The following is a 71911-nucleotide window of genomic DNA, read 5'->3' on the forward strand; positions in this document are numbered from 1 at the left end:
TGTAGGTTAGCCCCCTAGCCGACTGAACTTGTGCCATAGTGGCTGGCAGTAGCGCTGTGTCTTTAACCCCTGCCACCAGGGAGGGCCAAATAAATAAATCTTAAAATAAATAACCTACTCAAAATTGTGTGACTACACGATGTTTTAAAGATAGTAACTTTTCTTCTATCCTGGAGACAACCTATATTCTAAGTAAATATTTTCAGCAATAAGCAATTCTTATATTTTCTTGTATTTATTTGTATTTCACAATTATTCACATTTCATATATTCAAATTTCAAGTATTAAAATACTTCTTTAGTGATAAAACTAAAAGAAAATATGTACCAAGCTTCTTTAGCATCAATGACATCATGCTTAATTTTGATCACTGTGGTTTCAATCTTCAGGGTGCTCATGAGTATCTATAAAAATGCTATAATATGTGAAAGAGAATGTCTTTAATTATTCTTACCTGAAGGAACAAAGAATGAATCCCCAGTTGTTATCACATAAGGTGTTTCATGTAAGGTACATAAAAGGTTACCAAACTTAACATAAAAAACCTGTAAATTTAAAAACCAATTTCATTTCAAGTTGAACCACAACAAAGAATTAAGGAAATAAGGGCCCTAGTAACCCTCCCCCGTACACACACACACACACACACACCCCTCACCCCACCCCCGCCCCGCCGCTGCCATCACACACAGCCTCCAGCCAAGATGCCCAGACACTAATCTTCAGAATTTACTGTTAGGTAGTAAAAGGGGCCTTAGAAAGATAACCTTGAGTTATCTAGTTGGGTCTAATCTAGTTGTATAAGCCCTTAAAAATAGAAATAAAAATTTCTCCTGCTGGAAGCCTTGGAGAGATGAAACAGAGAAGTGAGAGAAATGAAACATGAGATACACTGTTGTTAGCACTGAAGAGGGTCAGGAACCAAGGAATACAGACTATTTCCAGATCTTGAGAATAACATACTGATTAATAGCCAGTGAAGAAACGAGAACCTCAGCCATTTAAATTCATGGAACTGATCTTTGCTAACCACAGAACTTGAAAACAGATTCAACCTATGAACCTCCAGAGAAGAATACAGATCTGCCGATATCTTGGTTCGAAATAGTGAAGTCCACCAGACTTTTATAACTGACCTAACTATGATAATAGTGGGTGTTCTTTCAAGTCACAAAATTTGTGGTCATTTTTTAGACTGGCAATAGGAAACTATACAGGGAAAAAAGTCTTTTTTTTTCATTATTATTTATTGGCTTATGAAAACTCAGAATCACTGTAAAGAATGTCTCTTTACTATATGGACCTTCCTCAACTTACAATGTCCGAATAAACCCATTGTAAAGTGATAATATCACAAACTGAAAATGCTGGCTGGGAGCATTGCTGCTGCTGCTGCTGCCACCCAGTTTTTACTGAATACATATTGCTTTTATACTATAGTAAAGCTGAAAAATTATAGTATAGATGGGCACCATTTATATTAGAAAAAATGGCTAGGTTTTTATGGACCTCTCTTTAATGATTCCAAGTTTAGGACACCAGACTACCCAATTTGACTAATGAGTCAAAGAAAGAACAAAAAGACAAAAAACGGGGCCTCCCCAGTGGCACCGCCGGTTAAGTGCAGTGCTGTAAAGCTGTCCGCAGCCTCTGCAGCGCTGGTTCGATTCCTGGCTGGCCAGGGAGATACCCACATGACACGGCAGACCTCTCCTGTCGCCCGCTCCTCCCTTCAGCAGTGTCTTTGGTCCATCTGCCTGTTCTGCTCCCCACTCTTTCTCTGGTGAATCCTCTTACCCTCCTGTGCCTCTGGCCTGTATCCTAGTCCTTGTATAAATAAAAAAATAAATCTTAAAAAAAAAAGACAAGGGCCTCCCCTGGTGGCACAGGCGGTTGAGTGCCATGCTGTGAAGCTGTCCACAGCCTGCAGTGCTGATTCGATCCCGACCAGCTTGGGAGGGTCCCACACGGCACGGCAGACCTCTCCTGTCTCACCCGATGCTCCCCTCAGCAGTGTGTTTCGTCAGTCTGCCTGTTCTGTTCCCTGCTCTGTCTCTAGTGAATCCTCTCACCCTCCCATGCATCTGGTCTGTACCCCAGTTCTTTTTTTTTTTTAAAGATTTATTTATTTATTTGTTTGTTTATTTGTTTATTTATTTATTCAAGCACTGGGTACAGTCAGAAGCACGGGAGGGTGAGAGAATTCACCAGAGCCAGACAGACAGACTGATGAAATACACTGCTGAGGGGAGGAGCAGACGTGGCAGGAGAGGTCTGCACGTCATGTGGGAACCTTGCTGGTGGCTGGGGATCGAATAGGTGCTGTAAAGGCTACGGGCAGCTTCACAGCCCAGCGCTCAACCGCTGTGCCATTGGGGAGGCCCTGTACCCTGGTTCTTGTATAAAATATAAAAATAAATCTTAAAAAAAGACAAAAAAGTCATGCATTTACACAAGTACCAAGAGTAATAAAATAAGAGAAGATAAATCTCTTCAGTCATACAGACTTCCATAATCAAACATGGCAAATTTTACGTTTTATACATAGATAGCAGAATCCTGCAAATAATCTGGTTTTGGGAAGGCAACTAAATAAAAACTGCAAGGCTTTTAAACTTCAAAATTCAAATTTTGAGATTCAGCCATTGGGTTTTTTTTTTTTCTTTGCTTCAGAGAATTCGCCTTCCTCCTACTTCCCTTTTTTTTAAACCACTTTGTGAAACGAGCCTAAACTACCACAATGCAGCTAGCATTTATAATAGCACTTGCTCTAGGCCAGCCAATGTTCTGAGCACTTTATTTTTATTCATTCGATGTATATATATACCAGTGAGATGGGTACTAAGTAATTATAGATATTAGTTTTTCAGAGATGAAGAAGACAAGGCAGGGCACTAAGGGTGTGACTTTCTAAGGTCATGATAGAAATGGAAAAGTTGGATTTGAACTAATTTGATTCCGGAATTCATGTTCTTAACCACTATGACATACCGATTTCCTAAATGGGAAAGAAGTGTTTGAAAAAAAAGCTCTAAAAGAACTCTTATAATTTATATATTTTTTGTGTAGAAGAACTGGGGTGAAGGCCAGAAGTGCTGGGACTGAGAGGGTACACAAGAGACAGAGTGGATTTACTGTAATAAACTTCTAAGTGGAGCAGCAAGTGAGACAGGAGAGGTATAAGTGGGTTAGTTCCCTGGCCGGGGATGGAAGTCAGGCTGTAGTGGTGATAGTGCTGAGACTTAACACCTAGGCCATGAGGGAGACCAAGAACCCTTATAATTTAATAAAACAACAACAACAAAAAAATTTTTTAAAGATTTATTTTTTATAAGAACCAGGGTACAGGTCAGATGCGTGGGAGGGAGAAAGGATTCACCAGAGACAGAGCGGGGAACAGAACAGGCAGACTGACGAAATTCACTACTGAGGGGAGCAGCGGGAAGACAGGAGAGGTTTGCCGCGCCATGTGGGACCCTCGCCGGCTGGCTGGGATGGAATCGGTGCTGCAGAGGCTGCCGACAGCCTCACAGCGCATCGCTCAACCGCCTGAGCCACCAGGGGAGGCCCAACAACAACAAAATTTATATCAACTTTAGAGAAAAGATACTGTAGCATGTATTTCTATGTTTTTTCCTTATTTATTCAGTTTGGCTCTCTAAACACAAGCCTCCCCACTTTGCACACATTTTACTAACAAGGTTTTTGAAATATACAATAATGAACTAGCATGAATATCTAATATATACATACATACACATGTCACATAAAAGTTGCAAGGGGGTGAATCTCTAAAGAGAGAAACACAGGGCCTTCCTGGTGGTGCAAGGGGTTAGGACGCAACCTATGAAGCTATCTGCAGCCACCACAGCACAAGTTCGATCCCCTGCCAGGGAACTACCCACAGGCGCAGCGAACTTCTCTTAACCCACCTGCTGCTCCCTCAGCAGTGTATTTCAGTCAATCTGCCTGAAATACACTGTTCTGCTCCCCACTCCGTCTCTGGTGAATCCTCTCACCCCCCACACCTCTAGCCTGAACTCTAGTTCTTGTATACATAAATAAATAAATCTAAAAAAAAAAGAGAGAGAGAGAAAGAGAGAAACACAGAGATAACTTAGGCCAGCAATTTTGCTATATACGATAATATACTGTTGAGTACTTTTTCAAGCAACTAGCTTCCAGTGCCCAGTCTGCTGCTAATTACAAGATTGTGAATTCTTTTCACCTCATTATTGCTAAACTGCATGATGGAGAACGAGATTTAGATTTAATCACTATAAATCCCCTCAAGCTTTAAAATTTTAACGATTGTTTACAAACCTATACACTAAGATTTTTGTTCTAAAGACATCTGAATCAAAGTTCTGAATCTCAAGGATACACTGCTATGCACAGAACAACTTTTAAGTAAGCACAGATTGATTAACTCTCAATAGATTAACAAATTAAAAAAAAATTCTGAGCACTGTAGTAATATTTTTTGGGAAACAGCACTTTATGCTTCATCAAGTTCAATAAATCAGACTTGCACCAATATCAAAAAGATAAATATATGGAGAAATACACTTACCAATATATCTGAGCGAACATGCTGCTTTCCCTTTTCTTCATGTGGTCCTAATGTCAATTTTCCAGTAGAAAAAAAGGGTGTATCCAGTGTTTTATATACTTTCAGTTCACCACGCGCAACAAAAAATTGGTAAGTATCTCATGGCCTTACAAGATCTAAGGGAAAAAATAAATATAAAGTAAAAATAAATACAAAAAATAGTGATGCAACAATACACACACACATATAATAGTTACGACTAGATGTAAACCTGTCTTAGACAGAAGTGATTAAGTTAATTGACTCTGGAGACAGAATGCCAGAGGACAAATCCTCCCTCTGCCTTACAAGCTCTATGAATTTAGGTAAGTTATCAATGTCTGTCTGTCTCTCTCCATTTTCTTTGCTATACAATGAGATTAAAAAAAGAAAGTTCATATTTCATATGAGTTACAGGTGTGAGATATTTAAGACACTGGCACAAAGTAAACATTAGGTAGGTCTTAGCTATTAATATTAATGGCAGTAATTATTATTTCTATTATAGGAAGGTTGGAAAATAAAATAAAGAGATAAGAATTCCATATCTTTAAAAAGTTTATCATAACTCTTAATCATTATGCCACTATTCTTTTGTAATTGATTGACAGATTATTAAATAACAAGGTATTTACTTATCAGGTAAAGGTACTCAGTAAACAGAATTCTGTTACTCACAAATTACTATCTTACTTTTGAATTTCCCTTTTACTTACAAACCTTTCCAAATCTGTAACTAATATTCTTATCTATCAGTAGCTTCTGACACTGTTTCCTTGGCTACTCAGGAATGTTAGTAATCCTACACATTATAGAATATAGAGAATAGAGGCTCAAAAACAGACAAAAAGTAATGAACGCCTAACAACACAATTTTTCAAACCTGGTGCAGTATGGTGATGCTATTAATATTACACTAAATAAAATTCTCTGTACTTCTACCTCTATTGCCAAATAATTGAATAAAGAAGTAAGTTGTTGAAGCATTTATGTATTTCAAATATATAAATATTGCCTAGTGGAATGTCACTTATCCCCACCACACATTAGTCAAACCCTTGGGAACTCCCACAGTCTCCAGACACTGAATGTTTAAAACCTACTAAATATAACGGGCACCTTCCAGAACCCTCTGTAGGCCTTAGGTTTAAGCCTGTTATTTGTTTGACTGATTGTTGTGTTAGTCATGCTCCCCAAAGGTTTCACCTACCAGGTATCATTACTGGCATTCCAAGACCTGGAAGGCTGTCTTAATACTATCTACAATCCCTGCCTAGGATCAAAATAAGAGTATATCCTGAGTCTGTTTGCTACAATTCCCCATAAATGGCTTGTCTCAATGTGACCTCCTGAACACCACTGTAGGAGTTAACAGTCTTGACAATGGTACTTGTAGTTCAAAGGACAAATTCATGGTGTTCTGTGTCCCTGGAGATTACTTGCCATCAGTGCTCCACCAGAACAGCCCTCACACAGGCTGCTTATTAGCATTAGACATTCTACTGGATTTTTGCTCTGAAATAAATGGAGCAAGAGATGGAAAGTAGATAAAAGTCAGTCAACAAATCAAGTTTTTGTCCTTTGTTTTTTAAACTAAACATTTTCAATACCATCCTTTATCTTACCCATAAGAATAATCTCTCTTGTTTCTGGGTCCTTTACCCTCGTTGGTTGCAAAGGATCTCCCAGAGGTATATTCAGATTTATCGCTAATTTATTATCTGCAAAAGAAGTATCATTGAAATACAAACTACTTAAAATTCTTTTCCACTGAAGAAAAACTAGTATGATATACAATAATGGACAAGTCGTAGCAGAAAATAAGCAGAGGTATAGTCCTATTTAAAAATGACCACTTTGATAAAAGTTCAAAAACCACAATGATTTACTATAGAAGCATACATCCTAAACACATTTTCTATAAGCCTATTAAAACATAACAACTCTTGTTTTTTTTTTTTTTTTTTTTTGTGTGTGTGTGTGTGTGTGTGTGTGACCCTCGCCGGTGGCCAGGGATCGAACTGGCACTGCAGAGGCTGCAGGCAGCCTCGCAACCCAGCGCTCAACGGCTGTGCCACCAGGGGAGGCCCAAAACATAACAACTCTTGAACTCCTGCATCATCAAGAAGTTAAATGACTGTTCTGCATATTCTCTGATAGCATGTACTACACTTTAGAAAAATTCATTAAAATGTCAATTTTAACCACAGCTTGGGGACAGAAAAGGAGTTTTGTTTGTGTGGTTTGCTTATGAAGAAATTATTTATACTATGTCATTAATGATTTTTTTAAAAGAATTTCAAATTTTATTTCAAAATTTGTGGGGGAAAGGTGGTCATTTTTACCCTATAGTACCACATCTGAGTTTTTAGAGATAAATTTCAAAATTTTCAAAGTGCTACTTTTCAAAGTACTGTCACTTAAAAGAAAATCTAAAAGTTACTTTCAGGAATAAGTTCATACTTCTTTTATCATTATCAAGACAGATCCTTTTTCTATTAACAATTTTGTTGACTTTTTCCATGTTTCCTTTTGCCTTCCTTTTAGATGATACTGCGTCTGGGGATAGTATTCCACCAATCACAAAGCCCCCTGAAATTAACAAAAATGGCAAAATTTCATATCTGAGAAAATGAAAAGTGAGAAACAAAACTCTAAATATAACACATTTCCTTTCAAAGTACCAAAGAAAACATTACTATTACTATATTCTATAGTTAACAATTCAAATAACACATACTACCAACCTATTTCATGTAAATGTCTTTTATTCTAAATCTAGAAGCACTGATGAAACATGACTGAATGTCTTCAGTTGTGTAAAATCAATAGTCACACCTGGCAATTTAAAAAAAAAAAAAACACACAAGGCCAGCAATGAATTATTTATAGTAGTCCACATGTGAGTTTAGTTCTTTGACTTAGCTATATTCTTTAAGAAAGGAAACAACTTTAAGGTAACACTCACAATACTTTTGTGCCCAACCTTTACCATTTATGTAGAAAAAGATGAAATAAGAATAAAAAGGGAATACTTAACCTTTACCATTTATAATTTTCTTATGTTCTGATCTAATATTTCATTTTGTTCAATTAGAAACCTGGTGGCTAGTAAGGAAATAGTTCATAAAGTTCTATAAAGTCACGCACTCACCTCAAATTGCTACTAAGAGATATCTCTAACTTTGTCTCTAGAGTACAGTACTCAAACAAAATCGTTTATTCCTGTCACATTTGGGGGGAATGATTAAATAACAAAATGTATGTAGATATGTAGGCTTAGCTGGCATATAACATACATAAGTAAACTGCAATTATTATTTTTTACTGTCAGACATTAAAGCATAAATTGAATTTTACCTGACGGCCTTCCTTGATAATCTATGCGTTCCCCTCGCCAGTATTCCAAAGGCTTCATTCGTATTCTCTTGGTCCTGCAAACATTTGGTGTGTTGGATGGCAATACTGTAAAAATATAAGAGACAAAAATGTATATATATAAATGTTTAGTTGGATGATGCTTTGCATTGAAAAGATTATATTACCTCCTAAATGCTAATACTTCTAGACAAAACACTAAAACCATTTTAAAACATTTATGCTAATATGTAAGGAAATGTCAACAACAAAATAGGCTGCTAGTTTGGAAAAGACTTGAAAACTCAATGATACCCAGGATTAATGATGTTAAAGGCACACAGGTACTGTCATATACCATAGGTAGAAATTGAAACTAATTGCAGACAATTTGATAATACCTGTTAAACTCTTTGACTCAGAAATTTCATTTTGAGAAAATGAATTTGCAAAAATGTACACAAAAAATGGGCAAAGCCATAGATAGGTACAATAACACATTCTCAGTAGTAGTGCTTCGAATAGAAACAGAAAACAAAAATCAAACTGAAAACCATCTAGGTACTCACAAGAGTTTATTTGTAATTTAAAAGGTTATGTATACATGTGTCCATGTGTATACATACACATAACCCACTCACTGTATCACAATAACACAAAGTTCTACATACCAGTTGAGTCTGTTGGCTATCTAATTAAATTCTTATGTTCTTATCTATTTTTTTTTATTTGCAAGAGATGTCTAATTCTGAAAATGTGTTTTTAAAACATTCCAGTCTATGGATCAAGAAGATGTGGTATATATACACAATGGAATATTATTCAGCAACCAAAAAAAAGATAAACTCATGCCATTTGCAGTAACATGGATGGAGCTAGAAGTAATTATGGTCAGTGAAATAAGCCAGAAGGAAAAAGAAAAATATCGGATGGTTTCACTTATAGCAGGAATATAAGGGAACCAAATAAGACATCGGTGTAAAAAAAATAATAACAGCACAAAACACAACAAAGCAAAAACAGACAATTATAAATCAGAGACATACTGTAGGGGAGGAGGAGGGAGAGGGATCAGAAGGAGGGAGGGAGGAGAACAGGGGACTGAGGTGATGGTGCAGGGGTACATTGGGGAAGGAAATTCCATAGGGACTGCACCTGAGGGGGTGGGTGGAAGCAAATATTGTTTGAAAATGAACAACAAAGAGTCTTGAGACCTCATCAACATGGTGGCGAGGAAACGCTGCCAGTAAGACCTCCCATAAAAAAAAGTTAATAGGGAGGAAAAACAGCAGGTCCCTGAGAGAACTGGGACACGGAAGATAAACGGGCGACTCTGGCAAACTGCCCAAAGAAGAAAGTTGCCATAAAAGAGGTCTAGAAGGGAGGAAAGCTCAGAACCCTGCTACCCACCCACACCCACAAAGTCGGCACTCTCCAACCAACAGAAAGGAGGAAAAAAAAAAGATATAAAAAAAATTTTTAAAGTGACACAACACACACACACATAAAATAAAACCTCCCAGTCTAACTGTATTATCTAAATAAAAAAAAAAACTCCTCACTTTCTCTTATTTAGCTGCTAGGTTGGTTTGCACATTTTTTACATCTTCTTCATAAATTGTTCACTTTACCATTACATGTCCTTTCTTTATCCTACATTTTCATTTTATTTTATTATTTTTTTTAAAGATTTATTTATTTATTTATACGCACACTGGGTACAGTCAGAAGCTCAGGAGGGTGAGAGAATTCACCAGAGCCAGAGCGGGGAGCAGAACAGGCAGATTGACGAAGTATGCTGCCGAAGGGAGCAGCGGGCACGGCAGGAGAGGTCTGTTGCACTATGTGGGACCCTCTCCAGTGGCAAGGGATGGAACAGGTGCTGCAGAGGCTGCAGGCAGCTTCGCAGCCCAGTGCTCAACCGCTGCACCACCGGGGAGGCCCTACACTTTTATTTTAATCTTAAATTCTACTTTGCTTGGGGGCGGGTTGGGGAAAAATTTCTACCTTGTTTAATACTTAAATTACACTACTATTTTCTTCTGGTATACCTACTTAATTCTTTGATGATCTTTCATTTAAAAACTTGTTTTAAGAGCATAGTATAAATATGTAGTTTGATTTGTATTATTTAACCAAATCTGATAGTTTCTATCATATTAAAGGAACTTAATACACATAGTGTAACAATATGCTTCCTTTTAGTTCTTCCATTTTACTTTATATTTCTTAATTATCTTATATTAATGATTTTTCTTTCTCCTAACTTTTATTGGTTTGATCAATGATTATTCCTTTTCTTCCCTTAATCACATGAAGAGGATCTGGAGCCTCAAATGCCATCACAGTCCTAGCTGACACTTTTGATTGCAGCTTTTGATATCCCTAGAACACAGGACCCAGCTAACTTTTGTCTGAGTTCCTGACCAATGAAAACCATGGGATAATAAATGTTTGTTGTTCAAATCCATAAATTAGTAGTAACTCGGTACAAAGCAACAGAAAACAAATACACATCATTTAACTTTAGTCATATATAATGTAATAATCATTCCTCACCGCTGTTTCCTCTTTGTTTCCAGTTATGATTTACACAGTACTTGTTTAGAATATCTTACAAGCGTATTTACATCGAGGATACTAAATTCATTCTTGCATTATCTGCAAAATAAGTTAACTTATCAGTAAGAAAAATATATTTACCAGATAAAAGATTATTGGATTGTAATGCTTTTCTGAAAGCAGGCTGTAGTTATTTTCTAGAGTTACACAGATGAAAAGTGCTACTCATTTCTTCTCCTTCATAATTTTTTGTTTTGATGTAGAAGCTTCCCTGTATTTTTAAAATACAAGGATTTTAATCACTTATATCTGTAATTCTGACTGGTAGTTGGCAATTCATTCAAACTGCAGATTCAAGTCATCTTTAATCCAGAGAAGCTTAAACTATTTCTTTAACTGTTCTCTCTCCTCCATCTGTTTCTTTTTTTTCCTAGAAATCCTACATGCTTTGTCTGCTGTCTCTACATTATTTCGACTGCGTATCTTTTATCTTCATGGTTTCCAATTTTTGTATTTTATGTTCTGAGGAATTTCTTACATGTAAACACCAGTTACTAATTCAGTTCTCAACAGTATTAGCTTTACTTATTGTTCATTTACTGGCCTCTTTAACTGAAAAATTATGATTTTTTAGAATCAAAAAGTCTTCTATGCTGTAACCAAATCTCTGAATGTGGTCATATTTTTGTTATTATTAAAATTGTTGTCTATGACAGAAGTTCTTGCTCACCAGTAGATACCTACAGTTATTGGAAATAATGCTTGATTCTCCTCTCTTCTTTTTTGGTCCATTTGCTTGTAGGATTGTTTTCCATCCTTTTACTTTCAGTCTACTTTTTTTTTAAGATTTATTTATTTATTTATACAAGCTCTGGGTACAGTCAGAAGTGTGGGAGGGTGAGAGAATTCACCAGAGCCAGAGCAGGGAACAGAACAGGCAGACCAAAGAAGTACACTGCTGAGGAGAGCAGCAGGTGGCAGGAGAGGTCTGCGCGCAATGTGGGACCCTTGCCCAGAGGCCGAGGATAGAACTGGTGCTGCAGAGGCTGTGGGCAGCTTTGCAACCCAGAGCTCAACCGCTGTGCCTCCGGGGAGGCCCTACTTTCAGTCTACTTTTAACTTTTGTAGTCAAATGTGTTTCCTGGAGACAGCAAAAGTTGGGTTTTGTTTCTTAATCCACACTGCAACTCTGTGTCTTTTTATTGAAGAGTTTTGTCCATTTACATTTAGAGTTAATATTGGTATATTAGTGTCTGTATTTGCCATTTGTTTGTCTTTTCTCTGGTTTTATTTATTTATTTTAAAATTAATTATATTTTGGAGGGGTCTAGTTTTGTTCTTTTTCATCCCTCTTTTGGTTCTGGCTTTAGGACTCCTTGCAGTATTTTTTGGAATGGAATTTAGTTGGAATGAAATTCTGAAGTTTCTGTTTGTCTGAGAAGGTCCTTATTCTTTCTTCATAGAGAAAGGAAAGCTTTGTGGCATAGAGTATTCTTGGTTGGCATTTGTTGTCTTAGAGTTTGTGGACTATGTCCCTCCACTCTCTCCTTGCCTGTAGTGTTTCTTTGGAAAAGTCTGATGTCAGCCTGATTGGTTTTCCTTTGTATGCTATCTGTTTCTTCCCTCTTGTCAGCTTCATTATTTTTTCCTCGTCTTGGATTCCTGGGAACTTTACTATTATGTGTCTTGCTGTATTTTTCCTTTCCTCATGGAAGTTTGGTGTTCTTTTTTTTGTTTTTTGAATGTCTATTTTCAGCTTATTCTTCATATTTGGAAGTTCTCTTCAATTATTTCCTTGAATATTTACTCTGTTCCTATGTCTCTCTCCTCTCCTTCTGGGATTCCTATAACTCTTATATTGGACCTATATTGTATTTCCTATGGAGTCATATAGTTCCCAAAGTCTTTCTTCATTCTTTTTCCTTTATACTTCTCTTTTCTGTTTTGGTTCCTTTTATTTATGTCTTCGAGAGTACTTATTCTTTCTTCCATTTCATCTATTCTGCTTTCACTGCTTTTCCCAGAGTTTTTGCGCTCCTCCATTAATCTTTTGATCGCCTGCATTCTGCATTTCTTTCATTTCCCTTTTTAGGGACTCAATTTCATTCTTCTGGTCGTTGATTACTTTCTTTTAAAGATTTATTTATTTATTTATATAAGAAATGGGATACAGGCCAGATTCACGGGAGGGTGAGAGGATTCACCAGAGACAGAGTGGGGAACAGAACAGGCAAACTGACAAAATACACTGCTGAGGGGAGCAGCGGGCATGACAGGAGAGGTCTGCCACAACATGTGGGACCCTCGCTGCCTGGCCAGGATTGAATACGTGCTGCAGAGGCTGTGGACAGCTTCACAGAGCTGCACTCAACTGCCTGCACCACCAGGGGAGGCCCTGGTCATTGATTATTTTTCCCATACTGTTGATTATTTTTCCCATATCCTTTTCAATTTCTTTCAGTTTTTTAATCATGACAACTTTAAATTCTCTATAGGGAAGACTCATAAGTTCCTCTTAGTCACTGTTGTTGCCTTTTGGTGTTTGGTTGTCTTTTTGTGGTGTGTCTTTTCCCTGGGGACGTGCTTGCTTACTTGCAATTTTTCTTCTCCCTGCTGCTTGTTTTCTAATTTGTCCTATGCATTGGGACACTGTGTTGCTGTTACTGGTCAGCATCTCTTTGGCGTGATTCTCCCGGAGGCCCTGGTATATCCGGTGCTAAAACATCTTCACGAAGGATCCCACTATGGGAGAGATGCCTTATTAGAAACTGTGCGCCCATATTTGAAGGGACCATATTTGCATAGAATAGCACAACGGATCACCCGAGGTTGTCAACTATGTGCCAGGAATAACCCCAAGACTGACTCCCACCCTAAAGCCATTGGGGTTCAATATCGAGGCAAGTGCCCTTTTGAGGACTGGCAGGTGGACTTTACACAAATGCCTAGAACAACAGGCAATTTCAAATACCTGTTGGTTTTTTGTGGATACGTTCTCGGGATGGGTGGAAGCATTTCCCACAAAGACGGAAAAAGCTTCCGAGGTTGCAAAACAGCTGCTGAAGGAGATAATTCCTCGCTTTGGGTTGCCGGATTCTATCCAGAGTGATAATGGGCCGGCATTTGTCTCTGATGTTACTCATGCAGTAAGCAGTGTGTTACAGATCAACTGGAAATTGCATGCTGCATGGAGACCGCAGTCTTCTGGACAAACGGAGAAAATGAACCACACCTTAAAGAAAACCTTGGCAAAACTGTGCCAAGAAACACAGCTTCGTTGGAACCAGGTACTATCCCTTGCCCTCCTCCGCATAAGAGTGGCACCTGGAAGTGGGCTACAATTAAGCCCCTTTGAAATTGTGTTCGGAAGACCCTTCCAGGCCTCAGTTCTGAAAGCCAGTCCGGAAATAGCTCAAGATTGCCGGATCACACAATATGTGAAACACATCCAGGAGGTTCTGGCAGTAATTCATAACTTTGCAACCTCGAGAATCTCTATGCCTCCTGATCAACCATTGCAACCCTTCAAACCTGGAGATCAGGTCTTACTGAAGACCTGGCAGAGTGGGGATGCCCAAAACCAGCTGTCAGAAAAATGGACTGGTCCATATGACGTTTTGCTAAGCACACATACTTCTCTGAAACTTGCAGGTATAAAACCCTGGGTACATCATTCCAGAGTTAAGAAAGTGCCAGAAGGAACTGACCCAGAGACAAAGTCCCATTGGTTTTGTGAACCCATTGAAGACTTGAGATATTTATTTAAGAACAGAAGAAACTTGAATGTTACTGACTTCTTTTCCAGTTATTGTTGCAGGATACCCAAGAACTCGTTTTTTTTTTTTTTTTTCCTGAAGAAACCCTGAGAAAAAAAACTAACATGCTCTAACCAATCTCTTCCTTTCAAAGTTTAGGAGATGTGAAATAACATCTAGGATCATGTATATGCTGACAGTATTTTTTTTTACATAGAAAGGTTTTTAATCTTGATTTTGTTATTTCCTATCAACTTTTTTTTTTTTTTACTTTGAAGTTTTTTTTCTGCTTGTTGTTTTTTTTTTATTGTTACTTTGGCCTATCAGACAAACTGCAGTTGTATGGGATATCCCACGCGTGATGAATGGTAACTAAAGAGCTCTTTGTGTTTATATGTTGTCTGTCTGTATGTCCTTGTGTCTAACCGTCTTGACCTCCAGTGATCGACAAATTGGTATACATGATGCACATAGATGTTGGGGAAAAAAAAAAAAGAGTCTCCAGTTATGAGAAAAACAAAAAGTTATGGTTTGATTGTCAACATTGTGCTACTGAACTAAGCCGGTGCCTTCATAGAGATTTAATATTGTTGTTTCTGTTAATTTTCTGATATTTATGGCAAAGCTTCCCAGAAATCTAAATTCAAGTACAAATTTGGTAGCCTGTCATTTGACTGATGCAAGGAAATTTTGTGGAACCTCAGTAGAGCTCCTGAGACACTCCACGAAGTTTCTCCTTTTCCTCCTGGGAAGGCATTACATGAATTTGTTCTATTTGGCTTTTACCTAATGAAGTAAAACTGAAAGGGAAGCATTGTCACTTGGGAAAATGGTAAAACTTTGGTATGTACAAAATGTTAACAGTAGTTTTCTAAAATGTGTATAAAAAAAACCTCTCAGTATCTGGTATGTATGTAAATTGTCAATGGTGATTGTCACCTTGTAATATTGTATAATTCAATTGTTTCACATCTACAGAAATTGTTTCTGGAAATATAGGGAGAAAAGGTCTCAACAGATTCCTATTGATGGAACTGTTGAGAGTAAAAAACTTTCCTACAAAGGACTGAATAGACCTGGAAATACACCTGACATTTACTAAGGTTTCTTTGACATAATACTGGAAATTTTTTATGCATTCTGTCCTGAATCCACGAAGTTTTTGTTTTGTTTTGTTTTGTTTTGAGTAACCAGGATCTGCAGAAAGGTTGCAATTTTTTTCCAGCAAAGCTAACTTGTAACATTTTCTCTCCCCTTGATACCAACACGACATACAAATAGTGGTAGTAATTTTGCTACTTATCTTAGAGTCTGTTTTTGCATAACATACATAGGGATTTTGCCTGTTTTAACAAAAAATTGGACATGAGTTTGATTGTGTGGCTTTGTGTGGAGTTCTTCCAAAAAGTTGAAAAAGAGCTGAACCAAGAAGAGGAGAACCTGTTTGCCTTGTTTGTAGGGTTCCAGAGACCTCCAAAGAAGTTGAGGAAGATTGCCTCCATTGGCAGGACTGGATAACCTGGCCAACGAAAATGCCCTGGTACCCTCGAGAGGAGGAAAGCCCAGGTGGAGTCTGATGAGACCAACTTTATACCTGAAGCATACATTGACTGGATGCCACTGGTTCGCTCTGATCCTGTATGGAATATTTCAACAAAGCCAGCTAAAAAATTGCTGTTAGGTATTTCTGCCCTGTGATTTTATGCAAAAATAAGGAAAAATGGTTTAAAAGTAGATTTAGTTTGCAAACTTTTGCTATGCTGTTAAAAGTTTGGGATCAAGGTTGAGAAAATTTGTGTTTTTACATCAGTTGAACCATTTTAAGATTTTTTTCCTGTGATTTTTACATATCTGCTGTCTTGTTTTGGCTAATGCCTCCAGATTTTTTTTTTTTTTGGCTTAAACTGATGAACTATTTTTCCTAGAGTGGAGGACTTTTGCTTTCCACAATGGACAAATACCTGGAGAGACTGGTTTTCTTTCACACTGGAACCTGACAAAATGTTCATCTGAGACTGCATCCCAACCTCCATATATTCGATCTTCATCACCATGGAAATGGTGGCAAAAAGTGAAAGGGGGGAATTATTAGGGGGAAAAGGATGTCCCAAAGCTAATTCCATATAGGCTTTGTGGACTCCACCCCCACCCTAGGTCAAAGTCAAAGACACTGGGAACTCCAAATCCCATCACCACCAAAGGGAAGGTGGCTGGGATCTGAGGGTGGGGTTAAGCAGCCAGGTGGATATAAAATGCGGACACGTGGGCTTTGGAGGATCCCCCATTTTTGGTTCTCCGCCAGCTCGCAGCATCCGGCCAGCTCTGAGAGTGACTTTGAGTTTCCAGGTCGTCGGATCGGGTAGGACACATTAAAAACTTTATTTCCCTATTTTCTCCCTGAGTTGTACATTTTCCTTATTTCCTTTTCTCTTGTAAATAAACCTTTTATTAACCTTTTGTGTGTGCCTGTAGTAGAGTATTCATAAGTCCCTTTAAAGCGCGCGGGTGAGGACCCACAGCCAGGAACCCGTTTAATATCGGAGTATAGAAGCTGGAGACTCCCAAGAGGTCATCTGGTCATCTGGGGCACACAAGTCAGATGCCTGGCCAGAGAAAGTCCATCAGTCATTTCCTGAAACTTTTAGTCCACTCTGAGGCCTTGTCCCAACATAACTTCAGCTAATTAACAGGCAAGCCTCACATTGTTCACTTTAAGACATTGTTAGAGCTGTTATTCCTTTGTAGTGGATAACTCATACATAAACACATGTTTTATTTTTTCCTAGATGATAACAATAAAGTTTTATTTTCCTACTATAAGAAGCAAAAATACACCAAAAGCTCATCAAGCAGTCAACAAACTTTCGTTATTAAACTTGGTAAATCCTTAGTTTTATAGGAAAAATATACCACCATTTAAATAATGATAAGAAGAACAGAGGTACCAACTGTAGCTCTAGTTTTTCTTAGAATAGGAAGTTCAAATTGCAGAGTTATAAATGAAACAATTTTATATGCCAGAGGTTTTTCTTTTTTTTCCTTGGCTAGGACAAGGGAAGGAAAAATCAATTAAGTTGCTTACCTGGGGAACAAAGGTACTTCTTTCAAGGTAAAAAAATAGTGGGTCAGTCTTTTTAGAAGAGAATTTTATCAAAAAGAAGTCCAGGTATAAACAAAACCACACTTATCTCTGTTAACATAGACCAGGTCAATATTTTTTTTTTCTTTTGACCACTCCAAACTTTTTCAAACACATTTAACATACAATAAAACTTTTAACTCCCAACATTGTAAATCTAAGACATATGTGCTTTAATTAAAACATTACATTTTGAACTAGTTTTTGTTTACCAAAAATTTTAGATCGCGATCTCAAAATTTGGGTTCTTTTCTATTAGAATTTATATAGGTGCCATTTATAATGATTTCTAACACAGCAACCCTCCAGAAACAAACAACAACAAAAAACCACAAAGGCAAAGACATAGACACAGAGATCTCTTTCATTTAGAATTTTGGCCATTTGCACTAATTTTTAGAGATAGTTATTTTACCAATATTTCTGACAACACTGACAATTAATTAATTTACTTTTTAATATCCTTTCTAACTAACTCCTTCAGATAAGAAAACATTTCTCAAGTTATATTTGTAAGAATGCCCCTTAGGTTCTAAAGAAAGTGGGGCATAAAATTCCCTATCAGTTTTCTAAGGCCACATATTCCTTTAAATTCCTAGAAGAGATATTGGATGGGTAGACAGTTTCACCAAAACTATATCCCTTTTCAACACAAAAAGGGACTAATTCCTAAAACAACTTAAGTTTTCAAGTTAAGTTGATATAGCCATCTAAGTTCTGTTGTTTCTTTTTTTTTTAATCAAGGAGGTTTCCAATAAGAGATGGAAGTTAAAGTCCTTACATGTGCTAATAAGCATCCCATTTTAATCATTTTAAAACCTCTAGAACCCAATATTGGAACCATTTTTAAAGACAAGCATAGAAAACTCAAATTACTTTACAGAGTCCAAGTTTCTGTTTGACCTCATGGATGAGGCCTGGTCCTAAGAAAGATAGAACATGGGCCATGAGATATATATGGGCCATGAGAAGGACAGGAGAAGAGGCAGATTAAGATCTTACTTGGCAGCTTATTTGTTCTTAGATTCTTACTAGAAATTTGATAAGGAATATTATTTACAGAAACCCACTATGTAGTTTGCATAGTAAATTGATTGTTTTAAGAGACTTAGATTTTCAAGGAAACCTGAAATTTCACGGTCAATAAGAAGTTCAGAAATTTTCCAACCAACTGGCAAGCTTCCTTTATAGCTAACTAGAAAGTCCAAAGTAATCTTGACAAAACCAACTGAGCCTGATCCCAGAAGTCTCAGCACGTGATCAGAAAAAGCCTGTGAATTTAGGGGAAGAAAACACCTCCTTAAAGTGGAGAACACTCTCTTCAGCTTACTTTACATCCAATTTTTACAGTGACTGGTAAATAGTGAGTTAGGTGTCTGACTAAAGGATAAAAAGCAGAAAAATACCAAATTTTTAAATTATCCAAGACCTGATTCTGTTAGGGGGAAAAGGATGTCCTAAAACTAATTCCATACAGGCTTTGTGAACGCCACCCCCACCCCAGGCCAAAGCCAAAGACACTGGGAACTCCAAATCCCATCACCACCAAAGGGAAGGTGGCTGGGACCTGAGGGTGGGGTTAAGCAGCCAGGTGGATATAAAAGGCAGACACGTGGGCTTTGGGGATCCCCCATTTTTGGCTCTGGTTTGGATGAGATGCAGCAGTTTGCCTGCGTGATGTGTTCTAGAGGACAGTGAATGAACTGGAATGCAAACTGAGGCACGAAGAGTTTGAATGGATGGAAAGAGGAAAGAGGGTATCACCGTGGCCCTTAAGACAATTCTTATGATGGCCTGGGGGTGGAAAGAACCTTGTTTAATTTTTCTTTGACAGGCATCCTGCAGGCCAAACACAGCCCATCACCTGTTTTCATGAGGCCTATCAAGTAATAAGAATGTGTGTATTTAATATTAAGTGGTTGAATAAGAATGACATTTAATCACACAAGCGCAGCCTCTGGAGCGTCAGTTCGATCGCCATCTGCAAGAGTGCCGCAAAAAAAAAAAAAAAAAAAAAAAAATTAGGGCCGTCTCCCGTGGCTCAGCGGTTGAGCGCTGGGTTGCGAGGCTGCCCGCAGCCTCTGTAACAAGGGTTCGATCCCCATCCACCGGCGAGGGTCCCACATGGCGCGCAGACCTCTCCTGCCGCCCGCTGCTCCCCTCAGCAGTGTACTTCAGTCCTTCTGCCTGCTCTGCTCCCCGCTCTGGCTCTGGTGAATTCTCTCACCCTCCCACGCTTCTGACTGTACCCAGTGCAGGTATAAACAAAACAAACAAACAAACAAACAAATAAAGAAAGAAAGAAAGAAAAAGAAAAAAGAAAAATTATCCAGGCGGGCCTCCCCGGTGGCGCAGCAGTTGAGCGCTGGGTTGCGAAGCTGCCCGCAGCCTCTGCAGCACCAGTTCGATCCCCGGCTGCTCCCCGGCCACCGGAGGAGGGTCCCGCATGGCGCGCAGACCTCTCCTGCCGACCGCTGCTCCCCTCAGCAGTGTCCTTTGGTCCTTCTGTCTGCTCTGCTCCCCGCTCTGGCTCTGGTGGATTCTCTCACCCTCCCGTGCTTCTGACTGTACCCAGTGCTTGTGTAAATAAATAAATAAATCTTAAAAAAAAAAAAAAAAGAAAAATTATCCAGGAGTTGAGACGCAACCTATGAAGCTGGCCAGGGAGCACAACACATGGCACAGCGGACCTCTCCTGAGTCACCTGCTGCACCCCTCAGCAGTGTGTTTCAGTCAGTCTGCCTGTTCTGTTCCCCACCCTGTCTCTGGTGAATCCTCTCACCCCCTACACCTCTGGCCTGTACCCCAGTTCTTATATGCATAAATAAATCTTAAAAAAAAATTATCCGGGGCCTCCCTGGTGGCACAAGGGGCCAAGTCATAGCACAATGAAGCTGTCCACAGCCACTGCAGCATGAGTTCGATCCCTGGCCAGAGAGGTGACCCACATGGTGCAGCAGACCTCTCCTGCCTCACTCGCTGCTCCCCTCAGCAGTGTATATCAGTCAATTCGCCTGTTCTATTTCCTACCATCTCTGGTGAATCCTCTCACCCACCACACCTCTCGCCTGTGCCCCAGTTCTTGTATGCATAAAGATTTATATGCATATAAATGGGGTACAGGTCAGAGATGTGGGGAGTGAGAGGATTCACCAGAGATGGAGTGGGGAACAGAACAGGTGAATTGACTGAAATACACTGCTGAGGGGAGCAGCAGGTGAGGCAGGAGGTCTGCTGCACCATGTGGGTTTCTCTCTGGCCGGCCAGGGATCAAACTCGTGCTGCAGAGGCTGCGGATTGCTTCATAGTGCAGCGCTTAACCCTTTGTGCCACCAGGGAGGCCTATACATAAATAAATCTTAAAAAAAAGAAAAATTATCCAAAATTCAGAAGTAAGACCAAGAGTATAGCATGTCATCCAGGCAGTTCAGAAGCCCATCCAGGGATTATCTGACTATTTAATTACCCACAGGAATAGACAGTTGGACTTTACTATGTACTACTAAGGGTTCAGACTATGAAATTACAAGCAGTTGTTGTCCAAGAGAGATGTAAAACATTTATATTGCATGAAAAAAAATCTCAAAAATTATTTTTATTGCCATGGAGGACATCAACCAGTTTCACTTCTAAGCTCATAATCACACATTCCTTCTTAAATGCCTGTAAATATACAGTTCCTCAAGATGTACCTCCATCTTCCTTATTCCTGAGGGGGAATTAATCATGTAACTCACATCGTAGTTACAAGTTCTCTATTTAGATGTCATGTTTTAACTTTTTTAAAATTAAACTGACAATATTAACATCTAGTGTGCGCTGTTAATTTAGCTCTTGAACCACCACAGGTTCTTGTCCCACAAAGCCATAAAAATGAATTCATAGACTTTTTAGATAAGTAAGCAGAGATAAGCAAATTTTATTCAAGAAAGAAAGTTTATTTAGAGGAAAAAGAACAAAAGCAGACTTCAAGGCAGCATTGCCAAGGTGGGGCAAATATATATATATATATATATATATATATATATATATATATATATATATATATATATATATAAATATAAATATATTTTTTGATATTTTCTCCGTACTTTTCATCAATCCTACTTGAGATATTATCAAGTGATGACTGTGATGGAAGACAAGAATAGAAAGACTGGAGATGAGGTGCCCAAGACCAGAACCTGGGGTCGCAGGGAATAAAAGGACCATTAACCCAGCTGTAGAGGTCGTGATCCTCAGGCGCCAGTGCCTTGTCACAAGGCATAAGGCCCAAGCAGGATCAGATGGTCTAGGGAGTGGAGCACAGGCCTGAGGGTGAAGATATGGAGATTGGGTCCATCCTGGAACCCGTGACCCCTTTCTCAGTTTGCCAAGTTACCCAACATCAGCAACAAACAGTGCCACTCCCAAAAAGAAAAGGATTGTACCTGTTAAGTCTCTAGAGAAGTCCTGGCCTTGTGGAGAGCGGCCCTTGAGGAGAGTGGCCTCCGCTGAGGGAGGTCAGTGAAGGTAGGTCCTGGCAGATACAGGTCACGGCAGGCAGGAGGCTGCTGCCCCGCAGAGGAGAGAGTTGGTGAACAGAGGCACCTGCATAGTCACAGGTGGGCAGACGGATGGCTGCCCCGGGCCAGTGCAGAAACCACACTCATGTAGTCTTCTGTTTGCACCATATGGGTTGCTCCCTGGTCGGCCAGGGATCTAACTCATGCTGCAGAGGCTGTGCTTAACCCCTTGTGCCACCAGGGAGGCCCCAGGGCATAGAATTCTGTAGGTGCACATTAGCTAAGTAATGAATCTCTATGTTCACCACCAACTGTGGGGTCCAGGAATCAGAAGAACAAGAACGCTTCTTAAATGCCTGCATCTTGATTTTGACCAAAGAGCATACAGTGGTATCTGAATATTGAGACAATATGTGAACTTTTGTTTTTTAAAGAGGCATGTATTTTTATTTATTTATTTGTTTTATTTGTTTGTTTATACATGCACTGGGTACAGTCAGAAGCGTGGGAGGGTGAGAGAATTCACCAGAGCCAGAGTGGGGAGCAGAGAAGGCAGAAGGATCGAAGTACACTGCTGAGGGGAGCAGCGGGCGGCAGGAGAGGTCTGCGCACCATGTGGGACCCTCCTCTGGTGGCCGGGGAGCAGCAGGGATCGAACCGTTGCCACAGAGGCCGCAGGGTGTTTTGCAACCCAGCACTCAACCGCTGTGCCACTGGGGAGGCCCACAATATGTGAACTTTTAATATATGTTTAATAGAGATGACTTTTTTAAAGATTTATTTATGCATACAGAGCTGGGGTACAGGCCAGAAATGTCGGGGGTGAGAGGATTCATCAGAGACAGTGGGGAACAGAACAGGCAGATGGACCAAAGTACACTGTTAAGGGGAGCAGTGGGCAAGTCAGAAGAGGTCTGCTGCACCATGTGGGTTGCTCTCTGGCCGATCGGGGATAGAACTCATCTTGCAGAGGCTGCGGATTGCTTCATAGTGTGGTGCTTAACCCCTTGTGCCACCAGGGAGGCCCTAAAGCTGAATTTAAAAAAAAATCATTTAATTATTCATACAAGAACTGATGGAGGACAGGAATAGAAAAAAAATGAACAGGAGGATCCACAAGACCAGAAACCTGGCTCACTCGAGGAGGGGGAGGTAGAAGGGATTAGCACAGCCACTGACCAGCTATAGGAACCAAGATCCTCAGGCACAACAGCTAGATTACAAAGCACAAGACCCATGCTGGTATCAGGCTGTAGGGAGAGTCTAAAGCACAGACCTAAAGGTAAAGATACAGAGATTGAGCCCACTGTGGAATCTCCGTCCCTTTCAGATTCTGCAGATTTGTCCAAAATCAGCTACTAACCAATGCTCACAAGGGGTGCCCCTCCCAAACAGAAGACTACATCAGTGCAGTCTCTGCACTGGCTCAGGGCTGCACTCCGTCTGCCCACCTGAGACTATGCAGGTGCCTCTTTTCACCAACTCTCTCCTCTGCAGGGCAGCAGCCTCCTGCCTACCGGTGCCCTGTACCTGCTGGGCTTGTCTTCACTGACCCCCTCTGCAGAGGCTGCTCCCTCAGGGACCCTGCCTGGGGGCATGCAGGCCTCTCAGCAAACCTGCCCTCTCTCGGGCAGCTCTTCCTGCCCGCTGGTGTCTATGCAAGTGTCCTTTATTCTTCTGTCCCTTTCACTAATAAACCTGCCATTTAAATATAACCAATGTCTCTGTCTTGTGGAGAAACGTGCCTGGGAAACTCGCTACTGTTGTGTCCAAGGTTAGCAGACTCGGCGAGCATAGCCTCCAAGAACCCAAAGACAACTGATGCAAACACAAAAGGGAGTTTATTTCAGACTCGAGTCCGGGTTCACGGCACCTACCAACGCAGTGGCAGATCCCGAGAACCCCGAACAAAGGAAGCAGGGGTATTTTAATAAGGTTAAATTATGCTGGCATTTACTCATTGGCTACAAGGATGCGTTCTCCAACTTTGCCCGGCTATCATTCTAAGCTGACTGGCCAGGCCAAGATGCAGCTCCAACCTGCAGCTCCAATTACAGCAAGTTCGCCCTCATTGGTGACCAGAGAGTAAGGGTGGAGTGAGGGTCCAAACTATCTCTGGAATGCAGTCTTTTCCTGGGACAGCAAGACCTGCAAGACCTGAAATTCTACAATGGCAGTTACACACAAAATGACAAAGCAATGGCTAAGAATACTTATGCTTGGTTCCACAGCTACATGTCACTGAAACGGGAGCTCTGGGGACACCTTTCCCAGGGTGACCCCAAGGAACCCGCACCCCAAACTGACTGACTCCAACAACAACAACAACAACAAGAACAGAATGGCGGTATAGGTCCAAAGTTGGGCAGGGGATTGAGAGGATTCTCAGGAGACAGGGTGGGGAGCAGATGTAATGGCATCCAGTGCTGAGGGGGGCAGTGGGGGAGACGGGGCAGATCAGCTCTGACCTCTGGGTCAGCTACCCGGCCAGGATGGAACTCAGGCCGCAGAGGTTGGCAAGAAGGTGCTAGCACAGACTCTTCAACCAGTTCACCCGCGGTGTGTCCTTGTTCAGCTCCTTTTCAACTCAGCCCTGAACCAGTTCTCCACCAGCCATTTTCAGGGGCCCCGCCCACCGTCCATTCTCCCTGACCCTCTGCTCATCCTGTCAGGGGGAAAGGCTGTCCTGAGCTAATCCCATACAGGCTTGGTGGACTCCACCCCACTCCAGACAGAAGCCATCAAGACACAGGAAAGACAAATCCCATTACCACCAACGGGAGGGTGGCTGGGACCTGAGGGCGTAGCTAAGCAGCCGGGTTTGGTATAAAGCCAGACGCTGGGTCTCTCCCGGCCTCACTGCTCTTGGGCCTCTGCCAGCTCTCCGTGCCCCTGGGACTCCAGCTCCGCAGGCCGGGTAGGACGCATTTAAGACCTTATCTCCCTCTTTGCTCCCTGACTGTCCATTTCCTCATTTCCCCTTCCCTGTGGATAGCCTTTTGTCAATAGCTTATGCATGTCTCAGTCAGCATTACTACGTCCCTGTTAAGCGCCGTGCGAGGACCCACAGTCAAGCAGCCCGCTCACAGCGGCTGCTGCCACATAACACTCCCACCTCCCGGCTGCGAACCGTCGCTCCTCAGACGCCCCGGAAGCGGCGCATAGGATTGTGGGAAATGCAGTCTCCTGAGCCTGCGCGTTTCCCGCCAAGGGCTCTGGGCGGGGCTTCTGGGTTCTGCGCAGGCGCGACCCCGTCCTTCGCCCCGTCAGGGCGTCCAGATCCTCCACGCGCTGCGGCGTCACGGTCGTGCGCGGCCGTTGTCTCGAGGCCGGCTGGCGCGGAGCTGAGGCGGCACGCGGGGTGGGGAGACGGGGGGAGGGTTTGGGGGGCGCCCTACGTTCGGGGTGGGAGCGTCGAGTGAGTCCTGAGGGCGGGCGCGGGGGAGACCTCCTGGACGCGGGGCGCCCCGCCGGGCTCTGAGGGTGACGCCGGGCGGGGAGTGTGTGGTGGGGTTTTAGATGCCTCGCCCCGTGGATCGTTAGGAACGCGGGGTGCGGGCCACAGCGTCGCTGAGTTCTTGCTTGTGACGACCCCCCAGATTTGCGGCCCCTCAGCTGTTGGACGTGGGTGTTCTGCTTTTGGGGCCTTTCCTGTCGCCGACGCGGTGTGCCTGGGCACGGAGGCTGAGGGGAGCCGCGGCCTGGCTGAGGCTGGTTGGGGAGAACGTCGCGGCCTTTCTGGGGGCTTCCCGGCGCGGCGCAGGGCCGTGTCCCCGGACGGACGCTGCCCCAGGGTCTTCCCTGGGGGGGCGGGGACGAGGTCCTGCAAGGCTGGAGCCTGGGGAAGCGCGTTTCCACCTGTGCGCAGGGGCAACACCCCAGGACAGATCTACTCGCTGTGTGTGTGGGAGGGGGGGAGTCGGGGTTCCACAGAAAAGATGGCGGGGAGGCGGGCTCTCCCGCCCACCTCTGGGAGTCTCCTAGCAAAATAGTTCATTAGGTACATTTTTTTTTTAGATTTATTTATTTAGTATACAAGAGCTGTGGTACAGGCCAAAGGGGTGTGTGTGCGGGGCGTGGGGGCTGGTGAGAGGATTCACCAGAGACAGAGTGGGGAGCAGAACAGGTTGACGAAATACACTGCTGAGGGGAGCAGCTGGGAGACAGGAGAGGTCTGCTGCGCCATGTGGGTAGCTCCTGGCCGGGGTCGAACTGGTGCTGCAGAGGCTGGGGACTGCTCCGTAGTGTGGTGCTTAACTCCTTGCGCCACCAGGGAGGCCCAGCTTTGAAACTTTTGTTCTTTGTGTGAACAATGAATCAGTAGAAAGTATTGGTTTTCATTGTTCACAGCCTCTGCAGTGCGGGGTTGGATTCCCGATCTGCCAGGGAGAAACCCACATGGAGCAGCAGAACTCTCCTGTCTCACCCGCTGCTCCCCTCAGCAATGTCTTAGGTCTGTCTGTCTGTCTGTTCTGTTCCCCGCTCTGACTCTGGTGAATTCTCTCACTCTCCTGCGCCTCTAACTGTACCCCAGTGCTTATATGCATAAACAAATTAAAAAAAAGGTACAGTAAATTGTAAACCCATTCTACCAGTTATGGACTTGTGGGTCCTTTCGTGCCCCTTCTAAAAGTGTGAACACTGCTGTCACACGCAGTGACTCTCTGGTCTCTCCCATGCAGTGTGGGGCGCTCTGGACAGGAGACTCCAGGAGCAGCAGCCTTAGTCCTCTCCTGTGGGACTCCATCCCCTCTCCAGCTCCAGCCCCACAGCCCTCAGGCATCTGTGAGAGCAGCAGACAATGAAGAAATCTCTGGTGAGTGATGTGTTTGCTTTAGCTTGTGGTACATTGACTTTACACACTTTTTGAGAGTTCATCAACTGAAATGTAAAAGTAGAAACATGTAAAGTTTTCTCCAAGGACCCCTGCATCAACAAGACAGGTGTCATGTAGATCCTGGCAAATCACATGTCCAACATTTGTGGAGATTGGGCTCTGCCCTGAGGCCATGTCAGATAGTGAGACACTTGTCCCCTGATGAGAAGGGACCCCTGGGGGGCACTGTGCTGGGTGTCCTGGGGCCTGAGCTCTTGTAGAGCAGAGTCTGAACCTGGGTCTCCTTTGACGTAGCTGATGGTGTGGACTGTGGCTCTTCACCCCGCTGGACAGAAACACTTCCCAGCTCTGCGCTGCTCAGGTGCGGGGTGAGGGAGGAGGAGGAGGATGGGCCTGAGGACCCGAGTGCAGGTGGGGGTGAAGGAGCCACATGTCATTTGAAAAGGACAACTGAATTTTTAAGGCTTCTGTGCAGTTGCTGAAATCCTATCCTGTGTCCCAGGCCACTCTCGGAGACTTTCATGCAGGCGTCAGTCTTGGCACGTGTGACCTTGAGTCCAATGGGGCGTCCTTACATCCCTGTCCCTGCTCTTCTCTCAGGGGGTCTGCAAACCCCAGGTGCCCAGCAGGCTGTTCTTTGCATTTTACCTTGGTGTAGTCTGAATACATTTCTAGTGAAGATCACCTGTACCCTAAGATGTTCTCAAGTGCAGTTACACTTCTCTAGCCTTGGCCTTATCCAATTTTCCTGCCGTATTTGACAATACTATGTATGACCTTGGGAAAATTTCAGTTACTTTTTAATTGTCTTAAACCTTCCTGTACTTGTTTGCATGTTTACTTCTTTTACTTATTTTTGGCCTCCTCAGTCTGTCTTCACATGTGTGGCACTGAAAGCCTTCTGCTGAAATAGTGGTCAATTTTCTCGTATATTCCAAATGGGCTTTTCCCTATCCTTTTTTTCCCCTGGCCCCACCCTGGCCCATCCCCCTCTGCCCCTTCCCTTCTCCACCCTTTCCTTCTTCCCGAGGGTGGTAACCTTTGTCTTCTTTTTGCCTCCTTCAATTTTTATGCCTACAGTATTTTGCCTGTAAATGTATTTTGGCTATTTATTTGTTCTTTAAAGATTTATTTATTTATGCACACAAGAACTGGGGTACAGGCCAGAGGTGCGGGCGTAAGAGGATTCACCAGAGACAGAGTGGGGAGCAGAAAAGGCAGACTGACTGAAATCCACTGCTGAGGGGAGCAGTGGGGAGACAGGAGAGGTCTGCGGTGCCCTGTGGGTTGCTCCCTGGCCAGGGATCAAACTGGTGCTTCAGTGACTGGGGATGGCTTCATAGGTTGCGTCTTAACCCCTTGCGCCACCAGGGAGGCCCTATTTTGGGTGTTTATGTTCCATAGTTGAGTGAAGCCATCTAATATATGTGTCTTTACTTTTGACTTATTTTACTCCAGGGAATCATGACCCGGTCCACCAATTTTGTCCTCAGGGCCACCCCTTGCTCTTCCCTCCTGGGCCTGCAGTGCTCCCCTGCGTGTGCTCCACCCTTCCCGTCCCTGCCTCTGTTAAAGGGATGTAGGTTGGGCCATGAGTGGGCAGTTGGGAACAGAGCTGCTCTGCTAACGGTTGTAGATAAATCTTTTTGTATTTGAGATTTCACTTTTCAATATATAACTTACAGAAGTATTGCTGATTATGTGGAATTTCCATTTTTATTTCCTTAAGAAACCTCTGCACCGTTTTCCACAGGGACTGTCCAACTCTCATGGCCACCAGCCATGGGTGCTCCTTTTTCCTCTTTAGAGGACTGTTTATGTAGTTCCTTTGCCAATTTTTAATTGGGTCATTGTTGGTTTCTCAGATTGTTTGGAAATGAACCCCTAGTGAGATGTGTGGCCTGCAGATTTTTTTTCTATTCTGTAGACTGCCTTTCTGCTTTTGTGCTGGTTTCTTTTGAGGTACAAAAGCTTTTAGGTTTGGTGTTGTCCCATGAGCTGATTTCTGCTTTTGTTTCCCTTGGTGTTGGGGTTGTGTTCCCTGGTACAGTTTGTAGCACCCACCCATCCTGTCACATGTCCCTTGTTTTCTGTCAGTAATTCATGGCTAGGGCTCTTATGTCCAAACATCAAATCCATTTGGAATTCATTTTGCGTATCGAGTTTGGTATGGGTCTTGGTTCTTATTTTTGCAAGAGGCTCTCCATGTTTCCCAGCACCATTTATTCTTCTGAAGCTGTATTTATGTACTTATTTATGCATAGAAGAACTGGCCTGTGACCAGACATGAAGGGGTTGAGAGGACTCACCAGAGACAGTGGGGAGCAGAACTGGCAGATCTACTGAAATACACCGCTGAGGGGAGAAATTGGGGAGACAGGAGAGGTCAGCTGTGCTACATGATCTGCTCCCTGCCATGGGGTAGTGCTCATATTTCTTAGTGTTAACCCCTAGGCCACAAGGGAGGCCCCCTCCCAGCACCATTTGTTTAAGAAGCTGTCTTGTTTCCATTGTGTGACTTCAGCTGCTCTGTCAGAGATGAGCTGTGTTGGTATGATTTGCTCTCTGGGTTTTCAGTTGTCTTCTGGTTGTGTTTCAGGCCAATACTGTTTTGGTTACTATTGTGTTTAATATATTTTGAAGTCAGGAAGTGTGATACTTATATTTTCTTCTTTTTTCTCAAGATATTTTAGCTATTTGGGACCTTCTTTGAGTTCATATAACTGTGGTAATTGTTCTATTTCCTGACAAAAAGAAGTCCTTGTTATTTGAGTAGGTATTGCATTCAATTTGTAAATTGCTCTGGGCAATAAGGTAATTTATGATGTTAATTCTTCCTACCTAGGAGCACAGGACATCTTTCTATTTCTCTGTCTTTGATTTCCTTTAATAGATTATTATAATTTTATGTCCCTGGTGGCGTAGCAGGTTGACCTCAGAGCTATGAAGCAACCTGCAGCACTGGTTCGATTCCCGGGCGGCCAGGGAGCTACCCACATGGCACAGCAGACCTCTCCTGTCACGCCTGCTGCTCTCCTCAGCAGTGTATTTTGGTTGTCTGCCTGTTCTGCTCCCTGCTCTGTCTCTGGTGAATCCGCTCACCCTCCCATGCCTCTGGCCTGTACCCCAGTTCTTGTATAAATAAATAAAATCCTTAAAAAAATAGTCTTATAATTTTCAGGGGTCACGTCCTTTACCTCCTTCTTTAACTTTAATGAAATAATGAGTTATTTCAGTCTTTTTGGTGTGAATGTCAATGGAAATGCCAGTCATTTCACACACATTCTCAGCATAACTTGTTTATACTTCCAGAAAAAGAAACAAAAAAATTTATCATATTCAACCCTTATAAAACTATGAAATGGTTCAATATATTATGTAACATTTTTTTTGAGAAGTTACACTCAAACACGGTAGTTCTTATTACAATGGGTTCCATGTTGTATGTTTGTCTACACTGTGGATATGAAATATGCAGAAAGTATCACCAAAGCTTGGTTTCCTTCATACTGTTTGAAATAATCTTGAATTCGTTGACATGACTACATTCATCAATTTTGTGTCTATGTGGTCCCCATGTTTATTACTTGAAAAGGTCATGTTATATACTGTGTCCTGTGTCTTTCCCTTTTTTAACTAGTTTCCATTCTTATCGGCTGCACAACCTGCTGTGTCCATTTGTTTAGGGTCCTCTCTGATCCATTTTAGCTCAGATCTGCAGGGAAAACCCAGGTCTCTAATTTTGCGGATGTTTGAGGAAATGTTCATTGTAAAAGATAAAATGTATTATTAAGCTTGGAGAGTACTATCTGGTTCATATATGAATCTAATAAAAGCTGCAGGAATGGCGTCTAGGACACTAAATGTTCAAATATGATTATCATTGCTTTGCTTATTATTCCATCATAACCTACAATTTCCTGCCAGTCTTTCACCTCAGTTTCTACTATGATTTTTCTCCATTGTCCTGTGTCCTTGCTGTACAAATGTTGCCTTTGGGTCAGATTTGACATCACTGAAATTATAACGTCAAAGTGTTTTCGTGGGTGTATGTGATCCTCTGTGCTTGGTGGGTGCATTGCACTCTTAGGGTGTAAACATGGAACTTACTGCATAAAGACATTCTCCCTCAGAACCATGTCTCTTTTTTTCTTTAAAGATTGATTTACTTATGCAAATAAGAACCTGGGTACAGGGCCTCCCCGGTGGCGCAGCGGTTGAGCACTGGTTTGCGAAGCTGCCCGCGCCTTCTGCAACGCTGGTTCGATCCCCAGCCACCGGGCGAGGGTCCCACCTGGCGCACAGACCTCTCCTGCCGCCTGCTGCTCCCCTCAGCAGTGTACTTCGTCAGTCTGCCTGCTCTGCTGTGCTCTCCGCTCTGGCTCTGGTGAATTCTCTCACTCTCCCACGCTTCTGACTGTACCCAGTGCTTGTATAAATAAATAAAATTAAAAAAAAATCTAAAAAAAAAATAAAAGAAAGAAAGAACCCGGGTACAGGCCAGAGGGGTGGGGGTTGAGAGCATTCACCAGAGACAGAGTAGGGAGCAGAACAGGCAGACTGAGTGAAATAAACTGCTTAGGGGAGCAGCGGGCAAGTCAGGATCCCCTGGCTGGGGATCAAACTACCACTGTGATGCCTGCAGATGGCTTCACAGGCTGTGCACAATCCCTTGCACCATCAGGGAGGCCCTCTTTTTTTTTAAGATTTAATTTATTTACACATACAAGAGCTGGTGTATGCGCCAGAGGTGTGTGGGCCAAGGGGCTGAGAGGACTCTCCAGAGACAGGGTGGGGGGCTGAATGGGTGGATCTTCTGAAATCCACTGCTGAGGGGAGTAGCAGGTGAGACAGGAGAGGTCTGCTGCACCCTGTGGGTAGCTCCCTGGCTGGGTGTGCAACTCATGCTCAGTGGCTGCCATAGCTTCATAGTGCTGAGACTGAGCCCTTTGTGCCACCATGGGGCCCCTTTTAACTCTCTTTACCTCTTGTCCAATTTAGAGCTCTACTAGTGGCCCCATAGTAACTGTGTATTTTGATTTCAGGAACCCTTGACTTTCAGAGATGTGGCCATAGAATTCTCGGAGGAGGAGCAGGACTGCCTGGACCCAGCACAGTGGAAATTGTACTGGGACGTGATGTTCGAGACCTACAGGAACCTGGCGTCCTTGGGTGAGGAGAATATCCCTCCAGATTTCCTCATCTGCCCTCACCGTTTCCTGTTATGTGTGTGGGCGTGCTCCTGGGATGTCCAGATTTGTAGGCTACATTTACATCCCTGCTTTTAAGAAAAACAGTGTGGGTTTGTTGGAAAGAAAGTCTCATGCTGTTTGATCATGACTTAAACTTCTGTTCTCTTAGGGTGATCTGCAGCCTGCTCTCTCTCAGTGCTCATTCAAGAAATTCAGTGCCTTAAGGGTATTGCTTCCACCTAAGACCCCAGCTTCCACACTTTCTAGGACTCAGAGGTCTAGAAATGGTTCTCAGGATATGAAAATTTAAATGATTTTTATTAGGGGCCTCCCTGGTGGCACAGCCGGTTGAGTGCCACTCTGTGGAGCTGTTCGCAGCCTCTGCAGCACTGGTTTGGTTCCCATCTGGCCAGGGAGATTCCCACATGGCGCTGCAGACCCCTCCTGTCTCACCTGCTGCTGCCCTCAGCAGTGTGTTTTGCCAGTTGTGTGCTCTGCTCCCTACTCTGTCTCTGGTGAATCCTCTCACCCTCCCGCACATCTGGCCTGTACCCTGGTTCTTGCATAAAAAGAAATCTTTAAAAGTAAATAAATAAAATTGGGCCTCCCGGTGGCACAGTGGTTGAGCGCTGGGTTGCGAAGCTGCCCGCAGCCTCTATAGCTCCGGTTAGATCCCCGGCTGCTCCCCAGATACCGGAAGAGGGTCCCACATGGCGCACAGACCTCTCCTGCCGCCCGCTGCTCCCCTCAGCAGTGTACTTTGGTCCTTCTGCCTGCTCTGCTCCCCGCTCTGGCTCTGGTGAATTCTCTCACCCTCCCGTGTTTCTGACTATACCCAGTGCTTGTATAAATAAATAAAAATAAATCTTTAAAAAAAAAGTAAATAAAATAAATGAATGGATGATTTGTAGTAAAGGTGCTGTCAGAAAAAGTATTTTCGGTGATCCTTCTCTAGAACCTTCTATATAGTCCTCTCTATTGAGTACAAGACTGCATTGGGAATTTGAGAATCTTTAGGCCATCTCATATCACCTGTCCTAATAAACAGGTCTTGCTGTGTCTAAGCCCGACCTGGTTGTCTTGTTGGAGCAAAGGATGGAGCCCTGGGATGTGAAGAGAAGTGCAGATCCCGTCCTCCTCTCAGGTAGGTGGAATGAATCAGGCAGAGGCCGCAGCTGGGAGGTGCAGTGGTCAACAGGCCAGCATCCTAAATGTCTGGGAAGCTCTGTTTCAGGGGTTGCAGACATGCTCCTCTTTTGTCTTGGAGTCTTAGTCTTGCTCTCCCTGGGGGCGTCTCCTCTCTGACACTTGAGTCCTCTGCCTTTCCTTCTCACTAACTTGAACTGAGGTTTTGTCCATTTTGTTGCTCTTTCAAAATCCAGACTTAATCTTTTAATAAGAAGCTCCTACTTTTTGGGCATGAGGTTACATTTGTGTATTTCTTATTAATTTTTTTTATATTTAAAGAACAGATTTAGTAGGAAAAGGGACAGAAGAATAAAGGACACTTGCATAGACACAAGCAGGCAAGATGAACTGCCCCAAAGACGCAGCTTTGCTGAGAGAGGCCTGCATGTTTGCAGGCGGGCGGCCTTGAGGAGAGTGGCCTCCACTGAGGGAGTTCAGTAAGAAACCCCAGCAGGCACAGGTCACGTAGGCAGGAGGCTGCTGCCCAGCAGAGGGAAAGAGTTGGTGAAAAGAAGCACCTGCACAGTCATGGGTGGGCAGACAGAATGCTGCTTTCTTAACAATTTTTTTTTTAATAGAGGCATGTTTATTTATTTATTTATTTGTTTTTTGTTTTGTTTATACAAGCACTGGGTACAGTCAGAAGCACGGGAGGGTGAGAGAATTCACCAGAGCCAGAGCAGGGAGCACAGCAGGCAGAAGGACCGAAGCACACTGCTGAGGGGAGCAGCGGGTGGCAGGAGAGGTCTGCGCGCCACGTGGGACCCTCCTCTGGTGGCCGGGGAGCAGCCGGGGATCGAACCAGCACCGCAGAGGCCTCAACTGCTGCGCCACTGAGGAGGCCCCTTCTTAACAATTTTTAAGTGTCCTCCTGTTTTCTTTCTTTTTTTTGGTAAACTTTTTAAAAATTTTTTTTAAACTTTTTTTTTTTTTTTTAAGATTGATTTATTTATACAAGCACTGGGGTACAGGCCAGAGGTGCGATAGGGTGAGAGAATTCACCAGTCAGAGCAGGGAGCAGAACAGGCAGAAGGACCAAAGCGCGCGGCTGAGGGGAGCAGCGGGCAAGTCATGAGAGGTCTGCTGCGCCATGTGAGAATCTCCCTGGACGGCCAGGAATTGAACCCGTGCTGCAGAGGCTGCGGACAGCTTCACAGTGCTGCACTCAGTGCTCTGCCCTCAACCCACTGTGCCACCGGGGATGCCCTGAGTGTCCTCCTTTCTGTTAATATGGAGTTTAAATGGTCTTTTTCTGATTCCTTGAGGTGTGAAGTTAGGAGATCCCTCTTATTGCTAGTATAATTGTTTTTTTTTTAATATTTTATATAATTCTTACATTATTATTCATTTTTGCACAATGTATGCATTTTCATTTTAGTTATATTCCCCATACAATTGCACCCCCCCCTTATTTTGACCCTAATCTTTCCCCCCCCCCACAGTGTGTCTCTGGACGATAGTTGCTTATTGATTTTGATTTTCACTTTGTATTAATTAGTCTTTTTCCTGGTCCCTTATTTAGGTTTTCTAAATTCCTGCTATGAGAGAGACCATCTGGTATTTTTCTTTTTCTTTCTGACTTACTTCGCTGAGCATGATCCCTTCTTGCTCCATCCATGTTGCTGCAAACTGCATGTGTTTACCTTTTTGAATGCTGAGTAATATTCCACAGTGTATATGTACCACATCTTCTTGATCCAGTCATCTATTTTTGGACATTTGGGTTGTTTTCATAGCTTAGCTATTGTAAATAGTGCTGCTATAAACATAGGGGTGCAGGTGTCCTTTGGAATTAATGTTTCTGTGTCCTTTGGGTAAATACCTAAGAATGGAATTGCTGGATCATATGGAAGCTCTATGTTTAGTAGATCCAGAAATCTCCACACAGCTCTCCATCGTGGTTGGACCAGTTTGCACTCCCACCAGCAGTGCAGGAGAGTTCCTTTTTCTCCATATCCTCGCCAACATTTGTTGTTGCTAGTTTTTTTAATATGTGCCATTCTCACTGGTGTGAGATGGTATCTCATGGTAGTTTTGATTTGCATTTCCCTGATTGCAAGTGATGTTGAACATTTTTTCATATGCCTGTTGGCCATTTGCATTTCCTCTTTGGAGAAGTTTCTTTTTAGCTCTTCTGCCCATTTTTTGACTGGATTATTTTCTTAGTTTTTGTTGAGTCTCATCAGCTCTTTGTAGATTTTTGTGATCAGCCCTTTATCATTAGTGTTATGTGCAAAAATTTTCTCCTAGTCAGTGGGCTTTCTTTTTTTTTTGTTATTGTCTCTTTTTTTTTAAAGATTTATTTATTTATTTATACAAGCACTGGGTACAGTCAGAAGTGCAGGAGGGTGAGAGAATTCACCAGAGCCAGAGCAGGGAGCAGAGCAGGCAGAAAGACCGAAGTACACTGCTAAGGGGAGCAGCGGGTGGCAGAAGAGGTCTGCGCACCATGCGGGACCCTCCTCCAGTGGCCAGGGAGCAACTGGGGATCGAACCGACACTGTAGAGGCTGCGGGCAGCTTCACAAACCAGCGCTTAACCACTGCGCCACCGGGGAGGCCCAATAACTGTTCTATTTCTTTGAAGAATGTCATTGAAATTTTTATTGGAATAGCATTGAATCTGTAAATTGCTTTTGGTAGGATGGCCATTTTGATAATGTTAATTCTTCCAATCCATGAGCAGGGGATGTCTTTCCATTTCTTGTGTTTTCTTCTATTTCTTTTAACAGTGTTTTGTAGTTTTTTTTTTTTTTTTTTTTTTGTATAGGTCCTTTACCTCTTTTGTTAGCTTATTCCCAAGTATTTGATTTTTTTTTGTTTCGATAATAAAAGGGATTTTTTTTTTATTTCTTCAGATTTATCGTTTGTGTATAGTAAGGCTACTGATTTTTGCATGTTGATTTTGTATACTGCCACTTTACTAAACTGATTGATTAGTTTAATTAGTTTTTCTGTGGTGTTTTTGGGGTTCTGTATGTATATATATATCATCTGCGAATAGTGATATTTAACTTCTTTCTTCCCTATTTTAATTCCTTATATGTCTTTCTCTTGTTTTACTGCTCTGGCTAGGACTTCCAGTATTATATTGAAAAGCAGTGGTGAGAGTGGACATCCTTGTCTTGTTCCAGATCTTAATGGAAATGCTTTCAGCTTTTGCCATTGAGAATGATACTGGCTATGGGCTTGTCACATATGGCCTTTATGATGTTGAGGTATGTTCCTTGTATCCAAAGAATTTCAAGGGCCTTTATCATAAATGGGTGTTTTACTTTGTCGAAAGCTTTCTTGGCATCTATTGATAATATCATGTGGTTTTTATATTTCTTTTTGTTGATTTGTTGGATAACATTTTTTTGTTGTTGTTGTTGGATAACATTGATTGATTTTCAGATGTTGAACCATCCTTGTGTCCCTGGAATAAATCCTACTTGGTTGTGGTGAATTATCGTGTGGATACATTGTTGGATTCTGATAGCTAAAATTTTATTGAGGATTTTTGCATCTGTGTTCATTAGAGAGATTGGCCTGTAGTTTTCTTTTTTGTTTTGTCCTTGTTTGGTTTTGGTATTAGTGTAATGTTGGCTTCATAGAGCGTGTTTGGTATTATCCATTCCTTCTCAATTTTTTTAAAAGATTTATTTATTTATTTGTTTGTTTGTTTGTTTGTTTATTTATTTATACAAGCACTGGGTACAGTCAGAAGCACGGGAGGGTGAGAGAATTCACCAGAGCCAGAGCGGGGAGCAGAGCAGGCAGAAGGACTGAAATACACTGCTGAGGGGAGCAGCGGGCGGCAGGAGAGGTCTGCGCGCCATGAGGGACCCTCCTCTAGTGGCCAGGGAGAAGCCGGGGATCGAACCAGTGCTGCAGAGGCTGCGGGCAGCTTCACAACCCAGCGCTCAACCGCTGCGCCATCGGGGAGGCCCTCCTTCTCAATTTTTTGAAAGAGTTTGTGAAGGATAGGCACCAATTCGTTTTCAGCGTTTGGTAGAATTCATTTGTAAATCCATCAGATCCTGTGCTTTTGTTTTTGGAAAGGTTTTTGATTACCATTTCAGTTTCGCTGCTTGTAATTAGTCTGTTTAGGTGTTCTATTTCTTCTTTATCTAGCTTTGAGTGATTGTAGAGTTGTAGGAAATTGTCTGTCTCTTCTAGATTGTTGAACTTTTTCGCATATAACTCTTGATAGTATTTTCCGATTACTCTTTTGATTTCTGCTGTGTCTTTTGTGATTTCTCCTTTCTCATTTGTGATCCTATTTGTTTGTGCTTTCTCCCATTTTTCCTTTGTGAGCCTGGCTAGGGCTTTGTCTATTTTATTTATTTTTTCGAAGAACCAGCTTTTGGTTTCATTGATCCTTTGGATTTTTTTTAGATTTGATTTCATTTATTTCTGCTTTGATTTTTTATTATTTCTTTTCTTCTACTGGTTTTGGGGTTTTGTGGTTGGTTCTTTATCTAGTTCTTTGAGCTTTGAGATTACGTTGTTTCTTTGAGTTCTTTCTTGTTTCTTGATGTTAACCTCTATTGCTATGTATTTTGCTCTTATTACTGCTTTTGCTGCATCCCATACATTTAGAAAATTGGTGCCCTCCTTGTCATTTGATTCAAAGTATTTTTTAATTTCTTCTTTGATATCCTCATTAGTCCATTGGTCTTCCAGTAGTGTGGGTTTCAATCTCCATGAGGTAGGAGAGTTCCTTGCCTTCTTTTTATGATTTATTTCTAGTTTGATGCCTTCGTGGTCAGAGAAGATGGTTGGTATGATTTCAGTCTTGGTGGACCTGTTGATGTTTGTCTTGTGTCCCAGTATGTGATCGATCCTGGAGAATGATCTGTGTGTGCTTGAGAAAAATGTGTACTCAAATTTTTTGGGGTTTAGTGTTCTATAGATGCCTGTTAAGCCCATGAGCTCTAGATCCTTATTTAGAGCTTTAGTGTCCTTACTTATTTTTTGTCTCATTGATCTATTTATTGTTGACAGTGGTGTGTTGAAATCCTACTACATATGTGTTTTCTCTGATGTCTTTTCAGAGATAATAGTTGTCTGATATATTTTGGTGCTCCTTAATTTGGTGAGTATATGTTAAATGAGTGTTATTTCTTCTTGAAGTGTTGTCCCCTTGATCATAATGTAGTGACCATTGGGGTCTCTTTTTACCTTTTGGAGTTTGAAATCTGTTTTATCTGATACAAGTACAACTGTTTCTGCCTTCTTTTTTGGTCCATTTGCTTGTAGGATTGTTTTCCTTCCTTTTACTTTGAGTCTGTTTTTATCTTTTGTAGTTAAATGTGTTTCCTGGAGACAGTAAAAGGTTGGGTTTGTTTCTTAATCCGGCCTGTTACTCTGTGTCTTTTTATTGAAGAGTTTAGTCCCTTTACATTTAGAGTTAATATTGATATGTTAGTGCCTGTATTTGCCATTGTGTTTGTCTTTCCTCTGAGTTTGTTTATTCTTTTAATAACTTTTTTTTTGGCCTTGTTTCGCTGTTAGTCATCCCTCTGTTGGTTCTGGCTTTAGGACTCCTTGTAGTTTTTTTTTGGAGTAGGGGCTTAGTCATAATGAAATTCCAGAGTTTCTGTTTGTCTGGGAAGGTCCTTATTCTTTCTTCCTAGAGGAAGGAAAGCTTTGCAGGATAGAGTATTCTTGGTTGGCATCTGTTTTCTTGGAGTCTATTGACTATGTCCCTCCACTCTCTCCTTGCCTGTAGTGTTTCTTCGGAGAAGTCTGATGTCAGCCTGATTGTTTTTTCTTTGTATGTTATTTCTTTCTTCCCTTTTGTCAGCTTCATTATTTTTAACTTGTCTTGGATTCTTGGGAGCTTTACTATTATGTGTCTTGCTGTATTTTTCCTTTCATCATGGAAGGTTGGTGTTCTTCTTGCTTCTTGTATGTCTATTTTCAGCTCCTTCTTCATGTTTGGGAAGTTCTCTTCAATTATTTCCTTGAATATTTTCTCTGTTCCTAGGTCTCTCTCCTCTCCTTCTGGGATGCCTATAACTCATATTTCCTTTCCTCATTGAGTCAGATAGTTCCTGAAGTCTTTTTTTTTTAACCTTTTTTTTAAGATTTCTTTATTTATATAAGCACTGGGTACAGTCAGAAGCGCGGGAGGGTGAGAGAATTCACCAGAGCCAGAGCTGGGTGCAGAGCAGGTATAAGGACCGAAGTACACTGCTGAGGGGAGCAGCGGGCGGCAGGCTGCGCTTCATGTGGGACCCTTCTGCAGTGGTCGGGGAGCAGCTGGGGATCAAACTGGCGCTGCAGAGGCTGCAGGCAGCTTCGCAGCCCAGCGCTCAACCGCTGCGCCACGGGGGAGGCCTGTTCCCGAAGTCTTTCTTCAGTCTTTTTTATTCGTACTTGTCTTTCATTTTCTGTTTTGGTTGTTTTTATTTCCGTGTCTTTGAGAGTGCTTATTCGTTCTTCCATTTCCTCTATTCTGTTATCACTGCTTTTCCCAGTGTTCTTTAGCTCTTCTGTTAATCCTTTAATCTCCTGCATTTCCTTAATTTCCCTCTTTAGGGACTCAATTTCATTCTTCCGAGTGTTGTTTTCCTTAATGACTTTCGTCAGTTTTTTCATCTTTGCAATTTTGAATTCTCTTTTGGGAAGGCTCAGAAGTTCTTCCAAGTCACTGTTGTTGCAATTTCGTGGGTGGTTTTCTTTTTGTGGTGTGTCTTTTTCCTGAGGAGTTGCTAGGTTGCATGTAGTTTTTCTTCTCCCTGCTGCCTGTTTTCTAATTAGCACTATGTGTTGGGACACTGTGTCGCTGGTATTGGCTGGCATCTTTTTGGTGTGCTCTTTCTGGGATTTCCGAAACTGGCAGTCCAATTGAGTCAAATACCGTTATGCCAGAAGTCCAGTGAGGCAGTGGTGCTTTGAGTGTGTTAATGGTCGCTGTCACAGAATATCTCCTCCTTCTGCATTTGTTTAATTCCAAAGGTGTGTCCTGAAGTCCCACAGACTTCCCAGGAGGTGCGGTGGCTGGATTGCCCTCTGGGCTCCAAATCGCTGAATCCCCCTCTGGGCTCCAACTCCCTGCCAGGCAGGACCAGGCTTGTGGGGGCCTTCAGCTCACTTCTGGCTGCGCAGGGAGCTTCTCCCAGTTTCAAGCAGTCTTTATTGAAGGATGGTCCCTATTCTAAAATGGCGAGTTGGTGACGTACTTTCCTGCCCACGCACATTCTGCCCTAGCCGTGGATGCCCGCTCCCCCTCTGGGCTTGGACTGCTGGCCAGAAGGGGCCCTGCATGGGGGTTCTTCCCAGCTCACCTCTGGCTGCGTAGGGTGCTTTCTCCTAGTTTCAAACAGTCTTTATTGAAGGGAGGTCCCTGTTCTAAAATGGCGAGTCGGAGACGCACTTTCCTGCTCCCACGCGTTCTGTCCTGGCTGTGGATGCCCGCTCCCCCTCTGGGCTTGGACTCTAGTGTAATTGTTTATGCTTTAATTTACACCTTACTATTTTCTGAATCCCACATGTTTTTGGGGGACTTTGCTTCATTTCAGTGTTTTCACAGTATTTCTTAGTTTTTTGGAATCAAGGAAACATTGTTTTACCTTGCTGTATGTGATTTAGGGAGTAGAATCTCATCTCTTCAGATGTCTGTCACCACCACACGCACCACCAGTGCATTGTGGGCTTCTCCATAGATCTTTGAACCCTTCCCACTTTCATATTCACACCCACTCTCCCCCACTCTTTAGTGCCCTCAATTCTGCAGTCCTGTTTCTAAAGTTGATTTTGTTTGTTTTTCAATAGATTTTTTTAAAAGATTTATTTATTTCCTTATACAAGAGCCAGGGTACAGGCAAGATGTTTGGGAGGGTGAGAGAATTCACCAGAGACAGAGCGGGAAGCAGAACAGGCAGACTGACGAAATACACTGCTGAGGGGAGCAGCGGGCGCGACAGGGAGGTCTGCCTCACCATGTGGGTATCTCCCTGGCCGGCCAGGATTGAACCGGCACTGCAGAGGCTGCGGGCAGCTTCATAGTGCTGCGCTCAGCCGCCTGCGCCACCAGGGGAGGCCCTGATTTTGGTTTATATTGTCAGTTTCTTGGCTTTCTTTCTCCAGATTCCAAATAGGAGTGAATTCATCCAGTAAGTCTTTCTCCTTCTGATTCATTTCACTGAGCATCATCCTCCCCCAACATTCCATCCTTCTTGTTGCAAATGGTCAGATGTATCCTTTGTAATGGCTCAGTAGTATTCCATATTGTCTATATACCACATCTTCCTTTTAGAATTATTTTTCACCCCTGTTGGCCAAGTCAAGTCCCTGCATTTATATCATTGTTTTCCTTCCAGTCACAATTGGGGCTTGAACCTCTCCTTGATTTCATGTTTTCCTCTTCTGCATTCAGTTCTGTCTTTGTGTGCTACACACATTCAGGGTCTCATGTCATGTTAGTGCATATGTTATATTACAGTGCTTCCCAATACATGTAGTTTTCTGTTAACGTTCTTGGGGCATTCTTTTCATTCTGTGATGCGGTAGACTAAGATCAATATTATTCTGATATTAGTGTGATCAACACGACTCCATTTTCATGATCAGTTTTCAGAGAATCTAGTTCCATACTTAACATTCCACATAGTGCACTGAAGTCTATGTTGAGTGTCATAGATGGGATTTAATTGGTCTTATTTTTATTTCATTCAGACACATATGCCATTGTAATGTGGACCTTTTATTTATTTACACACAAATTATTACTGAAAGGGATGCCTTAACTTTACTAAAGAATGAGTCCTGTATTCTCAGCCATTTTCTACATCCTTCCCTCACTGTTGTATTTCTGTGTATATTTTAAAATTTTTTTAGAGATTTATTTATGCATACAAGAGCTGGGGTACAGGCCAGAGGCCCCTGTAAAGATTTATTTATGCAAGATTTATTTATTTATTTATACAAGAACTGGGGCACAGGCCAGAAATGCGGGGGGTAAGAGCATTCACCAGAGATAGAGTGGGGAAAACAGAACAGGCAGATCAACTGAAGTACACTGCAGAGGGGAGCAGTGTGTGAGACAGTAGAAGTCTGCTGCGCCATGTGTGTTGCTCCCTGGTGGACCAGGGATCGAACTCCTGCTGCAGAGGCTTTGTGTTGCTTCACAGCGCAGTGCTTAACCCCTTGCATCACCAGGGAGGCCCTCTGTATATTTTTTGACTTTTTAAAAAATTATTTATTTATACAAGCACTGGGTACAGTCAAAAGTGCGGGAGGGTGAGAAAATTCACCAGAGCCAGAGCTGGGAACAGAACAGGCAGACCGACGAAATACACTGCTAAGGGGATCAGAGGGCGTGGCAGGAGAGGTCTGCGCGCCATGTGGGACCCTCCCCGGCAACCAGGGATTGAAACGGCGCTGCAGAGACTGCAGGCAGCTTCTCAATCCAGCGCTCAACTGCTACGCCACCAGGGGAGGTCCTTTTTTTGACTTTTTGTGACATGCTTTTATTCCTCTCTCCTTTCTTGTTAGTGATTTCCTTCCTATTTCTCACATTTTGATGTTGATTGCAGTATATTTGTTTGTAATATTATTTACTCACCTTGTAAAGCATTGTCATCCAGCCTGTGCACACATCACATCATTCTCTGTTTTCATTTCCTTTTCCATGTATTTTACGATATCTTTTTTGTCATAGTGGGGATTACATAGCATGTTGAGAAGTTATGACAGCCGGGCCTCCCTGGTGGCGCAGGTGGTTGAGCGCAGTGCTGTGCAGCTGTCCACAGCCTCTGCAGTGCTGGTTCGATCCCCGCTGCCCTTGGAGCAACCCACATGGCAAGCAGACCTCTCCTGTCTTGCCTGCTGCTCCCCTCAGCAGTGTATTTCATCAGTCCGCTCTGTCTTTGGCCTGTACCCTGGCTCTTGTATAAATAAAAATAAATCTTTAAAAAAGAAAAGTTAGGACAAGTGAAAAACATGTAAATTCAGCTGCATACCAAAACTCAACTGTTGAACATTTCTACCCCTACTAACATCACAAATTATGTCTCATTATATTTGTATTCTACCACACAGTTCTGTGATTTTTTTTTGTTTGTTTCCATATTTTCAAATTCTTAAGCAGAAACACTATTTTTGTTGGTGGGATGTATATCATGCAGTTTTCTGTATTTGGTATGTATTCACCTTCCCCTAAAGACATTACCGATTCATAAGGTGTGTGTTGCTGTCTAGTGCTGATGTTACTTATTCTAACATCAGGCTGGTGAGCTTTATTTGGTATCAATTTTATGTATTAAATATTTAAAGTATTTCATCTTGAGTGCTGTGAGTGGGGTAATTCTTCCTTGCTGTCTCCCAGCCCTGTCTTCTCAAGACGACCAGGTCTCCATGCCACAGTCAGGCACAGAAGATTTGTTCCTAAATGTGGGACTGGGAGGAGATGGAATCGACGCTTTCGAGAATTTAGAATTATTGCGAAACCAGACATGTCAAGAGGCATGTGAAGAACACAAGAGCTGTTGCGATGAAGATTGCCAAGAAGGGAGAATTATCCACAATAGAATTCCTCCTGCAAAAGGTGATCCAGCATGTAAACCATATTGGGTAAAACACCATTTTACGTCTGTTGCATGTATAGATAAATATGTTTCTGTTAGCAAAGATCCATGTGACATTTTTAACAAGACACAATTTCAGAGAGGAATGTTGGAACATATGGGAAGTCCCCTAGTGCATAATGCAAATGATTATTCAAAACATTGTCAATGTGGGATAAATTTAAACTTTCAGTCAAGTCATTCTCAACATCAGAGAATTAGAAAGGAAAATAAAAAATCTACACAGGGTCACATTGAGGAGTCCTCAGAACTTCTCCAGCATCACACAGTTCATGAGAAACCCTACAATTGTAAAGGATATGGCAAAGCTACCAAATGGTGCCCAAGACTTACTGAACATCAGAGAGAGAAACCTTCCAAGTGTGAAGAGCATGGTAAAGCCTTGTATTGGCATCCACAGCTGACTAACCATCTAAGGATAACTGCTGGAGAAAAGCTTTACACGTATCCAGATGGTGGTAAAGTCTTTCTAGGCTTGTGTCACCTTTCCCAGCATCAGAGAGTTCATACTGGGGAGAAACCTTACAGATGTGAGGAATGTGGCAGAGCCTTTAAACAGCAGTCACATCTTAGTCAACATCACAGAATTCATACTGGGGAAAAGCCTTGCAAATGTAAAGTATGTGGCAAAGCCTTTAACAGTAAGTCAGATCTTGCTCGACATCATAGAATTCATACTGGGGAGAAACCTTACAGATGTGAGGAATGTGGCAAAGCCTTTAACAATAAGTCAGATCTTGCTCGACATCATAGAATTCATACTGGGGAGAAAAATTACAGATGTGAGGAATGTGGCAGAGCCTTTAACCAGCAGTCAAATCTTAGTCAACATCACAGAATTCATACTGGGGAAAAACCTTACAGATGTGAAGAATGTGGCAGAGCTTTTAACCGGCAGTCACATCTTAGTCGACATCACAGAATTCATACTGGGGAAAAACCTTACAGATGTGAAGACTGTGGCAAAGCCTTTAACTACCTGTCAGATCTTTGTGGCCATTACAGAATTCATACAGGGGAAAAGGCTTGCAAATGTAAAGTATGTGGTAAAGCCTTTAACAGTAAGTCAGGTCTTGCTCGACATCATAGAATTCATACTGGGGAGAAACCTTACAGATGTGAAGAATGTGGCATAGCCTTTAACCAGCAGTCACATCTTAGTCAACATCACAGAATTCATACTGGGGAGAAACCTTACAAATGTGAAGACTGTGGCAAAGCCTTTAATCGGAAGTCGAGTGTTACTCTACATGAGAGAATTCACATCAGAGAGAAATGTTAAAACTGTGTAGTCAATTTTTTTACTTTAGTCTTTTTTAACCAGAAGTCAAATCATCCTAAATATCAGAGTGTGAACTGAGAGAAACCCATTAATGAAAAGTGATGAATGGTTTGTCCAAATACAAATTCTGAAACCACCAGATTTTCATACTGGAAACTTGAAAGAAGTGAAATATGAAAAAGTAATTTATTACAAAATTTGGATTCATATTAAGACATTGCAGTACAGTCGGAAGTGAGTAACACTTATCAGACATTCCTTAATGAGAAGATTGTTATGGAGCCTAAACCAACATTAAAACACTAAATATTAGCATAATTGAATAGCTCAAGAGGCCTTCCTGGCAGTGCAGAGGGTTAAGTCACAGCACTATGAAGCTATCTGTAGCCACTGCAGCACGAATTCCCCAGCCAGGGAGCTGACCACATGGAACAGCAGACCTGTGCTGACTTTGCTGCTCCCCTCAGCAGTGTATTTCAGTATACACATCTGTTCTGCTCCCCACTCTGTCTCTGGTGAATTCTCTCACCCCCACGCCTCTGGCCTACACCCCCATCTCTTGTATGCATAAATAAAATCAATGTTAAAAAAATATCAAAGTTCAAGATGATGGTTTGAGAACACGCATAGTCATTTTCTGTGTCTTTTTTTTACTAACCGTTCTTGACATTATGAAGAGACCTGATGAATGTAATTCAGCCCTAAAGCATGTCATTGTATGGCTTTCTCCTCATATGTAAGTCAAGTCATGTGTTTGAAAATTGCTGCTTCATACATCTAAGAGACCCTCCTAGTTGATGAATTTGTTCACATCTTAGTTGCTCGGGCAAATTCACAATGGTGTCACGTAACATGTATGAAGAAAAATCTAAATGGATATGCTGTCTGTGGTTGACTCAAAAGATTGATCTGAATCACCCAGAGGAGTTGTGGACTTCATTGTGGGCATGAAAGTCAGACAGAAACATGCTGAAGTTCAAAGCATTTCATCATTTTCTCCTTCAGGGAATACACTGACAGTTTATTAAAACGCTCATGTTTCTTCACGGTAGTAATCGAGATCATGAATATTACTTGATGCTGTTGCCAGAAGAAATCTTCACTGGCACATGATGATAGTGCAGGTGAGTTTTCATAACAGGGCGTAGAATTCTTGCCCATTCACATTAGCTGAGTCAAGCGTCTCTGTGTTGAACAGAGTGACTCTGGGTTCCCGGTATCGGACAAGATGCTTCTTAAATGCCAAAATCTTGATTTTGACAAAAGAGCACACAGTGGTTTCTGAATGTCTTATTTGGACTATATGTGAGCTTACCATATATTTTAATAAAGCTGATTTCCTTTTTAATGTGGTCATCCTGATGCGTACTTGATAATATTTGTTGATCCTCAGTATTAGCCTCTCCCTCCATTTCAAAACTGTAGGTAACAGAGGGGAACAGCAAGCGGGTTGTCTACACAGTGTCATTTATCACTAGCAGGCTCTGTTCTCAGATACCTTACATCTCAAATAGTTTTGATGAATTTTGCAACAACTACACATTCTTTTTGTTCCGTTAGTAACCCTGGACATTGTCATGAGTGTATAGAATATAATGTAGGATTATTTTTAAGAATTTTGCCTGACACTCCATGATATTGGTGCTTTGCCATCCATTTTTGTACGTAAACTATGGGGACTGAAGTGACACTAGACCCCCTTTTAGAGGTTCCTGCTATACTCTCCATGACACCCTTCAGGATCACAAGGAAATATAAATTCTTCACATGACTTCACATGCAGACATTGGCATGCCTCCCTATCTCTGTGGGTAAAATCTCCACAGAGCTGACAATAAACAATACTTAGTTACATTCATTAAGTAATACCTAATGTATTTCTCCTTTGAGTTTACCTGGAGTAATACAGTCTTCAGGACCTTTGTAACACTGCAGTTAGGGACCTTTTCATGGCCTACAAACACACACATGGTCACGGTTTGGATGTATTTTGAATCCAACACGTACATTAATTGAGACATTACTCAGGAATGACAGTGATTGGAAAGGAAGTGCGTGCTTGTTCATGTTGTGTGCAATGGGAGAGCAGGATGTGCGTAGGGAAGCATGTCCTGAAGTTCTGGCGTGGGCAGCAGTTGCCTATTTTTAGAAGAGGCGAATCCTTCTAAAGCGGGACTGTTTGTACGCGGTGTCTGGCGGGATGGAGGCGTCCTCCATTCCATTTCGCGAAAATCAGGCGACTGTGAGCAGCTCTCACTAAGACCTTTTAAGAAATTGTATGGGGCCTCCCCGGTGGCGCAGCGGTTGAGCGCTGGGTTGCGAAGCTGCCCGCAGCCTCTGCAGCGCCGGTTCGATCCCCGGCCCCCGGGCGACGGTCCCACATGGTGAGGCAGACCTCTCTTGTCTCGCCCGCTGCTTCCCTCAGCAGTGTACTTCGGCAGTGCCTGTTCTGTTCCACGCTCTGGCTCTGGTGAATCCTGTACCCAGTGCTTGTATAAATAAATAAGTAAATAAAGAAATAAAAGAAATTGTATGAAGGGACTTTGGCTCAGCCCTGGCAGCCCAGCAGATTTTGGGGAGCAAGGTGATGCAGGGATGAATGGGGTGTTAGAATACCTTCTGCTGCCCACCTGGCAGGCAAAGACTAAACATGGAAATGCCTTACAAAGAGCTTGAAATAGATGGTTGGCCACGGAGTCGTACCTGCCTGAGGCTGCAGCTCTGAACTAGGGAGTGGAGTGGTGAAGAACCCCATTTGGAATCCAATTATAGGATTCCACAAGGTCCCTATTTAAGGAAGATTTATTTTTATTTCTGCATGCAAGAACGGGAGTCTAGGCCCAAGGTTGGGGGGGGGCGTTTTGAGAAGATTCACCAGAGACAGGGTGGGGAGCAGATGTACTGACATCCAGTGCTGAGGGGCGCGGCGGGGAGACAGGAGAGGTCAGCTGCGCCCTGTCGTCAGCTCCCTGGCCAGCTGGCCGGAGAGGGCTGTCAGACCTCAGTGGCTGGTGAGAGGGTGACAGCGCTGAGCCTTAACCCCTTCACCCCCGGGAGACCCTGTTCAGCTCTTTTTCATTGCAGCCCGCACCCAGTTCTCACCCCGCAGTTTTCAGGGGCCCGTCTACCCGTCCATTGTAACTCAACCTCTGCTCATGCCACCTCCAGGCTGCAAACCCAGCACACAGACGCCCGCGAAGGGCGGCACACGGGATTGTGGGAAATGTAGTCTCGAGCCCACGTGGGCCCAGGAAAAGGCTCTGGGCGGGGCCTCCGGGTTCTGCGCAGGCGCGGCCCCGCCCCAAGGCGGGACGTATGGGGCCTCCACGCGCCGCTGCGTCACAGTTGTGTGCGGGCGTGTCTCGGGGGCCGGGCTCGTGGGGAGATGAGGCGGGCGGGCGAGGGCGAGGGCGGGGGGCTGGGCCTGCTGGGTGGGGAGCGGGGGCCCGGGCGTGCGGGGTGTGGAGTGAGGGGCCCGGCCGCGTGGTGTGGGCAGCGGGGGGAGGGCCCGGGTGCGCGGGGTGGGGAGCGGGGGCCCGGGCGTGTGCAGTGGGGAGCAGGGGCGCCCGGCCGCGTGGTGTGGGCAGTGGGGGTCTGGGGCACGTGGGGTGGGGAGCGGATGGAGAAGCGTCGGGTGAGGCCTGAGGGCGGGCATGGGGGGAGCCCGGGCCCCTGGACGGCGCGGGGGGGCGCGGGTGAGGGGGTCTTGGGGACCCCGCTATGGACACGGGGAGCCCCTCACCGGACCCCTTCGCGCTCCCCGGAGTTCTGGGCGTGACGCCGGCGGCGCGCGTCGTGGGTGAGGAAGCTTCCCGCGTCCCCGCCTTTCAGACGCGCGGGGCGGGACGTCGGGTCCTGACGGGCGCCCCGCGGCCGTTCCCGGGTTTGGGGGGGCGTCTGCATTGCAGCCGATTCCCGGGTGTGCGCGGTGTGACTGGGGGATGGAGGCCGAGGGGACCCTCCGCCTGGCTGAGGCTGGCTGAGAACGTCCCAGCCTTACTGGGGGATTCCCCGGTGCGCCGGGCTGTGTCTTCCCCAGGGGACCGCGTGTTCTCCTGAGCGCTCTGACTGCCTCCGGGCCTCGCCCAGGGCAGGTCCACAGCGTGTCAGGGGGTGTCCACGGAAACCGATGCGGGAAACCGATGCGGGAAGCGGGGCGCACCGAACCATTTCTGGGAGCATCCTCGCAAAACAGTCCATCAGGGGCACCTTTCCCATGAAACTGTGGTCAGCGGTTTTGCAGTGACTAACCATCTTCGGAAACGTTTAAGTTTCTGAACTTTGAATTTCTTGGATCATCACTTGTGTTTCGACGCAGGAGGCAGGTAGGTCGGGCGGGGGCGGGTGTGGGAGAGGAGGGAGGAACCCCATCCCATGGAAGTGTGAGCACAGCTGTCAGCGCGGTGACTCTCTGGGCTCCCAGGCAGTGTGGGGTGCTCTGGGCAGGACACTCCGGGGCCCCGTGCAGCTGCCTCCGTCCTCTGCTGGACTCCAACCCTCTCCCAGTGCCGCCTCCAGAGTCCTCGCGCATGTGAGAGAGCAGCAGGCAGTGACTCCATCTCTGGTGAGTGATGTATTTGCATTAGCTTGTGGTGCACTTCATGGGAGTTCATGACCTGAAGTGTAAATTAGAAGCATAGCTTTCTTGAGGGAACCAACATCACAGGATAACGGTCTAGATCCACGAAATCACATGTCCAGCATGCGTGGAGATTGGGCTCTGCTGTGATGCTCATGCATCAAACTCTGGTTGACATCGATGATAGTGTGGGCTGTGGCTCTTCACCCCGCTGGACAGAAACACTTCCCAGCTCTGCGCTGCTCAGGTGCGGGGTGAGGGAGGATGAGGAGGGGCCTGAGGACCCGAGTGCAGATGGGGGTGAAGGAGCCACGTGTCATTTGAAAAGGACAACTGAATTTTTAAGGTTTCTGTGCAGTTGCTAAAACCTATACTGTGTCCCAGGCCACTCTCGGAGACTTTCAAGCAGGCGTCAGTCTTGGCACATGTGACATTGAGTCCAATGGGGCGTCCTTACATACCTGCCCCTGCCTTTCTCTCAGGTGGTCTGTAAACCCCAGGTGCCCAGTCGGCTGTTCAGGGTCCTTTTTTCTGGCCATTGTTTCCACTGCTCCTGAGCATTTCTCCTTGGTGTGGTCTGAATGCACTTCTAGTGACGCTCATTACATCCTACAATAAGTCCACTTCCACTTCTGTAGCCTTTTTCTCCCCAAATTTCCTGCCATATTTGACAATATCATGTATGACCTTGGGGAAATTTTGGTTACTTTTTTTTTTAAAGATTTATTTTATTTTATTTATTTATTTGTTTATTTATTCATACAAGCATTGGGTACAGTCAGAAGCGCGGGAGGGTGAGAGAATTCACCAGAGTCAGAGCGGGGAGCAGAGCAGGCAGAAGGACCGAAGTACACTGCTGAGGGGAGCAGCGGGCGGCAGGAGAGGTCTGCGCACCTGTGGGACCCTCCTCCGTGGCCACGGAGCAGCCGGGGATCAAACCGGCGCTGCAGTGGCGGCGGGCAGCTTCGCAACCCAGCGCTCAACCGCTGTGCCACCGGGGAGGCCCAATTTTGGTTACTTTTTAATTGTTTAAAATCTTGGGCCTCCCTGTTGGTGCAAGGAGTTGAGACACAGCCTATGAAGCCATCTGCAGTCAGTGCAAGCACGGGTTCGATCCCCAGCCAGGGAGCAACCCACATGGCACAGCAGACCTCTCCTGGCTCACCCGCTGCTCCCCTCAACAGTGTTTTCGGTCTGTCTGCCTGTTCTGTTCCCTGCTCTGTCTGCCTGTTCTGTTCCCTGCTCTGTCTCTGGTGAATCCTCTCGCTGCCCCCCCAGACACTTCTGGCCTGTACCCCAGTTCTTGTGTGCATAAATAAATAAATATTTCAAAAAAAAACTTCCTATACTTGTTTGCATGTTTACTTCCTTTTTTTTTTAAGATTTATTTATTCATACAATAACCGGGGTACAGGCCAGATGTGCGGGAGGGTGAGAGGATTCACCAGAGACAGAGTGGGGAACAGAACAGGCAGACTGATGAAATACACTGCTGAGGGGAGCAGTGGGCGACACAGGAGAGGTCTGCCGTGCTTGTGGGATTCTCCCTGGCCTGCCAGGATCGAACCTGCGCAGCAGAGGCTGCGGACAGCTTTACAGTGCAGCGCTCAACCGCCTGCGCCACCAGGGAGGCCCTGCATGTTTACTTCTTTTACTTATTTTTGGCTTCCTCAGTCTGTCTTGACATGTGTGACACTGAAAGCCTTCTGCTGAAATAGTGGTCAGTTTTCTCTTACATTCCTAATAGGTTTTGCCCTACCCTTTTTACCCCTGTACCAAACCACCCTGTCCCATCCCCCTCTGCCCCCTCCCTTTCTTCTCCACCCTTTCCTCCTTCCCACTGGTGGTAACCTTTGTCTTCTTTTTCCCTCATTCAAGTTGTATTCCTGCTGTATTTTGCCTGTAAATGTATTTTTTGTTTTTATATTCCACAGATGAGTGAAGCCATCTGATACATGTGTCTTTACTTTTTGACTTATTTCACTCCAGGTAATCACGGCCTGGTACATCCATTTTGTCCTCGGTGCACCACTTGCTCTTTCCTCACAGCTCCCCTGCGTGTGCTCCACCCTTCCTGCCCCTGCCTCTGCTGACGGGATGTAGGTTGGGCCATGAATGGGCAGTTGGGAACAGAGCTGCTCTGCTCATGGGTGTAGATAAATCTTTTTTTTGTATTTGAGATTTCACTTTTCAATATATAACTTACAGAAGTATTGCTGATCATGTGGAATTTCCATTTTTATTTCGTTAAACCTCTGCACCATTATCCACAGAGACTATACCAACTCTCATGGCCACCAACCGTGGATGAGAGCTCCTTATTCTCTGTATCCTCTCCACCGTTCTGAATTCCATTCTTCATTTTTATTTGGGCCATTCTCAAGGAGTGAGGTGGCATCTCAGTGTTGTTTTAATTTACATTTCTCTTACAGTAAGTTAAGATGAACATTCCTGTTTCTGTAGGACATTAGAATTTCCTCTCTAGAGAAGAGTTTATGTACTTCCTTTGTCCATTTTTTAATTTTTTTTTTTTTGGTGTTGTTGGATTCATGATTTGTATATATTTTTAAAAGATTTATTTATTTATTTATACAAGTACTGGGTACAGTCAGAAGCACGGGAGGGTGAGAGAGTTCACCAGAGCCAGAGCAGGGAGCAGAGCAGGCAGAAGGACCGAAGTACACTGCTGAGGGGAGCAGAGGGCGGCAGGAGAGTTCTGCGCGCCATGTGTGACCCTCCTCCGGTGGCCAGGGAGCAGCTGGGGATCGAACCGGTGCTGCAGAGGCTGCGGCCAGCTTTGCAACGCAGCGCTCAACCGCTGCGCCACCAGGGAGGCCCATTTTTTAATTTTTTTTAAAAGATTTATTTTTATACAAAAACTGTGGTACAGACCAGAGGCACAAGAGGGTGAGAGAATTCACCAGAGACAGAGTGGAGAGCAGAACAGGCAGACGGACTGAAGACACTGCTGAGGGGAGCAGCGAGCAAGACAGGAGAGTATGCTGCGCCATGTGGGAATCTCCCGGGCCAGCTGGGATCGAACTGGCACTGCAGAGGCTGCAGACAGCTTCATAGGGCTGTGCTCAACCCGCTGCACCGCTGGGAAGGCCCTGTCCATTTTTTTTTTATAAAGATTTAGTTATTTGGGCCTCCCCAGCAGTGCATTGGGCTCAGTGCTGCGCTGTGAAGCTGTCCGCAGCCTCTGCAATGCCGGTTCAGTCCCACACGGCCAGCAAGGGTCCCACGTGGTGTGCAGACCTCTCCTGTCACACCCGTTGCTCCCCTCAGCAGTGTATTTCATCAGTCTGCCTGTTCTGTTCCCGCTCTGTCTCTGGTGAATCCGGAGACTAAGTTACTTAGTCTAGGTACTAAGTTACTGAGTTACTTAGTTACTTTCCTCCCACGAATCTGTCCTGTAGTAACCCAGTTCTTGAATAAGTAAATAAATCTTTAAAAAATAATAATAGTAATTCAAAACTTATTCAACATCATGGAATTCATACTGGGCAGAAACCTTACAAATGTGAAGAGTGTAAGAAAGCCTTTAAGCTGAAATATGTCTTAGCATCAGAGAATTCATACTGGCCAGAAAGCTTACCAATGTGAAGTGTGTGGCAAAGCCTTTAACAAGAAATCACATCTTACTTGACATCACAGAATTCATACTCGAGAGAAACCTTACAAATGTGAAGAATGTGGCAAAGCCTTTACCTCGATGTCAAGTGTTTCTGACCATTACAAAATTCATACTAGGGAAAAGTCTTATAAATGTAACAAATGTGGCAAAGCCTTTAATAATAATTCAAAACTTACTCAATATAATAAAATTCATACTGGGGAGAAACCTTATAAATGTGAAGAATGTGGGAAAACCTTTAACCAGCCATCACATCTTAGTCAACATCATAGATTCATTCTGGGGAGAAACTTTACGAATGTGAAGAATGTGGCAAAGCCTTTACCCAGAAGTCAGGTCTTACTCTACATCACAGAATTCACATCAGAGAGAAAGGTTAAAATTGTGAAGTAAATTTTTTGACTTTAGTCTTTTTAGCCAGAAGTCCAGAAGTTTAACCAGAAGTGGCAAAGTGATTATCCAGAAGTCAAATCATCCTAAGCATCTGAGAGTGCCTACTGAGAGAAACCCATAAATGGAAAGTGATGAATGGATTGTCCAAATATATGTTTGGAAACCACCAGATTTTCATACTGGAAACTTAAAGAAGCTAAAATAGGAGAAAGTAATTTATAATGAAAATTAGATACATATTGAGACATTGCAGTGCAGTAGGAAGTTAATTACACTTGCCAGACATTACCTAAAATGAGAATATGGTTATGGAGCATAAACCAAGATTAAAACACTAAATATTAGTGTAATTTAAAAGTTCAAGAGGCCTCCCTGGTGGCACAAGGGGTTAAGTTGCAGCATTGTGAAGCCACTGCAGCACAAGTTCCATCCCCATCCAGGGAGCTGACCCACATGGAGCAGTCGACCTCTCCTGTCTTGCCTGCTGCTCCCTCAGCAGTGTATTTTTGTATATCCACCTATTCTCCTCCCCACTCTGTCTCTGGTGAATCCTCTCACCCCCCCCTCACCTCTGGCCTATACCCCAGTTCTTGTATGCATAAATAAATACATCTTTAAACAACATAAATAAAAATTGAAGACAATGGTTTGGGTCATGTATAGTTATTTTCTATGTCCTTTCTTATTAGCCATGCTTCAGATATGAATAGATGAATGTAATTCAGCCCTAAATTACTTCTTCTACGCACGTCATGGCTTTCTCCTCATACATACATACGTCACGTCGTGTTGATTGTTGCTACCTCAAACATCTAAGGGACCCTCCTCTAATGGATGGATTCGCTCACATCTAACTTGCTCTGGCAAATTTAAGATGGTGTCATATATTATGTATGAAGAATATCTGAATGGATATGCTGTTTGTGGTTGACTCAAAAGATCGATCTAAATCACCCAGAAGAGTCATGGGCTTCATTGCTGGCATAGAAGTCAGATAGAAATGTGAGCCTGCAGTGGGTTCAGAGACCTGGGACACTGATCGCGAAGGACACACAGACAGGAGACTGCTGTGAGCCAGAAGCAATGATTCTTTACCTTTCTCAGCATGGCTATATAGGAATTATGAACAAAGACATCTGCATTTTCTCACAAGCCAGAGAAAGCCAAAACAACCTTGCCGTGTACGTGAGCTCATATATGCCACATATGTGAGGCCTTGTGGACATGTCCGCCCCAGTGGACCTCTATTACTAGGTCACAACTGAGGAGACTTCCAAGGATAAAGCAAGTTTGGTGCGTCCCTCCTGAGCAGTTTTCCGTGCTGGTGTATGTGAGTTTTCGCAAATGTTTTGATCAGCCCTCTCCGTTGCTGTCCTCAGGTCACCTCTCGCTCATCCTCATGCAACAAGAAGCATGCTGAAGTTCAAATCATTTCATCCTTTTGTCCTTAGGGAATATACTGACAGTTTCTTAAAGTCCTGATGTCTCTTCATGGTCGTAATAGAGATCATGAATATTATTTGATTTTGTTGCCAAAAGAAATCTTCACAGGCACGTGATGAAAGAGCAGGTGACTTTCACAAAAGGGCATGGAATTCTCGTCCATTCACATTAGCTAAGTGAACAGGCTCTGTGTTGAACACAAACTCTGGGATTCTGATAGCAGAAGGTCCAGATGCTTCTTACATGCCTGAATCCTGACTTTTACGAAACAGCATACAGAGCTCTCTGAATGTCTTCTTTAGACTATATGTGAACTTTATGTATTTTAATAATGCTGATTGATTTTTTTAATAGAGGCATGTTTTATTTATTTATTTGTTTGTTTGTTTATACATGCACTGGGCACAGGGGAGGCCCTGCTGATTGATTTTTCATGTCATCCTGATGTGTACTTGATCGTAAGTTGTTGCCCATCAGCATGAACCAATTCCTCTATGTTAAGGCTTTCGGTCACTGATGAGAACAATCAGGTGGTTGTCTACACAGTGTTACGTAATCACTAGCAGGCTCTGTTCTCGATACCTTATATCTGAAATTGTTTTGACTGCATTTTCAAAAACTACACACTTTTTGTTCTGTTAGTAGCCCCGGATATTGTTGAGTGTTTTTAAAATAACACCACAGTATTTTGAAGAATTTTCCAAAACACTTCATGGTATTGGTGCTTTGCCATCCATTTTTTGTACTTAAAGTATCTCTGGGGACTGAAGTGACACTAGACCCTCTTTTAGAGGTTCCTGCTATACTCAGTTATAACACTCTGCATGATCACAAGAAAATACAAATTCTTCACATGACTTCACATGTGGAAATTGTCTTGCCTCTCCTGTCTAGGGGCCTTCCCTTGGTTGGCCCTGGATAAAATCTCCACAGAGCTGACAATTGACAATACTTAGTTACTTCCATTAAGTAATACTGTATTTCTCCCTTCGGTTTACCTGGAGTAATACAGTCTTCAGGATCTTAGAAACACTCCAGTTAGGGACCTTTTCATGGCCTTCAAACACACATTGTCTTAGGTTTGATATTTATTTATTTTTAAAGATTTGTTTTATTTATTTATACAAACACTGGGTATAGTCAGAAGCACGGGAGGGTGAGAGAATCCACCAGAGCCAGAGCAGGGAACAGAACAGGCAGACTGACGAAATACACTGCTGAGAGGAGCAGTGGGCAGAGCGGTCTGGGCGCCATGTGGGACCTTCGCTGGTGTTCGGGGATTGAACCGGCCCTACAGATGCTGTGGGTAGCTTCACAGCCCGGTGCTCAACCGATGCGCCAAATCAGTTGCATTTTGATACAGTTAGGCAGGTAGGACAGGTGGGGGAGGGGGGTTGTGTGGGTGAGAAAGGAATTACATACCACGCTGTTCTGTCTGTCCATCTGTTTAATTTCTTTTTAATCCTCATGTTTTATTTTTTTCCTGCTCATTCTCTGTCCTTGGTCATGTTATATATATTGCTCAGTGTTTCCTTCTCTGATTGCTACTGTCCTGGATCTCCCGTGTATGTGAAGACTTTATATTATTTTATACTCTGCTCATTGAATTTTCCTCTTTAGAGTAGCTTTAATGTGATTTTCAAAATCTTAAAAGGATGAATTGTAACTACTTATGACTGCTTTTACTTATGATTTCTTTTTTCTGTTGTATAGAGTTATCCTAACCCTTTGTGAATAAGGAGTAACTGAGAATCTTTGTTATTCCTTGTCTCTGTGAATGTCAGTGTCACCTGTGCCTGTGTCAAGGATACTGAATGTTAAGGAAAAATCCTCTTAACCCTTTTTTTTTGTCACAAGAAATGGAGAGTATTTGTTGAAAGTCCTAATCAATGCATATGTGAATATGCATTGTGTTAACGATCCTCTGCTGGGAGCAGAGGGCACAGCCATGGAATATGGAAGAAACCCCGAACCAGAAACTCTCAGGTCAGTCAGTGCATGCCTGTTACAACTCTGAGAAACATGTGATATCATATTTAATTATGAATTAAAGAGGGTCTCTTTGGTGGTGTTGGGGTCAAGTCTTGCTGCTGTCACTGCAACAGCCTGAGTTCATGACCCAGCAGAGAGCTAACCTGGCACAGCAACCTCTCTTGTGTCCTCTGCTACTCCCTTACCACTGTATTTCAGTAATAGCTGTCCGTTCTTCTCCCCATTCTGTCTCTGGTGAATCCTCTCACCCCCCCTGATACCTCTGATCTTAAAAACATTAAAAAAATTTGACAGAAAGGGCCCTCTTTTTTAAAATATTTATTTATTTATACAAGCACTGGGTACATTCAGAAGCATGGGAGGGTGAGAGAATTCACCAGAGCCAGAGCTGGGAACAGAACAGGCAGACTGAGGAAGTACACTGCTGAGGGGAGCGACGGGCGGTAGGAGAGGTCTGCAGGCCATGTGGGACCCTCACTGGCCCTCCAGGGATCGAACCAGTGCTGCAGATGCTGTGAGCAGCTTTGCAGCCCAGAGCTCAACCGCTGCGCCATCGGGGAGGCCCAAATGTCTCTTTCTTGACGTGGAGGAGAGTACATGCCTTTGAAAACACCAACATATGACTGTCGACTGTGCCAATGGAGAAATAAAAAGAAAGGAATGTAGATGTGGGATCCTTGTCTGTAACAAGACTCTTAAAGTGACTAAAAAATGACCCTGCATTACCTCCAATCAGTAGGTTTTGTAGGAAAACCGTGACATCCACAAAGCTTGAGGTTTCAATAAATACCATCACAAGTTGTACAGAATCATTGTAAGAAAGAAGGTATAGAGGCAGAGTGTTAGGTTAAATGCTTCTGAATGAAATGGATATCTACATTTAAATGAACATGTTTACCAAATATTTATGAATTGAAGAAAAAAAATATGAAATAAGTTTTACTACTTCCTTGTCAACCTAGTTTGGCATTAGAAAATCTGTTAATTCATACAGTGGGGAGAATGCATACAGTGGGGAAAGCCTATCACTGTCAGTGTAGGAAGGCTTTCTTCCACAAGTCAGGCCCCTACAAACATCAGATGGCACACACTGGCGAGAACCCCTGTGAATGTCAAGACAGTGGAAAAAATTTCCCCTGTAAGTCATCCCTCACCATCGCAGAATGCGCACTGGAGAGCAATCCTGTGAATGACACAACTGTAGTCAAACTTCCTTCTGGAAATCAGCCCTCACTGTACATCTGAGATGTTGCACTACAATAAACTCTATGAATGTCCAGAGTATAGGAAAAGTTTCTCCTGAAGTTGGACCTCGCTGACCATCAGAGAATTCTCACAGGGGAGAGACCGCATGAATGCCAAGCGTGTGGGAAATCTATCTCAGAAGTAAGTCCTTAGTGTACATCAGACAATTCACACTTCATAGCTTCTTTGCAGTGTCTAGAGTGTAGGGAATCCTCAATTTAGTCCTCTCTAGGGAACTCAAAGGAGAGCTACACTGTGAATATCCAGAATGTAGTAAAGCTTTTTGCTATAAATTCCATATCTCTGGATAGCAGAGAACTCACAGAGGAGAGAAGCCCTGTGACTGTCAGTGCTGAAGGGTCACTTTCTGCCAGAGGGAGCTCTCACGGCATCGGGGTATTCACACAGGGGAGAAACCCTGTGGGGCTAGTGAGCTGGGAATACTTTCTAAGGAAGTCAGACTTCAGTGATCCTAGAAATTTTAAGAGCAGCGTAATACTGGTGGAGACTGTTCACATATTTACACAGCATTTTGATGCTGTTGGGCAGACCACGTGCATTTCCCTGCCTCGTTGTCCTATACTGAACCCAGCCCAGGAGGATGTCAGCACAAACAAGGATCATTATTTCTATTTAAACTGCACCCAAAAAGTTGTGCTTCTTCCCAGCTCTCCTTCCCTGTGCTCTGAAGGGCATCTGTTTCCCAGGTTTGCTAAAGGCACTAAAGGGGGAAGACGGTGACATGATGGAGGAAAGGGATTGATTGGGGGGAAGAGTTTCCCAAACTCTCCTGAGCTCTCTTTGTTGTTTCCTTGAAGAAGAGGTATGTGCTTTGTTGAAACTTGCCTTGTGGTGTTTCTCTTCCTGTCAGTCCATTCTAACCAGTTTGCCTTGTCAGTCTGACTTCTGTGAAACTTACCAGGCCTTTCCCAGAATTCACACAGGAATGACGGCATTTTGTTTCCTTTTATTCTAAGTCACTCAGTGGAAAAACAGAAATAGTTTCATGTTCCAATGAAAAGAAAAGGCGACAATTACTCTACCCTAATTCCAGAGTATCCTTAAAGAATGCCCCTTAGAGGGGCCTCCCTGGTGGTGCAAGGGGTTAAGACACAATCTAGGAAGCTATCCACAGCCACTGCAGCACAACTCGATCTCTGGCCAGAGGTGACCCCCAAGGTGCAGCCCTCTCCTGTCTACCCGCTGCTCCCCTCAGCAGTGTATTTCAGTCCGTCTGCCTGTTCTGCTCCCCACTCTGTCTCTGGTGAATCCTCTCTCTCTCTCAAACACACACACACACACACACACACACACACACACACACACCACACCTCTGGCTTGTACCCCAGCTCTTGTATGCATAAATAAATACATCCTTTATTTTTTTATTTTTTTTAATTAATAAATTTTATTTTTATATTCCCCATACAATTGCAATCCCCCCATTCTGACCCCAATCCCTCCCCTCCGCCCCCCACCCCCCAAAAAGTGTCTCTGGTTCATAGTTTTTGTTGATTTTGATTTTCACTTTCTTATAGTTATTCATTTTCCTGGTCCCTTATTTAAGTTTTCTAGATCCCTGCTATGAGTGAGACCATCCGGTATTTTTCTTTTTCTTTTTGGCTTATTTCACTGAGCATGATCCCTTCCAGCGTCATCCATGTTGCTGCAAATTGCATGTGTTTATCTTTTTTGAATGCTGAGTAATATTCCATGGTATATATGTACCACATCTTCTTGATCCAGTCATCTATTTTTGGGCATTTGGGCTGTTTCCAAAGCTTAGCTATTGTAAACAGTGCTGCTATAAACATAGGGGTGCAGGTGTTCTTTGGAATTGATGTTTCTGTGTTCTTTGGGTAAATACCTAGGAGTGGAATTGCTGGATCCTGTGGAAGCTCTATGTTTAGTAGGTCCAGAAATCTCCACACAGCTCTCCATAGTGGTTGGACCAGTTTGCACTCCCACCAACAGTGCAGAAGAGTTCCTTTTTCTCCACACCCTCGCCAACATTTGTTGTTGCTAGTTTTTTTAATATGTGCCATTCTCACTGGTGTAAGATGGTATCTCATGGTAGTTTTGATTTGCATTTCCCTGATGACAAGTGATGTTGAACATTTTTTCATATGCCTGTTGGCCATTCACATTTCCTCTTCAGAGAAGTTTCTTTTTAGTTCCTCTGTCCATTTTTTGACTGGATTATTTTCTTTGTTGTTGTTGAGTCTCATCAGCTCTTTGCAGATTTTTGTGATCAGTCCTTTATCATTAGTGTTGGGTGCAAAAATTTTCTCCCAGTTAGTGGGGTTTCTCTTTGTTTTTGTTATTGTCTCTTTTGCTGTGCAGAAGCTCTTTAATTTGATGTAGTCCCAGCTGTTGATCTTTTCCTTCACTATCACTGCTTTGGGTGATGTGTCTGTAAAGATGTCTTTGATATGCAAATCACGTAGTGTTTCGCCTATATTTCCTTCTATGTATTTTATGGTTTCAGGTCTTATGTCTAGTTCTTTAATCCATTTTGAGTTGATTTTTGTATATGGTGTGAGGTAGTGGTCAAGCTTCATTCTTTTGCATGTAGCAACCCAGTTTTCCCAGCACCATTTATTGAACAAACTTTCTTTGCTCCAATGCATAGTCTTTGCTCCTTTGTCAAAGATTAGTTGACCATAAATCTGTGGGTTTATTTCTGGATTTTCTATTTGATTCCATTGGTCTGTATGTCTGTTCTTGTTCCAATACCATGCAGTTTTGATGATTATGGCTTTGTAGTAGAGTTTAAAGTCTGGGAGTGTGATGCCTCCATTCCCTTCTTTTTTTTTTCAGGAGAGCTTTGGCTATTCGGGGTTTTTTGTGATTCCATATGAATTTCATCAATAATTGTTCTATTTCTTTGAAGAATGACATTGAAATTTTGATTGGAATAGCATTGAATCTGTATATTGCTTTTGGTAGGATGGCCATTTTAATAATGTTTATTCTCCCAATCCATGAGCAGGGGATGTCTTTCCATTTCTTTGTGTCTTCTATTTCTTTTAACAGTGTTTTATAGTTTTCTTTGTATAGGTCCTTTACCTCTTTTGTTAGATTTATTCCCAAATATTTGATTTTTTTTGTTTCAATAATAAAAGGGATGTTTTTTTTGATTTCTTCTTCTTCAGATTTATTGTTTGTATATAGGAAGGCTACTGACTTTTGCGTGTTGATTTTGTATCCTGCCACTTTACTGAACTGATTGATGAGTTGAATTAGTTTTTCTGTGGAGTTTTTGGGGTTCTCTATGTATATTATCATATCATCTGCAAAGAGTGATAGTTTGACTTCTTCTTTTCCTGTTTGGATTCCTTGGATGTCTTTCTCTTGTCCTATTGCTCTGGCTAGGACTTCCAGTATATTGAAAAGCAGTGGTGAAAGTAGACATCCTTGTCTTGTTCCAGATCTTAATGGAATTGCTTTCAGCTTTTCACCATTGAGAATGATACTGGCTGTTGGCTTGTCATAGATGGCCTTTATGATGTTGAGGTACGTTCCTTGTATCCCAAGAATTTCAAGGGCTTTTATCATGAATGGGTGTTGCACTTTGTCGAAAGCTTTCTCAGCATCTATTGATATTATCATATGGTTTTTATATTTCTTTTTGTTGATGTGTTGGATAACGTTGATTGATTTTCGGATGTTAAACCATCCTTGTGTCCCTAGAATGAATCCTACTTGGTCGTGGTGAATTACCTTATGGATACACTGTTGGATTCTGATAGCTAAAATTTTATTGAGGATTTTTGCATCAGTGTTCATTAGGGAGATTGGCCTATAGTTTTCTTTTTTTGTGTTGTCCTTGTTCGGTTTTGGTATTAGTGTAATGTTGGCTTCATAGAACGTGTTAGGTATTATCCCTTCCTTCTCAATTTTTTGGCAGAGTTTGTGAAGGATAGGTACCAATTCGTCTCTGAATGTTTGGTAGAATTCATTTGTAAATCCATCAGGTCCTGGGCTTTTGTTTTTGGGGAGGTTTTTGATTACCATTTCAATTTCGCTAATTGTAATTGGTCTGTTTAGGTGTTCTATTTTTCTTTATCTAGCTTTGGGTGATTTTAGAGTTGTAGGAATTTGTGAGCTGGGAAGGTCGCCCAAGATGCCGGCCAGTACCAGCAACACAGTGTCACAAGGAATACGGCAAATTAGAAAACAGGCAGTAGGGAGTAGAAAAACAACATGCAACCCAGCAACTCCTCAGCAAAATAGCACACCACAAAAAGAAAACCATCTACCAGATTGCAATGACAGTAACTTGGAAGAACTTCTGAACCTTCCAGATAGAGAATTTAAAATTGCTGTGATCAAAAATCTGACAGAAGTCATAAAGGAAAACAATGATAAGGGGAAAATAATTAATGACCAGAAGAATGAAATTGAGTCCCTAAAGAGGGAAGTAAAAGAAATGCAGGAGATCAAAGAATTAATGGAGACGCTAAAGAACTCTGGGAAAAGCAGTGAAAGCAGAATAGATGAAATGGAAGAACGAATAAGTACTCTTGAAGACACAGAAATAAAAAGAACTAAAACAGAAAAGGAAGGAGAAGTACGAGGGTAAAAGACCAAAGAAAGACTTCGGGAACTATCTGACTCCATGAGGAAAGGAAATATAAGAGTTATAGGAATCCCAGAAGGAGAGGAGAGAGATGTAGGAACAGAGAAAATATTCATGGATATAATTGAAGAGAACTTCCCAAACGCTAAGAAGGATCTGAAAATTGATATACAAGAAGCAAGAAGAACACCAAACTTCCATGACGAAAGGAAAAATACAGCAAGACACATAATAGTAAAGCTCCCAAGAATCCAAGACAAAGAAAAAATAATGAAACTAACAAGAGGGAAGAAACAGATAACATTCAAAGGGAAACCAATCCAGACTTCTCTGAAGAAACACTACGGGCAAGGAGAGAGTGGAGGGACATAGTCAACAGACTCCAAGAAAACAGATGCCAACCAAGAATACTCTATCCCGCAAAGCTCTCCTTCCTCTTTGAAGAAAGAATATGGACCTTCCCAGACAAACAGAAACTCCGGAATTTCATTGTGACTAAACCCCCACTCCAAAAAATACTACAAGGAGTCCTAAAGCCAGAACCTCAGAGGGACGAATAACAACAAAAGAAGGCCAAAGAAAGTTATTAAAAGAATAAATAAATAAAATCAAAGGAAAGACAAACACAATGGCAAATACAGATGCTAACATATCAATACTAACTCTAAATGTAAATGGACTAAACTCTCCAATAAAAAGACACAGAGTTGCAGGCTGGATTAAGAAACAAAACCCAACCTTTTGCTGTCTCCAGGAAACACATTTAGCTGCAAAAGATAAAAATAGACTCAAAGTTAAAGGATGGAAAACAATTCTACAAGCAAATGGACCAAAAAAGAAGGCAGGAACAGCTATACTCATATCAGATAAAACAGATTTCAAACTTAAAAAGATAAAAAGAGACCCCAGTGGTCATTACATTATGATCAAGGGGATAATACTTCAAGAAGAAATAACACTCATTAACATATATTCACCAAACGAAGGAGCACCAAAATATATCAGACAACTATTGGCATCTCTGAAAACAGACATCAGAGAAAACACATACGTAGTGGGAGACTTCAACACACCACTATCAACAATGGATAGATCAACAAGACAAAAAATAAGTAAAGACACTAAAGCTCTAAATAAGGATCTAGAGTGCTTAGGCTTAACAGACATATATAGAACACTAAACCCAAAAAAATCTGAGTATACATTTTTCTCAAGCGCACACGGATCATTCTCTAGGATCGATCATATACTGGGGCACAAGACAAACATCAACAGATACACCAAGATTGAAATCATACCAACCATCTTTTCTGACCATGAAGGCATCAAACTAGAAATAAACCATAAAGAGAAGGCAAGGTATTCTCCTACCTCGTGGAGATTGAAACCCACACTACTGGAAGTCCACTGGACTAACGAGGAGATAAAAGAAGAAATTAAAAAATTCTTTGAATTGAATGACAAGGAGGACACCAATTTCCTAAATGTATGGGATGCAGCAAAAGCAGTAATAAGAGGAAAATATATAGCAATAGATGCTCACATAAATACATCCTTTAAAAAAATGCCCCTTAGAGGTTACTTCATGCCCAGTGGAGCAGCACTGGTCTGCTGTCCCTATTTTTGAAACCTTTGATCACAACAAAGCGCCCCTGGTCATTACCTGACCTGAGGACTCTGAACATACAGATGAGAGAGGAAAAGTCTGAAGTTTGTCCTGCGGTGGCGCTGGGGAGCCATTGGACAGGAACTCTTACCTGTGCCATTTGAACCGGTCTACCTGAGAGCAGTGAACTGGACCAACACAATTTAGATGGGACCAGGTGCAGTTATACTGTGGAACCAGCAAGAAAAGAAGGAGTTTTCGGACTCCTGAGAACTGGTGATTGTGGACTTTGACCCAGAGGACAGAATCAGCTGCATTTCCCTGCTTTCTGGCAAATGATCTGATTCCTGATAGCAGGAAATAGTCTGAGCTTGTTGACACACTTATCATTTCTTACCATCTACCACATTTTCATCCTAGAAAATCCTTCCCCACTCTCCACTGAGCACAGTGTAGGTTTCTAGTGACTGTGTGCACCCTGAATCAGGACACTTTGAAATGAACATGTGACTTTTACTGTCTCCTGACCCTTGAGGGTAATGGCACAGAGATAAAAGGTGAACAGACCGTCCATTCAAGGGAGATGGTGGGTGGGAGGCACTTAGTGCTGAGTGGTCCTGGGAACTTTGACTTGGGCGGGCTATGTCAGTTCCTCGGTTCAGGTGCAGTATGCTGGGAATTACTCCTTAATGCGTGACTGTGCTCTCTGTCCCCCACTTTTTTCCCTTCCTAGAGCTGTGGTTTGTTTTTGTAGGGAAGCACACTTGCCCTGTGACTAATGTAGGTTTCAGCTGTGCAGGTCCATTTACACGCTGATGTTTTCATTGTACAGATTTTAAAATTTGGACATTTGTGACTTTTTTAGGATTTATATATTTATTTATACAAGAACTGGGGTACAGTGGGAGGGTGAGAGGATTCACCAGAGACAGAGCAGGCAGATTTACTGAAATACACTGCTGAGGGGAGCAGCGGGCACGACAGGAGAGGTCTGCCACGCCATGTGGGACCCTCGCCCCCGGCATCGAACTGGTGCTGCAGAGGCTGAGGACAGCTTCATAGCATGGCGCTCAACCGCCTGCGCCACCAGGGGAGGCCTGTGACTTTTTTTTAAAGATTGATTTATTGGGCCTCCCCTGGTGGCGCAGCGGTTGAGCGCTGGGCTATGAAGCTGCCTGCAGCCTCTGCAGCGCCAGTTCCATCCCCGGAAAATTTACTTATTTATTCCTACAAGAACTAACGTGTAAGCCAGAATTCCGGGGTGGAGGTGTGAGAAGATTCACCAGAGAGAGTGGGGAATAGAATAGGCAGATCCCCTAAAATACACTGCTGAGGGGAGCAGTGGGTGAGGAAGGAGAGGTCTGCTGCACCATGTGGGTTGCTCCCTGGCCTGCCTGGGATAGAACTCGTGCTACAGTGGCTGGCAATAGCTTGATAGCACTGACTTAAACCCCCGCACCACCAGGGAGGCCCACATTTGTGACTTTTTATGACTCACCAACTTTGCCTCCTATGTCGTCAAAAAAGTTTTAAGGGAGGGGCCTCCTTGGTGGCGCAGGCAGTTGAGCGCAGCGCTGTGAAGCTGTCCGCAGCCTCTAATAGCACTGGTTGGATTCCTGGCAGGCCAGGGAGAATCCCACAGGCATGACAGGCCTCTCCTGTCTCGCCCGCTGCTCCCCTCAGCAGTGTATTTTGTCAGTTGGCCTGTTCTGTTCTCTGCTCTGTCTCTGGTGAATCCTCTCACCCTCCTGCGAATCTGGCCTGTACCCTGGCTATTTTATAAATAAAAATAAATCTTTAAAAAAAATGTTTTAAGGGAAACTTCAGTGTATCATCAGTGCATGAAACATACATAGCCTGTAGTCTGTTTACTGTCATAAAACAGGCATACACTTTTATAGAATGTTAAAAATCATTAAAACTTGGGCCTCCCCTGGTGGCACAGCGATTGAGGGCTAGGCTGTGAGGCAGCCCACAGCCTCTGCAGCACCGGTTTGATCCCCGGCCGCCAGCGAGGGCCCCGCATGGCACGCAGACCTCTCCTGCCGTGCCCACTGCTCCCCTCAGCAGTGTATTTCAGTCTGCCTGTTCTGCTCCCCACTCTGGGTCTGGTGAATTCTCTTACCCTCCCACGCTCTGACTGTACCCAGTGCTTGTATAAATAAATAAATAAATCTAAAAATCATTAAAATTTAACATAATACACCCTTTGGTTGAGAGCACTGTGAACAAACATGCAGCTTGAATCATTGTTGCATAAAATTATCTAGTTCATTCTTTTCTCCAAGTTTTTGCAGTTGTTATGTAGCTGTTCCTGTTGCTATTCTTCTAGTATCCTCTGTGGTTGCTGGATGTTGCTCTTCATGCCCATGGCTGCTGTTTGTCTACCTGGTACCTTTCATGTTGCATTGATCAGTGTTCTCTGGGGCTCTTCTAAATTGACCATAGTGTTCTGTCCAGTGCTGTCAGCCTCTGTAGTGCCATGGGACTAGACAAAGTGTCACCAGTCATGCTGGAATTACTCTCCACACCCAATGTCATGTTATTAAAATGTTGAACTGTTTGTTGTTGTTGTTGTTGTTTTTTAAGATTTTCTTCTGTATATTTATGCATAGAAAAACCAGGATCTAGGCCAGAGTTATAGGTAGATGAGAGACATTGTTGAAGCAGAACAGGCAGATCTACTGAAATACACTGCTGAGGGGGAGCAGCATGAGAGACAGGAGAGGTCTGCTGTGCTGTGTGGGTCAGCTCCCTGGCCAGGATTAAACTTACACCACAGTGGCTGGTAACAGCTTGATAGAGTTGAGACTAAACCCCTGCACCACCAGGGAGGTCTCACAATGTTGAACTGTTTGATGTCTACTGTGGATTGAGGTCTGTAGGTGTGCTACGACCTTTTAGAAGAGGGTATTTAGCTTAAGGACCAATGAAAACAAAAATATTCTAAAACCATAGCGGTAACTCGACAGGCGGTCCAAACCCTTGCACTTACTCAAAATGCAAAATTTTATCCATATAAGAAAATATTGCTATGGTTCTATGAGATGGTTCCACTTATAGACAGACCATGTAAGGTTATGAGGTTGAAGAGTATGACATGGTCCTATTAACCTGTTTTGTTTATCATTTTACTGACATTTTATTTTCCCCTAGTTTCTATTAGAATATAGTTTATAATATAGGTATCACGCTACTTTCTGAGTTCAGCGTGTGGAGCTTAACTCAAAAAGGTTAACTCAAGTGGATTGTTCAACTGCGTGGCCAGGGGATTAGTGCCCCAGCACCCACGCTGCTCCAGGCTCAACTGTAGTTTCTTTAGTCTGACTTTCTGCCAAGGAAGAATATCTTCTCTTTTTATTTATTTATTTATTTATCTATTTATCTATTTATTTTTTTGTTTGTTTGTTTATACAAGCACTGGGTACAGTCAGAAGCGCAGGAGGGTGAGAGGATTCACCAGAGCCAGAGCGGGGAGCAGAACAGGCAGAAGGACCAAAGTACACTGCTGAGGGGTGCAGCGGGCGGCAGGAGTGGTCTGCGCGCCATGTGGGACCCTCGCGAGCGGCCAGGGATCGAACCGGCACTGCAGAGGCTGCGGGCAGCTTCGCAGCAGAGTGCTCAAACGATGCGCCACCAGGGGAGGCCCTAGGAAGAATATTTTCATGGGAGCTCTTTCTAAAGCTTTTCTATGTGATGGATTTGCATCCTTTTAGGACCTTTTGGGGATTTTGATACATTATAATCCACACCATTGAATTGAAGCCACACCCATATTTTAGAGCAGAAGAACATCATGGAAACTCTGGGGTGATTCAGGGACAGGACTCATCACATTTGAGAGGCCTGTGAGGATTTGCAAGCGACCCTAGAGGAGCAAGAAGGGTCCATGACAATATAATCTTGCCTCAGAGATTTATTCTGAGGTTCCATTTCACTGCTGTGTGCTGAGTGTGATCTTTGAAGTCAGTTCATCTGACTAGAGTAGCTGGAAGGAAGCCTAACTGATTTCTGCCTCCATTTGGTTTTACCCTGGCTGTTCTTCACAGCAAAACGATAGTTCTTTTTCAGTCCTTCTTCTGCTACATCTGCCTTATGCTGTGTGACTCAGGGAGCCATGAATGTCTTGTCTCTGAGGAAGAAACGCCATCTAGGGCCTTCCTGGTGGCCTAGGAGTTAAGTCTCAGCTCTGTCGCTGCTGTGACCTGAAATGATCCCTGACAGGGAGCTGCCCCACATATGGCAGAGCAGACCTCTCCTGTCTCGCCTGTTGCTCTGTTTAGCAGTTTCTTTTAGTCACTCCATGTGTTCTGTTCCTGACTCTGTTGCCAGTGCATCCTCTCACCCCCTGCAACTGTGGCTTACACCCCAGATCTTCTACACAAAATTTGAAAAGTAATAATGAATAAATGCATAAATATAGATAGAAAAAAAGAAAATGCAAAATATACCAGAATTTGTTGTCCTGGATGATCCACAGATGTGTAGGTAAGAAAGGATTTGCTCAAGAGAAACTAAAGAAATCTCTAAAGATTACAGGGTGAGGCATATATGTGGCCTGACATCTGCATGAAAGTATTCTTGTCTCAGATCAGCTTCATACCTAATTTAGCCTTTCAGCCCTCTGGGTCAGCATAGTGACAGGCTCCAAGGCATGTCAGCCCTGAGAGCATCTGTCCCGTGGTAGCTGCCCTTAGTCTTCTGAGTGAACTTGGCTCCTGTGCTCTCTGCCTCATGATTGCTCCCGCTGCTGGGAATGATGACTTTGGGGAGCAACTAAGTGACTTAGGTAATTAATGTTTCATTTGAAAGTTTCCTTTCCCCTGAGTTTGTCACTGTGTGAAGTGTTCTCTGGGAAGGGAAGTCTCCTTGGACGTGTCGGCTTTTACAAGAGGAGGTTCTGAATCAGCGAGGCCTCTGCCTGTAAGTCTCCATTTCATTCCAGTCACATCAGACATACTGTTCTTTGTGATCTCTAGTTTATGAAAAGAGAACCGTCATCATATACATAGTATGTATTCTGGTGCATAAGATTCTGAAATATAGCTCAGTTCATAGTATAAATAAAAAATTCTAGTATAAACAATGGTAGGAAATTACTTTAATTAGTTCATGTCACTTTCCATGTTTGTTTCCATAGTGCTTTGTAATAGGCATGTCCGTATGTATGTGTTTGTGACTTCCTCAATTGAAAAATTCCTAATTTCAATGATAATGAAAATGTCCATGGTTTCTCTTTCACTAATATCTAGCATCAGTGTAGTATTTGTGTTTTCTGCATTATCTGCTGTTAACTGTTAGTATGTTTCCACTTAGTTCAGAACCTGCTGTGTACATTCTTTTAAGGTTGTCAGGACATTTATCTGTGTATACTCTTTCTGATAAACTGGGAAAAACCCAACTTCTACAGTTTATTGGTGTTTAAATATTCTGATAGGATGAATATTAGTTTTTTCCAAACATTTTTGGGGTCCTCCCCGATGGCCAAAGGGGATCCCCTGGCCGGGGATCGAACTCGTGCTGCAGTGGCTGTGGATAGCTTCACAGGTTGGGTGTTAATCCCTTGCGCCACCAGGGAGGCCCCAAATAAATAAATCTTTAAAAAAATTGTATTCATTAAAACCTAGTCCAGTAATATCTAGTATATAACAACTGTTCAAAAAAAGGGTAATATTTGCCATTTTGACCCTGATACAATGTGAGGAACTGCATTTGCCATGAACTTTTTACTTCAAGTTCTGTTACTTTGCTGTTCTATTGCTATTGCTTTTATTTAAGACACACGGGACTGGAGAGATACGCCCATCACATCACTGGGGAGCCTGTCAGGAATGATTAACCCCCCCCAGCCCCCGTAACTCCTGAGGCAGCGTCTTCCCCTCCTTATTCATGTTCCCATGAACATTTGCTCCGTTCGCTTCTAGCTCACCATGACTTTCCCATGGGAGACAGTCACAGCAGTTCCCCCGTACTTTCCAGCGGAGTGCTCGGTCATGCGTGTGCTGTGATGCCTTCACTGTTTGCTTTCTCTTCCGCGCGTGAGTTGTGTCTATACTCTCTTAATGACTCTTTTTCCTGAGAGTTATGGAGACAGTAGGGTGTATTTTTCATTACAAGTATCCTGTTAAACAGTCTTGGTCTTTCACCTCAGAGATAACCAGTGTCTCATCTCTCCCTTTTCATTCATTTACAGTTGAACACTTGGACGGACTCACAATTTTTTTTTTTTGCTTTTTAAAAAATAAATCAAGGTCTCTTGTCCTTCAGGGCTGTGTCTTCTGCGTTCTCCCAGGAGTGGGAAGGCTGGCTTCATAACCGGGTTTGGGAATATGCCCTTCAGTGGAAATGGTGTTGAGTAGAGTAAAGGCGTTTCACTCTCTTGGCTAAATTCATTCCTAGGTATTTAATTATTTTGGAGTGAGATGGGATTTTCCCGATTTCTCTTTCACTAGATTGTTTATTGTGCATGGAAATGTGCACGATCTCTGCATGTTCATTCTGTAGACTTCCCTTTCCTGGCTTCATGTATTATTTCTAATCACTTCTTGCTGGCGTCTTTGTGATGTCCTGTGTCTAATCTGCCAGCGAACATTGTTACAGTGTTACTTCCTCCTTCCCCTTTGCTTTTTCATGACTGTCACTAGGTCCTGCTTCAGGTTGGACTTCCAGTTCTTCATTGAATACCTGGGTGAGATGAACATCCTTGTTTTATTTCTGATCTAAAATAAAATCTTTCAGTTTTTCCCCATGGAGTTGAGGGGGCAGAGCTCTGGCTGGCGGAGAGCTGGCCTGCAGGAGCTGGCTGCAAGCTGCTGGCAAGGGCTGGTTGTAAGATCGCAGGCTGAGGCTGGTGCTCGAGGGAGCTGAAAGCTGACAGGCAGAGGCTGCTGGGCACCGAGCAAGCAAGCAGGGGCTGGTAAGCACAAGAGGCATGTGGAGGCACAAAGCAGCTCGTGGTGGCTTCACACTTCTAGGTGGCCAAGCCGGGCAATGAGGCAGAGGGTGGCAGTGGAAAAGCACCAGCTTGGGGAGTGTCCCCATGAGAGATGATGAAGGAAACCTACCCCCAACAGTAACAGGCTCCTCCCTTGCACCACCTCCTGCTGCCAGGAGTCTCTTGCTTATTGCTTGCTAATCTTCAGTCCGGTGTGTCAGTGATTATTCCTCAGTCTCTGGGACTCAAGAACCCACCCGATGGGCAACAGAGCGATGCTGAGTGTGGGTTGGTCATGCTCGGCCTTTATTGCGCTGAGGTATTTTCCTTCTGTACCTGGCATGTTGAGCTCTGTTTCAGGAGTGGAGGTAAGATGCTGTCGATTGTTTTTTCTGTGTCTTTTGAGATGGCCTTGCTTTCGTTGGAGCGGTAGTCACGTTCATTCGCTTGTGTCCATTGTGCCTCCTGAGATGTGTGATTCCCCAGCAGCCATCCCAGGAGTCAGTGCCTTCAGA

General features: G+C 43.3%; 1 protein-coding gene, 1 long non-coding RNA gene and 1 pseudogene across 2 annotated transcripts; 2 read left to right on the forward strand and 1 right to left on the reverse strand.

The window, feature by feature from the left end:
• Positions 1 to 4715: 4715 nt before the first annotated feature.
• Positions 4716 to 8048, reverse strand: LOC119250727 (uncharacterized). The gene is made up of 4 exons (XR_005126412.2): positions 7953 to 8048; positions 7056 to 7184; positions 6218 to 6313; positions 4716 to 4729 (listed from the first exon to the last, which is right to left on the reverse strand). It is a non-coding gene; the product is annotated as an uncharacterized LOC119250727 (long non-coding RNA).
• An 18329-nt stretch (positions 8049 to 26377) lies between these two features.
• Positions 26378 to 49044, forward strand: LOC119250752 (KRAB domain-containing protein 5-like). The gene is made up of 4 exons (XM_054697774.1): positions 26378 to 26726; positions 31793 to 31919; positions 32988 to 33083; positions 49025 to 49044. The coding sequence occupies exons 1-4, from the start codon at positions 26712 to 26714 to the stop codon at positions 49042 to 49044; spliced, it is 258 nt and encodes an 85-aa protein (XP_054553749.1). The 5' UTR covers positions 26378 to 26711.
• A 3976-nt stretch (positions 49045 to 53020) lies between these two features.
• On the forward strand, positions 53021 to 54048 carry LOC129146208 (zinc finger protein 678-like; annotated as a pseudogene).
• The last annotated feature ends 17863 nt before the right edge of the window (positions 54049 to 71911 follow it).

This window comes from Talpa occidentalis, unplaced genomic scaffold (genome assembly GCF_014898055.3).
Source record: "Talpa occidentalis isolate TD23 unplaced genomic scaffold, MPIMG_talOcc4v2.1 talOcc4.18, whole genome shotgun sequence".
In the NCBI taxonomy this organism is placed as follows: Eukaryota; Metazoa; Chordata; class Mammalia; order Eulipotyphla; family Talpidae; genus Talpa; species Talpa occidentalis.

What these genes read in the sequence shown, in the direction of transcription:
- LOC119250752 (XM_054697774.1), top strand. An exon ending in CAGGAACCTGGCGTCCTTGG is followed by an intron (nt 31,920 to 32,987) that starts GTGAGGAGAATA and finishes CCTAATAAACAG; the next exon opens with GTCTTGCTGTGTCTAAGCCC. An exon ending in AGATCCCGTCCTCCTCTCAG is followed by an intron (nt 33,084 to 49,024) that starts GTAGGTGGAATG and finishes TGTCTTCCCCAG; the next exon opens with GGGACCGCGTGTTCTCCTGA.